Below are 72089 nucleotides of genomic sequence, written 5' to 3'. Positions count from 1 at the left end.
TTCAAGACAAAGTGAGATTCTTGGATGAAGAAGACTATGGTTATAGATTCATTTTTTGAATTTTACATAGCTAACAAATGATGTGTTTAGGATTGTTATTGTTATTGTTTATAATAAATTTAGGATTTAATCACCACCTATTTACTAACTCAGGCATAGTCTAAAAGGCTTTCATGCTAACAATCCTAATAATAACACATGACTTGATCCTTAACAATTTAAAGCTCTTTGCATTATACTTAATTTGAAGCTATGCTGTAAATTCTAATACCAACATAATACGACATGACATGTAAGCATGAACAAATTAATCTGAAAGTATGACATAGTGAAAATCACAATTTAAGTCTAATAGCAATAAAAATAAATATTTATTTGTGAACTCTATTTAAATTAAATTATGATCAAAGTTTAAATTTTTCTGTGAGAATTGAAATAATTGTAAAATATAATATTAAAACTATATTAATTTGTTTTAAGATTTATGACTTATAGTTTAGTAGGTATTCAAATAATAATAATAAATATATTTAATATATGTGTATAAAGTATTATTGTGTAATGTATAAAAATAATGGAAACAATAATTTTGGTATGATTTGTTTTCCTCCAAACAAAGATAACTTCAAAATTATTGAATTAATATACTTTATAATTATTTTTAATTTATAAATTAAACCTGTTATAATATGTAAACAATAGTTTAACTTTATCTTTCTAAAATGTATTTTTAGCATAGTTGCAATAAAGAGTTATAATTATAATTCGAGATAATTTCAATAGTTATATTATAAATTCTTCAAAAAAAGATAAAAGTATTAATATATTTTTTAATTCATAGTAAAAAAATTACAAAATTATGTTATTATTATTTTTTAAATTATTATTATTAACTTGATTGTTTAGATATTATATCAAATAAATATAAAAACCAAAATTTTAAGCTGGGACCTAAGTATAAAAGGTTGTAGAGGTTGAGGATATTTGTTGTAAATCCTACTACACATTTGGCTAAAACATGAAGTTGTTGCGCGTTTAGTAAATTATAATTTGAAAATATTGTGAAATGAAAAAATAATATTTTATAAACTCTATAATTGTAATGGTTTGTTGATGTAAAACGTTAGATATAATGTTACTGCCTCAATGGAAATTTGAAAAATTATTACAACTTTACGCAAAAGAATACAAAAGACAAAGTGATTAATTAAATAAGTTACAACTCTATTGCAAAACATACATGTAAATATAGAAAGATGTAGATGAAGAGAGTAGTAGAAAATAAAGCTCTATAACAAAATGATACAAATAAACTAAATGATGAAGAACAAAAAATATAGATGGAAGTAAATATAAAAGAATAACTAAATATAGATAGAAGTACAACTATATAGTAAAAAGATACAACTAAATATAAAAGAAGATGGAACAAAAGAAGTAAAAGAATAAGATAAAAGCAAGAACAATAATAGAAATAACTATATCACTCACACTACCAAAGTAAAGAGCACTGATGATCACCAACTTGAACAAGGTCTACAACATTTGTCCAAATACTTATTTCCACTTATCTCAAGTACTAAGAGAACTCTCACAAATGGAAACGAGTCTATGGAATAAACAAACCTCTAGGTGAATTTATAGCCAAGTGTTCTAGTGGATAGAAATTGGTGTGTCAAACAAGTGAGCAATAGACTCTTATTTATAGAGTTTTGAGATATTCTTTGAATTTCAAATTCCACCAACCCTCATTGTTGTTATCAATGTTTAATTGGATGTTTACGGAATTAAAATGGAGATTGAGAGTTACTTGGTTGCTGGAAACGTTCAAAATTAGATAAAACTGAAGTTGGAAAAATGTTGTCAACACTCCAGGCCGCGACCTGGGATATGCCTGGTAGTGGCCGCTGACTTCTGTCCCCCAGGCCGCGACTTGGGATAAACACTGGATGCGGCCCCACAGTGCATTTCAGCCACTCAATTTTTCCAAACTTTTCCAAAACGTTTCAAGCTTATTCTCACTTGATTTTGTAACTTCCATACACATTATGTGAGTTAAAATCACATCTCCAACAACAATTTCACTTGTGACATTGTGAAATTCAAATTCAAATGCAAAATATAATATACACATTATTGGGTAATATTTGGAAGTTACAAATTTGTAACTGACTTTGTAACCTCAAATATGTTACACAATTAGATATTCACACTATCCAAAAAAATATGACTCTCATATATATTATGTTATAATATGTGATACACTTTGTCACATTATTTAATCTAAACATTATATTAAAATAATATAACATAAAATTATTAAGATAAAAAATATTTTAAAATATATATAATAAATATAAAAATATATTTTAGGACAAAATAAAAAAATTAAGATTTAAATATTTTTTTATAATTTAATTATTTTTTATTATTTCAAATATTTTTATTTTGAATAATTTATACACAAATTCAAGATTATTGTTTAAAAGATAACTCTAATAGTCGAGAACTCATCTACAACTTGGGAAATGACATCAAGTTAGGATATCTCATGTCGAGCTCATACTTTTTCAAGGAAGAACATAAAAAAAATAATTCAAAAATGGAAATATATTATTTATTATAGGATTTATACTTTTTTAAACCCTGTGTTTTGTCTCATTATCTGTTTGGACCGTGTGTTTTGACAAATTATTTTTTGGACCCTATGTTTTGTAAAATTGTTAAAATAGAACCATAAACTTAATTTTGATAAAAAAAATTGAATATAACAACACAGTTTTTAAGCAGAATGATTTTACTTTTGTTCTGAATTGTTAGTTTGATAAATTATTTGTGATTTTTGTTAAGAAAACATTAATCAAAATCGAGTTTAGGGTTTTATTTTAACTATTTTACAAAATATAGAGTTCAAAAAATAATTTATCAAAACATAGAGTCCAAACAAATAATGAGAAAAAATACATGGTCAAAAAATGTATAAACCCTTTATTATATTTGACTCAGTTTTTAAGTCAATGACAAAATAAATGAAAAATGATAAGATTAGTTCCACAAAACTTAAAAGGAAACTAATGGAAAGACAAGTATTTAATGTGGTTCCACCTAAAAAAAATTGACCTAAATCCTTAGAGTTATATAATGAACTCAACTACTTTAAGATCAAATGAACTGCAACAACCTTGAGAAAAAAGTTTAGATTATCTTTTTTTCTAGTGAAGATAGGATTGCATTAGAAGTATGACTATGCATAGTAAAATTCTTAAAAATATATGATTACTGACGACTAAGATTATAATTATTTAGATAAGATGAAACTATAATAAGGCTGTTTATACGACATATATGAATATATGCTATTGCTACAACATGAGAAGCTCTGCTCATATATTTATACAAACAAGATTCTAACAATCCATGTCATTACTATTTTTGCCACGTACCTCATTCCTACTTTTTTCACGTCATCTTTCCAAAAATAGGTATAACATTTTTTACTATTGTAAAGATCCTTACTTACACATTAAATAAAAATGGAATTTTTAAAGTTTTTCATAAATTAAAGGACCCTGTAAATCTATATAAAAAAACTTTCAAAAGAAAGTAGTGTGCGCACACTTAGCAACCACTTAAAAGAAATCATTTGTTCAGATTCCTTACAACAATTCAAAGGTACTTAATTAAAATAGAAAATAGTTGAAACTCAAAAGATGTTCCCACGGTCGCCCCACATATACATCCAGAAAGTTAGACTTGGGTGCTCATTGTTCCGCCTTTCCTTTTAACTTACTTACAACATGAAACAACTATGTAATCGATAATGCTTAGTAAGAACAACTTAACTTACCTAACATAAAAAAGACAAACATGAAGCTCTAATAGTGATCATACAGATATTCAACCATAAATAGGGTTTCGGAAAGATCGAACCCTAGCATACAATTCAAGAACGTGTGAACATCCAGGCAACCTTATGGTCATCCCCAATAACCAGATTCCGTAGCTAGTAAACCTGCACGCAAAAAATTCCCAGAGCAAGTGTATATATACATAAGGTCCTAGCTCATAACCTATTTATCGTACAGAACATGCATATCATACTTATCATACTTAGCATGCATATCATACTTATCATACTTAGCATGCATATCATACATATTCGATTTATCATCTTATCATACTTAACTTACTCAGCACAAACATGGATGTATACTTAAAATACACCGATTACTAAGACTCCTAGGAGAATTCAGCATACTCTCATAATCTTAATAGTTTGATTCCAGAATCATCTTACATACATGTGTCACGAATTTTAATCGAACTTTTATGTCACGGGTTTTAAGCCGGATATCTTACTTATATCGGTGGCCAATCGAGCTTATTTACCAAGTCACCGGAGGCGTCCGATGCTTGCTTACTTCTTATCAGGAGATACCCAGTTCTTACTTACTTGATACCGATAGCTAATCGGGTGTCATAATCATCACTGCTTACCTTACTTATGAGTATGTGAACCCCTTTAGGACAACGATGTTGAGTAACCTTCCAGAACTAGTTTCTAATAGTACACTTAAGTCTTAATATTAAAAAAAAAAAAAACCTAGTCATATCATGTTGTAGCCAAACATTCATAAGTTGTCTTACCTGGATTTCTTAGTGTTTGTTTGCTGAATTTCTCTATCCAGAGGTGAGTTATCCCGCTTAGGTGACACTGTAGTGAACTCATACAGTGACTCAAATTAATTATGACAATTATCTTATAAAGTTTATTTAATAATTTGTGCATTGAAAATCAAACATGCATTTTGACCTTTAAATCAAATACACCATCTAAGTGTCTGGGAAAACTGGTTTCCAAAACCACTTTCTAAATCCGGTCCATAACTATCTTAGTCCTCAAGGTAAAAGTCTTGAGTATTCGGAGTCATTAATGAGTCTGCAGAGACTTACTTCTAATGGTAACGTAGTCTAATTACAACGTTATTGCAAATTTTGTAAAAACGCAATTAATTAATCTCTCTAAGAAGTATCCCTTTTAATCTCTTATTAGAAAAATATCGCTTAAAGATTCTTTCTAGGAAACTAATTACAACTTCCATTATATTAATTTTTCCTTAGAAAGCATTTATTTTAATAAAAGTTGTACTTACTTAGTTCATTAAATTACCAAATACACCAATAAACTCTACTTAAAGTTTTTCGTGTAAAAAAAAAGTCAAAATACAATTTTTACCAATCAAGACCTATTTATTAAATTTTTTTAAATTTTTTTTTTTTTCAAGACAAGCCTAATCAAAATGGTAACCTATTAAAAATAAGTTTGCTTATTTTAACGAAAACCAATTTTAGTGTTATTTTCCAAAAGTGGGCAATTTGACCCCTTTACTTAATTTAACGAAAATATTAATATAATTAATTTAGAAAAATATTCTTTAATCATATTAAGAATAAATTAAAAATCTACTTGTAACAAATTTATGAAAAATGTTTTATAACCAATTATTGTAGCAAACCTTAATATTTTCTAAGTGTTGAAAACTGTCAATTTTATGAGAGAGTCCCAATTTTGGGATGCCACTAATTCTAAACCGCTTACTCTTTTTCCATAAGACAACACAAGTTTAAACTTTGATATAACAAAAGTGTTTACACAAAATTTCAGCTCAATCGGAGCTCTCATTGAAGGTGAAATTCGTTCTCAAAAACTCTAGTTTAAGTTGTCCACATTTTACAGAAATTCCAGTTTTAATCTTCAAACTTTGAAAAATTATAACTCCCAAACTATAGTGAATTTTTAAAAATTGTTTTATAGGATTAATATTCAATATACTAAGAATATCTCGTTAAAATTTTAGCCATAAAAAATAAGTTTAACCCATTCAAATCGTTGCGCAAAGTCTCAATGTTAAAACTGCTAGTCAACATTTCAGATTGCACATGAAATCCCAAAATCCTTATAAGTCAAAGAATATAAAAAGTTTTTAGGTGCTTGTTGATTCTAAAATTATTTACTATCTCTTAACTACACAAATGTGAAATATTTTTTATCAAAACAATTCATAAAATTCGTGATTGACCCCTTGGAAATCAGGTCACGATTTTGACAGCAAGCAAAGTTTTTTCCAATGTCCTAAGGAACTTTGAATTCCAACTAACACAAGCCTGTCTCAGACACTGTATAATCTCTGGATGCTCCAGCCAGAACATCCTCTCTAATCTTGATCAACTGTGGATCATTCAACTGACCTTCTTTGATTCTCTCCAACAGCGTAGACTGTAGCGTAATGTTAGCCAACTGGCCCACCAGCAACTCTATACCAGCTCTGGTCATATCATCTGCTAACTCTCTGGCTATCAGCCTCATACCGTGAATTTGTCCCGGACCCTTCCGGCTTAAAGCATCAGCTACCACGTTGGCTTTTCCAGGATGATACAGGATCTCACAATCATAATCTTTTACTAACTCCAGCCAACGCCTTTGCCTCATATTCAGATCTTTCTGGGTGAAGAAGTATTTCAGGCTCTTGTGGTCTGTATAGATCTCACACTTCTCTCCATAGAGATAATGCCTCCATATCTTCAAAGCAAAAACCACAGCCGCCAACTCTAAATCATGAGTGGGATATCTCTTCTCATACTCCTTCAACTGACGAGAAGCATAAGCTATTACCTTCTCTGATTGCATCAAAACACAGCCCAAACCCTGATGAGAAGCATCATAGTAAATCACAAACTTCTCCTGATCTGTTGGAAGGCTCAGAATCGGAGCTGTGATCAACCTCTGCTTCAGTTCCTGAAAGCTGTTCTCACATTTATCTGACCACACAAATTTCTGACTCTTGCGTGTTAGCTCAGTCAAAACACTAGCTATCTTTGAGAACCCTTCCACGAAACGCCTATAATAACCTGCCAATCCAAGGAAACTTCTAACCTCAAAAGAATTCTTTGGCCTTGGCCAATCTCTGACCGCTTCGATCTTTGCTGGATCTACCTTAATCCCCTCCTTACTAACAATGTGTCCAAGAAAAGATACCTGAGACAACCAGAATTCACACTTCTTGAATTTAGCAAACAGCCTGTGTTCTCTCAGTCTCTGTAGAACCAACCTCAGATGTTGTTCATGCTCTAACTCAGTCTGAGAATATACCAGAATATCATCGATGAAGACGATCACAAACTGATCTAAATAATCCTTGAACACTCTGTTCATCAGATCCATAAAAGCAGCAGGGGCATTAGTCAATCCAAATGACATAACCAGAAACTCATAATGCCCATACCTGATACGAAAGACAGTCTTCGGTATGTCTCCCTCCTTGACCCTCAACTGATGATAACCAGAACGAATGTCAATCTTTGAGAATACCTTCTTACCTTGCAACTGATCGAACAGATCACCTATCCTTGGCAAATGATACTTATTCTTAATTGTCAACTTATTCAATTCTCCGTAATCTATACACATTCTCAGAGAACCATCCTTCTTTTTCATAAACAGAACTGGCACACCCCAAGGTGAGAAACTAGGTCTAATAAAACCCAAGTCTAACAGCTCTTGCAACTGTACTTTTAATTCTTTCAACTCAGCTGGGGCCATTCTGTATGGTGCTCTAGACAATGGCTCCGTCCCTGGTGCCAATTCTATAACGAACTCAATTTGCCTGTGTTGTGGCAACCCTGACAAATCTTCTGGAAACACATCCAGGAATTCACAAACTAACCTGGTATCCTCTGGTCTCACTAGCATGACCTGAGTGGTATCAACCACACTGGCTAAGAATCCAATGCAACCTCTTTGCAATAGATCCCTGGCCCTCAACACAGAAATCATAGGAATACGAGGTCCATGCACAGCACCAACAAACACAAAAGGATCCTCACCTTCAGGCACAAAGGTGACCATCTTCCTTCTGCAATCAATAGTTGCCCTATACTTTGCCAACCAATCCATACCCAGTATCATATCAAAGTCAGTCATAACTAACTCTATCAAGTCCACTGACAACTCTCTGCCCTCCACTGTCACTGGCAAAGATCTAACCCATCTTCTGGATACCACTAACTCTCCAGTGGGTAACAAAGTACCAAATCCCACAGCATATAAATCACAAGGTCTACACAGTCTATCAATAATGCTACTAGCAACAAAGGAATGTGTAGCACCATAATCAATCAATACATTATAAGGGGTTCCAACACTAAGAAGCTGACCTCTAACAACAAAGGGGGAAGCCTCAGCTTCTGCTTGAGTCAACGTGAACACTCGAGCTGGGGCTGAGCTGTCCACCTTCCTGGGTTCTTCTTTCCCTACCCGAGGGCAATCTTTCTTAAGATGACCCACTGCTCCACACAAGTAGCAGGCCTTTGCCCTACACTCTCCCAAATGGCGCCTCTTGCATCTAGGGCATTCAGGACGAGTCTTCCAGGCTTCACTACCCCCAGGATGACCCATTGTGATACCACGGGGCCTCCTGTCAGGACCTGGAACTGGGAAGGTATCACGAACCTTCCTCTTCTGATCACCGGGGCCAACACCCCTACCAGAACCCACAAATGAAGGAACTGCCCTCCTGAAATCCTTTCTGGCTGCACTGTCACGCCAGATCTTGGTCTCTGCACTCTCAACTGTGAGTGCCTTCTCAACCACCTGTGCATCACGGGCTAGTCTGGGCTGTAGCCCTTGGAGGAATCTCTCTCTCCTGGTCCCGTCAATGGGCACCAGTTCCTTAGCAAACTTTGCCAACCAGTCAAATTTTAAGGCATATTCAGTAACTGATAAACTTCCCTGAAGTAGCCTAATGAATTTCTCAGCTTTAGCTGTTCTGATGGCTTCATTGTAATATTTTTCATTAAACAAGGTCTGAAACTCCTCCCAGCTCAGGGCATTAACATTCTTGGTCTGGGTAATCACTTCCCACCAAATTCGGGCATTCTCCCGAAACATATAGGTAGCACAAGCCACCCTCTCATTACCAACTACCCTCATAAAGTCAAGGATAGTGGTAATCATGCTCATCCATTGTTCTGCCTTGGCAGGATCTGCACTACCCTAAAAAATAGGAGGTTGTTACTTCCTGAACCTTTCATAGAGAGGTTCCCAATTATTTCCTCCTTAGGCAGCTGCTCTGCTGCTGGCACCGACACAGGAGGTGCCTCTGATACACCAACCACTGCAGGCACTTGTTGCTGTCTCAGGAGACGAAGCTCAGCTCCTTGTTTCAACACTGTTGCCTGCAAGTCATTAAACAACTACTGCCAGTTTGCAGGAGCTGGCTGTGGAATCTGAGACTGGTCATTTTCCTGACCCTGGTTGTTATTGTTATTCTGGCCCTGATCACTCTGGCTAGCTGTAGTATCTGTCTGTTCTAGATTCATTCTTATCTGTTACCTTGCTGAAACATTGATCAATACGCCCAGTGAGGTAGTAATAACTAAACCTATTGCCGCCTCACGGTCCAAGAACAATCAGACAATTATCATATTCCATAGTCATTCAACATTCACATGAAGATACATGTTTATGGCACTCAACACTCAGCACGTATCACATAACAATTCATAATATTTCAGGGGCACAGGTTCAACACAGTGTCTCATGCATACAGGTAAAGCATATGCACCACATTTAGGCAGTTATGCACATAACTACATAAATAGTTACCAAACCATGAGTCGAGCTTGACTTCAGTGATGTGTGTACATGCCCAATCAATCTACAGGAACCTTAACCTTGGCATTGCTCTGATACCAAGTTGTAACGCCCTGGTTACCCCAGAACAGTTACGGCGAACCGGAAATTTGACTCATTGCCTGAGTCCTTTGGTTAAAAACGTGTTCTAAGTAGTATTAATAGGTTAAGGTGGAAACCAATAAAAAGGAAAGGATATGTTTTATTTAGTACATAAAACTGTTCATGGGCCCATAAAAGATTTACAAGATATTTACAACTCAAAATGGTCATTACAGTTCCAAAATTACAAACCCGCCGACCTAAGCGGCAAAAATAGGGTAAACCCCCTAGTTCCTCTGAGAACTCCTTGGCCGTGGTGGTCAAGCGGCCGCATATGTACACATCACCACCTAAGCTCTCCACTCAAGGTTGGGTGAGCTTTTCTTTCCCTTTACCTGCACCACACAGCACCCATGAGCCAAAGCCCAGCAAGAAAACACAGTATTATATGTAAACATCATCAAATGATTATCATTATAATCACACAGAGCTCATAGCTTTCAAACAGATGAGTGAATATCACTTGAGGTCCTGGTAAACCATACTGAGTGACTGACAAGAGGTCACTAATTCAAATAGAAGAGTGGCTGCTAGGTAAACCACTAGCCTTCAACAGGTTCTGGTAAACCATACTAAGTGACTGACAAGCAAGTCACTAATTCAAATGGAATAGTGGCTGCTGAGTAAGCCACTAGCCTTCAAGCGCTTATAATATTCACCGAACTTGAGGTCGGTCCGGCATTAATGCTCTTTGAGTCATTCAATGCAGAAAGTCGATTAGATCTAATCTTTATTGGCTTGCATTGAACACGCTAAGACCGTCCTGACAATGAGTCAGCGCAATGTGACCAGTGCCCAATACCACTGCCGAACCTGACTAATGAGTCATAGCTTCACAGTTGATACTAGCACCTTTGCCAAATCTGACTAATGAGTCAGTACCATGCACCAGTGAGCAACATTTGCTAAGTATTCCACAATCATTTCATGTCCACATTTATACAACCAACATGCCTCATGAATAGCCATACATGTCACATTTGGGGTGCAGTTTTCTTACCTCTGGTTCGAGCGAGAAATGATAATAAGAACGACTCCTGAGAACGATCGACCTTTGATACCTTAGCAGTCACCTAATCACAACCAATTATAACCTCAATTAAAGAGAATCCACAATGATAGGGTCTTAACGTAAGCACCACTCTCGGGACCTCGAAACATGCCCACACGGTGAGTAGATTCGATCCCGGGCCTTAAGGATTGAAACCCCAAGTAAAAAACCCTTAAAAACACTCAAAACGGGACTTTGAAGGAACAGAGTAGCGCTACAGCGCTCAACCCCTAGCGCCCTAGCACTATACTCAGAACCCCCAACATGCCCATCTGCCTCCTGAGTAGCGCTGTAGCGCCCTAAGGTGGGCTACCTCCAGCACTGAAACGCCCTTCTTCATCTCCTTCGATTCCCACCTGATTCCAAAGCTTCCAAAACCCATTTTTGATGCCAAATGAACCCAAAAACCATCCTAACATACCCCAAACATACCCCAAACATCCCAACCATAGGAACCCTAGCCAAAACTCCCAACAAAACCAAAGTCTCAACCTAGAAATCACAGCTGCAAAACAAAGCTGAAATAGAGCAAACCAAGGAATTCTATGGCTAGAAACTTACCCAAAACGATCAACTTATGAAGCCCTTAAATGGAGGAACACACTCCCAAACTCCCAAGGCTTGCTTCCCAAGCTTGAATCCTCAAGATTGATTCAAAAATCACAAAGAAAACTGAGAAGAAGATGATACGGGAAAGCTCTCAAACGTGCTATGTTTTTCTACCTCAACCTCAACCAAAAATGGCTTATATCTATCCTAGGGGTGAAATGACCATTTTACCCCTAGGTCAACTTAAAGTTTCTAAAGGCTCCCAATGGCATATCTGGTATTTTCCACCTATCTCGTTGATCAAAGTTAACGCTCTCCAATTCCCACTATTCTCGATATTCTCAAACACCAATAATTCACATCCCGTTACCCTTTAATACCCGTGTTATCCCAGAATTTGAAAATGATGATGTGGCAATAAAATTGACATATGGCATGGATTAGTTGGGTGATCTGGCTTAGTAGTAGACCAATGCATCAGTGAAAAGTTTGGACTGATTGAGAGATGTCATAACCAGGCCAAATGCACCTGAGGAGTCCAAATGGTGTGCTCGGACCTTGATCCGAGGAGTCTAAGAGATTGGCTCGGACCCTAGTCCGAGGAGATGCCCCAAGTCATTTGCTCGGACCCTAGTCCGAGGAGAGGCCATAAATCATTGGGTCGGACCATGATCCGAGGAGAAGCCCCATGCAAGTGTGGCTCGGACCTTGGTCCGAGGAGAGCCAAGGTGTGGCTCGAACTTTGGTCCGAGGAGTACCCCTAAGATGTGGCTCGGACCCTAGTCCGAGGAGAGGCCAAGTGGTTGGCTCGGACCCTAGTATGAGGAGAGGCCAAATGGTTGGCTCGGACCCTAGTCCGAGGGGAAGCCAGGTGGTTGGCTCGGATCCTAGTCCGAGGAGAAGCCAGGTGGTTGGCTCGGACCCTAGTCCGAGGAGAGGCCAAATGGTTGGCTCGGACCCTAGTCCGAGGAGAAGCCAGGTGGTTGGCTCGGATCCTAGTCCGAGGAGAAGCCAGGAGGTTGGCTCGGACCCTAGTCCGAGGAGAGGCCACAAGAAGTGTGGCTCAGACCTTAGTCTGAGGAGGGCCAAGGAAGGAGTGGCTCGGACCCTAGTCCGAGGAGCTCCAATGCATGTGTTCGGATCTTGGTCCGAGGAGAGTAAGGGGTATGGTCCGTATGCAGGTGTCCAGCATGCATATGTCCGACCAGAAGACGATATTCATCAAACAAATGGACCAGACTACGTCAAATTCCCAGAAACGGCTTCAACAAGAATCGGTCTGGGCATCGCGGGAATCTCTTATTCCTCATTTAAATTGAGGAATCTGTTGTATTTTGAATATTTTGTGTAATTTAAATATAATATAAATAATAGAATATCCCGATCCTAGGGGGATATCGGTTTAGGATCCCAAGCCTATAAATAGAGGGTTAATGGGATCAGAAAAGGACTTTTGGCAATTTAAGATTTGGTCTGAGTTCTAGAGAGAGAAAGTGTGTTTTTCTTTAGAGAGAAACCCTTTTTGTATTCCTATTTACACTGAAGAAATTCAGTTGACACTGGTTCATCTGATCTTGAGTGTGGATAAAATAATAAAATCTCTAAGTGGATTAGGCTATTACCGACTGATCGGGGCTGAACCACTATAAAATCTCTTGTGTTATTTACTTTTCTTTATTAAACTGTCTGTGTCGTTTAACTTCTCTTGAAGGTTCATCGTTTTTGACGTTCTCACGTCATTGGCTAAAAACACAGTCAACAACCCGGTAACGCTCTAATCATTAAAACCATCCCGAGATTCAACTCGAGCCCCGATCTTAAACCTGTTGTGACTAGACCGCTAATCAACATTCCAAGATCGTCTCATGCCGAATGGCTCGAACAAACCCACATTATGATGTGGTCTCAACATATATCACCGACATGCATACCAATATACAATTATGCCCTCAACGGCTAAATTACCATCACACCCCTGTAATTAAAAATGTGGACCCACATGCATACATTTAACATCATATTATAATATAATTCACGTAAACATGCATATATTCATTTAATGGCGTAATTAAACAATTACGGCCCTCCTGGCCTACTAAACCGCCACTAAACGACATCGGAGAATTTGGGAAATTACATGTGACATGCATGGTTATTCATGAGGCATATTGGTTGTGAAAATGTGGACATGGATTGAATATTGAATGTTTAGCAAATGTTGCTCACTTGTGCATGGTACTGACTCATTAGTCAGGACGGCCTTACCGTGTTTCACGCAAGCCAACAAAGATTAGATCTAATCGACTTTCTGCATTGGATGACTCAAAGAGCATTAATGTCGGACCGACCCCAAGTTCGATGAATATTATAAGCGCTTGTGTGGCTTACCCATCAGTCACTCATTTGTTAAGTTAGAGACTTACCCATCAGTCTCTCATTTGTTGAAGGCTAGTGGCTTACCTAGCAGCCACTCTTCCATTTGAATTAGTGACCTGCTTGTCAGTCACTCAATATGGTTTACCAGGACCTCAAGTGATATTCACTCATCTGTTCGAAAGCTATGAGCTCTGTGTGATTATAATGATAATCATTTGATGATGTTTACATATAATACTGTGTTTTCTTGCTGGACTTTGGCTCATGGGTGCTGTGTGGTGCAGGTAAAGGGAAAGAAAAGCTCACCCAACCTTGAGTGGAGAGCTTAGGTGGTGATGTGTACATATGCGGCCGCTTGACCACCACGGCCAAGGAGTTCTCAGAGGAACTAGGAGGTTTACTCTATTTTTGCCGCTTAGGTCGGCGGGTTTGTAATTTTGGAACTGTAATGACCATTTTGAGTTGTAAATATCTTGTAAATCTTTTATGGGCCCATGAACAGTTTTATGTACTAAATAAAGCATATCCTTTCCTTTTTATTGGTTTCCACCTTAACCTGTTAATACTACTTAGAACACGTTTTTAACCAAAGGACTCATGCAATGAGTCAAATTTCCGGTTCACCGTAACTGTTCTGAGGTAACCAGGGCGTTACAAGGAAGAAATGTGATTTGTTTTGGTTTAGTTTTCTACAGCTTTCTAGTTCACATACAACCTAAGGTCAAATGACCAAAATGCCCCTAGGTTAAGTAATTTATTTTCAAAGCTAGCAAGGGAAAAATCGTCTTTTTCCGTTTATCTTGTTAATTATAATTAACGTCATCAAATTCTTGTTATTCCCAATATTCTTAAATGCTAATAAATCATATCCCATTACCCTTTAATTCCCATTAATGCACTAATTATCAAATTAACCCGAGACTCACCCTGAGCCCGGTAAATTAACCCTGTTATGACCAAACTGCTAATTTGCATTCAAAGATCGTCTCATGCCGAATAGCTCGAACATATCCACATAATAATGTGATCTCATCCATAATTCACCAACATGCATGAACATATACAAATATGTCATCAACGGGCCAAATTACCAAAATGTTCTTATAATGAAAAGTGGACCCACGTGCATGCACTTATCATCTTATAATAATACAATTCACATAATCATGCATATAGTCATTAAATGACATAATAAATAAATTATGGCCCTCCCGCCCTTCTAATCCGACCATTAAACTTCATTAGGGATTTTGGGGCATTATAGTTAACCTATGAGCTAAAATGTAAGTTAGATACTATTCTAGCTTTATCTTTAGTTTTTATATACATTTTTATTAAGTTGTTTTTGTTTGCTTACCAAACTAATTTATTGTATAACTTTTTCAAAAAGTAGTTTTTAATTTTTTAAAAAGAGGATGCCTAGTTTTTTAAAAGATGGATGGAGGAGTGATAAAAGACTAAAGATGCTAAGCTAGTGATTTAAATGTCAACATTTTAAAATTAGGGACCCAAATATAAAAAGTGAATTAAATTAACAAATTTTCATGCAAATAAGCCTAAGAAACAAATACTTAAACTAATATTACAAAAAACATACTTTTATATAATAAAAAAAAATGATATACATACTAAAACATACTTATTTGAGAAGAATATAAAATATTTATTCTTATAATTGTCATTTATCTTTATAATTATTTTGGTATTTAAATTTAGACAATATATAAGAACTTAGAAATTCTATATTTACTGTCGGTAGTATCCAAAATTACTATAAAATAAAAAAATACCACATTCAGATCATCTCCAATGAGAGATGTAAATATTATACTATATTTGGCACAAAAAATCAATATGTGGTATATTTGACACAATTTTTAGCACTATGCTCCAATGCACAATTGTAAAAATTGATACAAAAATTAATATTTCATTAATGCTCATTTGATATTTATTGAAAATATACAAAAAATAATAATTTTTCTTTAAATTTTATTGTTAATAGTTAAAGATAATAATAAAATAATGAGTTAAAAAAATCTAGCATTTTAACGGCGATTATAAAAAAATAATATTAAAATAATAAAAATGACATAAAAGTAAATAAAAAAATATAGCATTTATGGTAATGCAAAATATGCATCATGCTAAATTGTGTGTCAAATTTGACACAACTTTTAGCATGTGCCAAATTTGACAATGCTTTTGACACACCATTGGAGCAACTTTTTTTTGTAAAGCGAACCATATTTTAACAATGTATTACCAATTTGACACTCTATTGGAGATGCTTTTACTCCCGATAGTATCCAAAATTACTATAAATAAAAAAAAATACCACATTTATCTTATTTCTTTTTGTTGACAATTACCACATTTATCTTTAGAAGTATATGAAATTACTGCAAAATCAAAGAATACTATAATATGTTATTTATTTTTGATAATATATCCCACTATTTAGTGTGCATCTTCTTCCAAAATAATTATTTATTCATCCCAACTATTTTATATTTTAATTTTTATTTCCCCACTACTACACATAGAGTGTTTAGAACCCTAACTTTATCCAAACCAAAAAAAACAAGTTAATATTCCCTCTTAAGACTAATTTTGTCAAATGAGACATGTACAATTCAAACCCCAAATACATCACCTTTATTTCTAACATTAAATAAATAAAAGACACCTTTTTTTAATGATAAGCTTTACCTAATAAGTTTATAATAATCTATTTTGTTTTTCAATCATTCATAAAATAACCTAATAAATATATATTTTTTTCTTTCAAAATATTCCATTCTTTTATTTTTCGTACTCTAGTTGCCTAGTTATATGCCAAAATGACACGTGTAAATTTTTTTATTTTTTTATTATATGACTATACCAAATTATTAGATATCATAGAGTTATCATATCTCTTATATATAAAAAATATTTTAACAGTTTTTTTTCTTAACTTTAACGATTTTTATTTTTAATAGATTATTTTTATATTTTCTTATAAATATGATTTAAATTTAAATAAAAAGAATAATTAAATAAACTAAAATAAGGTATTTTTAAGATATTTTATCATGATAAATATTTAAAAATAATAAAATCATATATTTTATAACTTAAATAAAATATAATTAAACTTAAACTTAATATTATCTTAAACATATAGTATATAATATTTTGTTGTCACTACCAAATTAAAAAAGTAAAACAAAAATAAATAAATAAATTAATTAAAATATGATATTTTATGATAATTTAATTAATTAAATGATATTTATTTAAAAATAATAAAATCATACATATCATTTTTTTATTTTATAAATTTGTGTGATAGTTTGTTTTTTTATCAAATAATTGAAACTCTTTTTCTTATCAAATTCACTAAAGGAAATTATGAGATACATTAAAAACTAAAATAATTGATGCATGTATACTACTGTCTACACTATAATTTATTATATTATTATTTTATTTCTATTATTAATTTTTTTATAAATATTATTGTAATTTATATATATGTCAACATTGTATTTATATATTATATATTATATTTATATATTATATATGTAAAAATTATTAATATAAATATTTATATATATTATAGAACTATAATTTATTTTATTATATATATTTTAAAATAGTGAATTAATTTTTATTAAAATTATAAACAATATTTACAATTTTAAAATTAAACAATCCCGCATTATGTATATTTTTATTAATTTAACAATAAAACATAAATATCTTTTTTTAGATAAGATCATCATTAAAATAAAAACAAAAAAAATACCAGAAATATTTGTTTTGATAATATGAATATATTTATTTTGAATAAGAAAAAAATCGAAAAATTGAAACTAATTTGTTTATTATAATTAATAAAATAAAAAAAAATACCATAAATGTTATTTCTTTGAAATATATATGAATAAAATTTGCAGTTACAGAGAAAAGAAAAAGAAAGGGAGAAAGAGAGGGTTTTCGGTGCAAATATATATATATATATATATAGAGAGAGAAGGAGATTGAGAGAGAAAGAGAAAGAGAAAGAGAAAGAGAGAGGTAGAGAGAGAAAGCTTGGAGCTCTGATACTTTATCTAGGACTACTTTGCTCCTTATTCGTCTGGTCGCGGCGGAACCCCAAGGTCTGAAAAGGAGAGGAAGAGAGAGAGAGAGTTGAGTTTGGGCGGTGATAGATCTGAGTGTTTTTCATTCGGGTGAGGGAACGAAACCGAAGGTAGCAATGAGTGGCAAAGGAGGTAGCAATGGAAAGGGTAGTACTGGAATATCATCGATTCCTCCTGCTTCGAGGAAGATTGTTCAGAGCTTGAAGGAGATTGTCAATAACTGTACCGAGCAAGAGATCTACGCCATGCTCAAAGACTGTAACATGGACCCTAATGAAGCCGTTAATCGCCTCCTCGCTCAAGGTTAGGTTTTTCTTTTTCTAAATTTATTGCTTTTAGGTTAATGGGTTTGTTTTGTGTATTTGGTTGGGTTAGGGTTTTTTTTTTTCCCTTCACTTGTTTGAGGAGTCGATTATATTCAACTTTATATTTGTTGAATATATGTATATATTGTGCGATTCCTTTTGATTTGGAGAAAATCGATTGAAGGTATTTGCTTTTGCTGCTGTTTAAGACCCAACAAGGTTTTTTTTCCCCTTATAACTAGTTTGGGCTAAAAGCTTTGTTTCCCATGTCTACAAATGGAATCCTTTTGCTTTTTGTTGCGTATTTGAAATAGCTTTTATGTTTTTCTTTCCTTTTTTACTTTGGCTGATTGCTTGACCAACTATGTATGCTTAAAGGTTCTGTACTAAGCCATTGTAACCTAGATTTTTATTTTTTTTAATCAAGTAACTTTTTGACACCGCTAAACCATTGGGCATGGAGGGATAGCTTAAATGGTTGACATATTGTTTTGTTATTCCTATTGAAAGTTATATCTAATGTAAAATTTATAACTTGTGTAGATCCTTTTCATGAAGTGAAGAGCAAACGTGAAAAGAAAAAAGAGGTATGTGTGTTTTGACATTCTCATAATTACGTTTTGTGTGAAAGTTCTTATTGGTTATACTTATATACATGCCGGATCACCTGATGCAGGTGTTATGATTTTCGAAGTTGCTAGATCATTTTTGTACCTTGAAATATTCTTTAATTTATATAAGTTGCCTGCATTGTGTATGGGAGAGTTTGGTGCTTGGTACCAATAGGGTTTCGATTTTATTTTTCCCATAAGACACATTTGATTCTTGATGTTTTTCTGAGCTCTAGTTATTTTGTCTTACGATCTTTTTCACTTGTTTCTCTCATTGATCTTTGCTGCAGAATAAGGATACCACTGATTTGAGGCCTCGTGGTACTAGTAGCTCTTCAAATCGTGGCGGTAAGGGTGGTGGGGATCGTTATTCTGGACGTGGTGGTTCAAGCCAGTTCAGCTCAAATGGTATGTCACTCTGCTGTACTTTCCATTACCGTGTTTCACATTTATATGGTAGTCCAGTATTGCTGGACTCATCTCTGAGTTATTTATTTATTTTTTCAGATTCTGGTGCTTATCATGGTAAATCTGCATACAAGAAGGAAAATGGATCACATGGTTATTTAGGATCTTCATCTTCAGCACCGGGTTTGACTGGAAATAACACTAGCCGAAGACCTCCATCCTACAGGTTAGAAGAACTATATCAATCACTTATAATACATTCTTAAATTCTTTGGATTTCCTCTGGCTAATCTTGTTGAGGGAGAGGCATTTCACAATTAGTTTAAAGTCGAAAGAAAAAGAAAACTGAGCAGTTACTTAGCTAGTTGATTGTGATCATTAATTAATTGTTTGTAACTAATAATGTTTTCTGGTGCTGATTTATCTGTGATTTTGGAGTTGATTGTTTCCAATTATGTGCAAAATTTGTTTCAGTGATTCTGTCTCCTCAGAAAATAAGACATGGACAGTAGGTTCTATGGATGGTGTCTCTTCAACTCCACAGCCGCCTTCTGCATTTCAATCTGCCTGGTTGGGGGTCCCTGGTCAAGTATCAATGGCCGATATTGTTAAGATGGGTAGGCCACAGGCAAAGGTTTCTGCCTCATCAAACCCACCAATCCACGGTGTCCAACATCAAACTGTGCCTGCACCTCCTTCAGCGCATCACAATTTGCATTTGTCTCATGACCATGGATCTAAGGATTCAGAGTTCCACAATGAGAGAGGGCTTATTCAAAGTGAAGACATTGGCTCAAACGATGAATGGCCTTCAATTGAGCAGCCACAAGCTGCTAGTCTGTCCTCTGTTTTGGAGGTGCCTGAGAACTCTGAGTCGTATGCTGATTCATCTAATTTGCCTGTAGACGGAGCAAGTCAGCACTTGAAATCCCAATTAGATGAGGTTCAAGTAGATGAAGATGATCTTGACGAGACACTTAATGCTCCTCTTATTGGTCATGCTTCTGTATCTGGTAGAAATATACAAGAGGATGAAACTGGAGGCGAAGCTGTTTTTGAGAATGACTCATACGAGGACATGTCTTCGTATCAGGGACATGGACATACTTATGAGCATAATAAAGGTAACTACGATGCCTTAGATTTGGTTTTTGTCTGCCATTTTTCATTAAATATTGTTGTTATAACAAATGCTAAACTTCTTGTCTTGTGTCAGTTCTTTTGTGGTATATGGTGGCTTGACCATTGAATTTCTGTTTATTTCACTATTAGTCACACCTGATAATTCATGTTGTTTATGGGAATTACTAAATCATGCATATGCATTTCTTAACCTGGGTGAGGTTACGAGGACAGTTCTTTTGCTTTCTTGCAAATTAAATTTATGTTGATATGTAAGATATTAATCTTTGTTTCCTCCTTGAAAATCTTGAATCTAGCTGAAGACAGTGTTTCATCAATGGCTGCAAACTTGGAGCAACTTAGTTTACAAAAGGATGATCGAGGAGAACAACCCGAAGAGGATGTCCCTTCTGTTGTTATTCCAAATCACCTACAGCTCCACACTCCAGACTGCCTGAACTTGAGCTTCGGAAGTTTTGGATCTGGCACCAACGCTGCTATTTCGGGTTCTGGATCATTTGCACCCAGGTCCATGAAGAGTAACTTGGAGGAGACATCTGCATCAGTGGATGTCCCTGCAATGGACACTAGGTATCACATGATCATACTTCATGTATTGCTGGTTTACATATTGGTTTATTATTTCTTCTTAGTTCTTACAGAAAATTTCCTGCAGAAATACTGAGTTTTATGGGGATGAGCATCTTGGAACTACTTCAGATGGAAATATGATTCATAGAACTGGAGCAAGTGCTGGAGAGTATGAATCTTCTTCTGTTCCTCAGGCAGAGGCCATGAAACAGGAAACTTCTGAAGCTGATCAAGGGAATCAGTATGCATTTCCTTCTTCTGCACCTGGATTTACTTATGAAAACTCTCAACAGTTAAATGTGGCATTTAGTCATCCACAGACAAGTGCACAGATGCAGAATCTTGCTCCTTTCTCGAATGTTATGGTATGATTATTATTATGAACCAACTACTTTTGTTTTTGATTGTTGTGTAGTGCCTTTAAGTTAGTGAGGCAGTTACATACGCATTACTAATTGAACTCTGGTGAAATGTAAGATTTATGCTTTTTATATGAGAATTTCATTTTCCAATAAAATATTAAACATGTTAGGATATAATAATTAACTTTATATTTGAGAAATGTGGTGACATTGAGCTATGATGCATGCCCTCTAATATTGTTGGTGTAATTTATCTAACAAATTTGATGCTGCAATCTGTTTAGGCATTATTTGCTCTTTTTTGCTCAAGTCTCTGTTTGCAAGTGTATTTTTTATGGATTATTTTTGTGGAACAGAAATTTGGTATCAGTAGAATTTTGCTGTTCTTTTCTCACTCTGCCATATCTCATTGCAGCAAGCCTACACTAATCAATTACCAAGCACTTTGCTGGCTTCCTCCGTTCAGACCGCAAGAGAGGATCTTGCATATTCACCCTTCCCTGTTACACAATCAATGCCGACAAAATATAACAATGGGGCTTCTTCTATCAGTGGTCCCACCATGTCCATGCCAGAGGTAGTCCTCTACTACAGCTTTTATGATTTGGTTGAATGTTTTAGATTCTGCCTTTTGCTAATGATTGCTTAGACAAAGTTAGGTCCATTGTGTGCTATTCTTAGCTTTGTCTAAAACATTGTTTCCTGTGATATGATTAGCATATTTTGGACAATGAAATTAAGGCATCATTGGATCAGATATTAGGAGAAATACAAGTTATGTTCTGACAATCTACGAATTTTCTTATTCCTGTGTCCTGGAAGTTAGGGCACTTCTTTGTTTCTTTGTGTTGTTGGAGATGTTTGGATTAAGGTTCACTTTTTTAGCAATGAAAGTGCTTATAAAGAAGATGCCAAATGCCGTACATATTCTCCATAAAACAGCAGTACTTGTATCTAAATCAGTTAGCAACAATATCACTGCTATACCTAAACTAAGATGCCAAATGCTGTTGTGCTCTTCATCTTTTTGGGAGACAATTGTTATCATGTTGTATCGAGAACGGTGGAGGTGTTGTATTCTAGTTTGATTTGCTTAGCTTTTAGTACTGAGAACAAAGTGCATGAATTGAGTGTCTGTATGGTTAAATTATTCTGCTGTTAGAGGTCCATTTTCGTAGTCACCTTTTTTCTTGTTTTCCATTTCTTATGTTTCACTTTTGATGTGTTGCATGAAGATATACAACCTATTGTTTCTTATCTCAAAAAAGGAAAATAAATGGAAGGGGGTACAAGTGTTCTTCTCTATGATCTGATTTGTTTCTCTTGAACTTTTTCAGGCTTTGAGAGCAGCCAGTATGTCTGCACCACAGCCAACTCAACAGAATGTGCCCGGTGGCAATGTTGCTACAGGCCCTGCTCTTCCCCAACATCTTGCTGTGCACCCTTATTCCCAACCGACTCTCCCATTGGGTCATTTCGCCAACATGATTGGTTATCCTTTCTTGCCTCAGAGCTACACATATATGCCATCAGCATTCCAGCAAACATTCGCTGGCAACAACACATATCACCAGTCTCTGGCTGCAGTGCTTCCACAGTATAAAAACAGTGTCTCCGTTAGCAGTTTGCCTCAGTCTGCTGCCATTGCCTCTGCATATGGCTTTGGGAGTTCAACGAGCATTCCTGGAGGAAATTTCCCTGTAAACCCACCCACAGCACCCACAGGCACAACCATTGGCTACGAAGATGTCTTAAGCTCTCAATACAAGGAGGCTAGCCATTTAATGTCACTTCAGCAGCACCAGGTAATTCTCAATTACCTACCCGTTCAAGAACTGTTGAGACTCGAACCCATCTCTTTTCTTTTCTTAATGTGTTGTTTTGTTGACAGAACGATAACTCAGCAATGTGGGTTCATGGACCTGGCTCACGAGCAATGTCCGCTGTTCCAGCTAGCACATATTACGGCTTCCAAGGGCAAAACCAACAGCACGCTGGATTCCGACAAGGACAGCAGCAGCCATCCCAGCAGTTCGGGGCTCTCAGTTACCCGAACTTCTACCACTCTCAGTCAGGCATGTCGCTGGAACACCAGCAACAGCAAAACCCGAGGGATGCATCATCGCTGGGAGGGTCGCACTCACAAGGCCAAGTCCAACAACCCTCGAAGCAATCCCAACAACAACTATGGCAAAACAGCTACTAATCCTAATCTCACCACCACCTCCTCCTCCTCCTCCTCATGGTTTTTCAGGGTCTTTTAGTAGTGAGTTTGAAAAGTGGCCAATGAGAGGCATTTCGCGGTCTTAAATAATTGATGTATCATTATTTGGTGGTCTGAAGAGACCTTGGACTGGCTGCTCCCCTGTGCCACGAGGTTGTATTCTACATATTTATGATTATGTTCTTGGTCTGTTTAACGTAGGAAGAAAAAACATGTGTGCTCTGCTAATTTGGGGTTAGTGAGAACTATTTTTACTTTTTTTCTTTTTCCCTTGATTTATTTTTTGTTGTTCCCTCCTCTTCTTGCTATAGTAAAGAAGTTGGTTTCCCTCTGTATACTTCTTTCCTTTTTACTTAGAATTATTAACTATAACATCTTTTTCATTTCTTCTTCACCATTACTTTCCATATTAAACTACATGTCGTTTTGTCGAAACTAAAACCAATAGTACCCTCTGAATGCCTGACGACATGTCGTATGTGTTTGAAAAATCCTTTTTGTAGTGGCTCTTGCATTGTATTATATCAATGAGTTTGGTCAAATATGATTAGGAAGGGGAAAAAGCTTGTTTTTTTTCTTTTCTTTCTCAAATGAAAGTTTTGGTCAAATATTGTTTTAATAGATCATAATAAAATCAAGATTTAGATGCTTTAATATTGTACAAATAATGAGGTCAAGTGTACTAATAGATACAAAAAATTGATACAACCTAATGGTATTCAGCTTTGGTGAAATCTTGAGATTGGTCCCTATATACTTTTGGTTTGTAAATATATGTTATGATCAGTACTCTATGAATAAAACTTGAGACAATTTTATGATCTCAAATAGGGGTACTTATCCGATCCGATCAAACTTTTTTACCGCTAACCAATCTAATCCAATTAAATGTTGGATGTTAGAATCATCAACCAATTTAATCCGATTTGGCCTAAAAATCCAATTCAATGCAATGTAATTGGATTGAATCGGCTATTTTATCTTTGAATCTAAATTTTAATATTAAAAAAATTAACAAATAGAAAAAGCACTAATAATACTAAATTACGTCTTTACAATTACTGCATTAAATCCATTTAATTTTTATTACTAATATGTCAAAACTAATAACTATGAAAAAAGATAAGAAAATTAAATATATTTATAATTAATATGATATATATATATATAAAGAACATATATTTTCTTAATTGTAATTAGATTAGATCGATTCCCAATTGAATTTTCATAGTCTCATCTGCCATCTGATCCAATCCAATTAACATCTAACTTTACGAATCCAATCCAATTCAACTGTAATTAGATATCCAATTTTTTGTAATTGGATTGATTTGGATTTATTCGGTGTAATATGATTGGTTTGGATCCGGAGCACCATAGTCTCAAATAATGTACATGACACTATAGCATCTCCATATAATAAAACTTAAGACAATTCTATTCTATGCTCTAAGTGTCTTGAAAAGGACTGTAAACCAGAAAAAAGAACCAAGACTAAAGGGGTATTGAAGAAGAGTTCTAAGTATTGACAAATTTATCACTGGTTGTCAATTGGAGATACAAATTCACAGTTCGTTGAATCGAATGACGACCGTAACGAATGTCGGCTCAATCCGAATGAAATTATACAGAAGCTTTACAGAATTATTATGAAGCTATGCGAGTAGAAATTGATTCATTGACCTCCATTCCTATATCAAGTTCAACAGACTCAACTAACCCTTTCTTCTCAGAAATATTGGACTGATCATCTTATACTAAATAGCCTTATTTCAATTTCTTTCTAAAAGACTCTGATTCTTCCTTCTCAGAAATTGTTTGTTTCACTGGAAAATAGTAAAGAGAACAGAGAAAACTACAGAAGATTTAAACTAAAATAGACATTTACAGAAGAAGATTAAACCAAAAATATAATTCTGATGAAAACTAAAGAGACATTCAAAGAAAAAAAACTTGATTTTTATTACTTGAGTCTCAAGATATCTACTCGCAAAATCATTCTTTTGACTAAAACAACAAAAAACTAAGTGAAGAAGAAGATGACTAGTCGATTAAGTCCAATGTCCTAACATTACTGCTCCAACTTATCTAGATTTCAAAGCACTCAACTCATCGATCCGATCCGCTTGTTCTTTCTTGAGTTTTTGAATCTTTCTCTTCAAGAGGATGAGTATCATCTTCTTGTTCTTCAGCTTTGGCGAAACCTTGAGATTGGTAGCATGGCTGCCATTTCCATCTTCTGCTGATTCTTCTGAACAAAAGTATCCACTTTGTAACTCATCCACTCGTTCTCTGAAGATTTCTTGAATTTTCTTGTGTATGTTGAGATCAGAAGAATATGTAATTCTGGAGTGATCATCGTTGCTGATCAGCTCTTCAATCTTCTTGTCCACTTTTTGGATCAGAACTCCCAGTTCTGAAACCAGTGTTTCAGACTTTGCTGCTAAGTCCTCTGGTGATGATTCCAAGTCCGCCATTGTTGATCAGAAGCTTTTAGTATAGAAAGAGAGAGAGAGAGAAGTTTATACTGTAAGAGTGGTATATAAAGACATATAAGGAAGGTAGTTATGTTCGGTATTTCTGTTTGTTAGAGGGAATTAATATAGCTAGTTATAACTATATTTTTATTCTCATATTAGTTTATATGTAAAGAGAGTTTACAAAGGAATTGGTCTTTTCTTTTTATTAAAAATTTAAATTGTTTGAAAATTTTGAATTCTTTGATGTTGGTACAAGAAAATAAAGCACTTACTACTATATGTAGGGAGAGCTTTAAAAATGATTTATTTGATATTATGGTTAAAAAAATATTGGTATTAGGGGTGATCCGCAAAACCGCCCGATCGGCAACCCGAAAACTCAGTCTTTGACAAAATCTGTCAGATTCAGGTTAAATAAAGTTCGAACACGACATTGCTCGGGTTGAGTTCGGGTTTTGAATGTTCGTTGTCGCAGGTTCGGGTTTAGACCCAAAACCCAAATAGCATTTAAAAAAAACTCCGATTCATTTATTTTGATTTTATCACTCATCTTCTAAAAAAATACCCAAAGGTACCAAGGTCCAATTTGCTGTTACTTTGGTTGAATTGATTTTTCAAAAAAAAACCCAAAAGTACCAAGAGCCAATTTGTAAAAAAATCAGTTGAACCAAACTAACAACAAATTTTAAAAATTAAAGAAGTGTAAAAAAATGATATTTTTGAAAAATTTGTACCAAAGCTCATTTTCGGCCCAAAGCCTAATTGGCCCAGCACAACCCAAAACCAGAATTTGAACAAAAACCCAAAAAATTCAGACTGGATTCGGTACTATTTTTCTCCACCCAAAACCTGCAAAGCCCGAATCTGATGCACCTGAAATCCGAAAATCCGACCCGTGTGCACCCCTAATTGGTATTACTATAACACAATTTTTTTTTTATATATATATATATATATATGTTTTTGTACAGGAAACACAATTTAAATCTGGAAGCATGCAATTAATTCTAATATTTTGGATAAGATGATTTTAGGTCTCCATGTGCATCAAGTATCACTACATACCCAAAGGTTTGAATAGTGAAAAAACCATATTATTTAAATCATAAATGGAATCAGCACATTCAAGTGCTTCATACGAATGTAAATAAGTTGGAATTTTCTTAGGTAGGGTTATCCCCACTACATGAGCGTTTTGTATTTTCGGCACTTGAAAAAATTATAACCCAATTTTTTTTTGCATGATGACGTATATTATAGTTATAATAGACATCCCGCCAATTTTCAAGAAATTTTGAATAATTTACAACGTCGAAATCATAGTGAAAACAGTTAGTTGCATTCATGTTTGATTTTTTTTAAACGCGTGGAAAACATACTATTTGAATTCTGATTTCGGTACTGTAATTTATTCAAAATTTCTTGAAAATTGGCAGAATGCCTGTTATAACTTTAATGTACGCCATAATACAAAAAAATTCGGGTTATAATTTCTTCAAATACCAAAAATAGAAAACGCGCCTATGGTAGGGGCAAGAGTGATGCCCCTACCTAAGAAGCTCCCAATAAGTTTAATGATAATAATACACCTCTATGGTAAGGACGAAAGTAATACTCCTACCTAGGAAGCTCCCTAATTATGTATTAATTTATATAATCACTTTACATTTGTGTCTCACTCCTTGGGATGAAAGAGTTGTAAATGTGGGCTGGCTCTGCCCGACACGACCCACATTTTCGTGCCTTCGAATAATTCGGGCCTGGCCGGGCTAGGCTCGTATCAAATTCATGTTAGGTCAGGGCGTCCCATATTTTGAAAGAGTAAGCCCAACACGACCCATGTCATGCCGTGTCGGGCCAAATCGGACCTACTTTTAGGCCTATTTTATTATTGCCAAAAAATATGAGGAAAGAGAATTGAACCCCCACCTCCTCTTTAAGAATCAATGGATTTATCGGCAATCAAAGTATATTTCTTTGTTTAAATTAGAGTTTGAGATATTTTTAAACAATACTTTACACAAAATTATATAAAAGATAATTATTAGAATTTGAATACCTGCTAATAAATACTAAAAGTTTTAACTCACAAATCTTAAAATAAATTAATATAATTATAAACATTAAGAAAAATAATAGACTTTTATTATCATTTTAATTTATATATAATTGACAAATAAAAATTTATTATCATTATTAATGTCAAAATGTCAGGATTTTTATCGTGTCGTGCTTCGAGGCTAGTTTGTTCGTGCTTTCGTGTCGTGTCTTCAGGCTTGTCGTGTCGTGCCATGCTCAGGCCCATGTCGTGCCGTGTGGTGCCAATTTTCAATTCTTGTTGTGCCTGTCCCAAACTCATATTTTTCCGTGCCTCCCGTGCTCATGCCGTGCTAAAAAGCCCGACCTGTATTTGTATTTACAGCTCTAATGAAACATTTCCATTATCCTCTTATATTTTCTTCAAAATAATACGAATTGTTTATTTTTTCTACTGTCATATGAAAAAGAAACTTGAATGAAAGTAGTGCATGAACTCATGAGCCAGTCAAAAAAAACTGGTGAGGGTATAAGCTCTATATATAAAAGATGGAATCAATAGTTTTGTATAAAATCACTACTCCCTCCACTTAAAAAAGATAGATAGAACCACAGAACTAGGCATTGGCTATAATTTGAAAAGAGAAAGCTAGGATATATATATATATATATATATATTTTTTTTTTTATATATAAGATACAACCACATCAAAAGTACACTATAAAGATATGCTAAATTTATCATAACAATAAATATATATTTTTTATTTATAGTTTTGATATTTTTTTATATCAAATTTATTATTTAGAGAATTTTTTAATTTTTATTTATTTTAAGGTCAAAATTAATAAAAAAAAATATTTTTAATAAATATTAAACCAACATTTACACAGTTGATTGACAAGTTCATTACCAATATCTTGATTAATCTCTTCTTATATACATAAATATTAGGTATTAAATTTTAAAACACAAAAGATAAGCATGCATACTTATATAAAAGAATAAATAGGAGGTAACTATTTGCTATCTTGTGTTTTTGCAAAGTATTTGGTACATTGTGTTTATAATAATGCTCATTTAGTACAATTTATTTTAAAATTGTACATATTTAATACCTTGTATTTTGAAATTGTACATATTTGATACCTTAAACTCAAATTTAATTGATAGAATTTTGCTAATTTAATCAAACTGCTCTCAATTTTATGAGTTCTAAATTCAAATTTAATTACTTAATTACATATAACTGATGTCGATTTTGTCATATTGATAAAATTTTATTTATCAAATCTGAGTTTAAGGTACCAAATATTTATGATTTTAAAATATAAAGTACCATATGATGATTATTGAAAAAAGATAGTACAAAAACGATACTTTGCAAAAACACAGTGTGCCAATTGAGCAAATTCCCAAGAATAAAACTAAAAATAGTTGTTTGTTTTCTATGTGGCACAAATTTTTATTTCACTTTTTGGTTTGTAGGTTAGTGGTTGAGTCATCTTTCCAAAAAGATGTTTGTTCAAATTCTTTTTTAATAATAAAATGTGGGGCATAATTACCATCTTGCTTTTCCCACAATCAATCATTACCATACAATGCTCTTAAATACTTTTAATTAATTAGTGTTCTTAAGAACAACACAAAAATGCATTTTTACTAAATATAGTATGATCTTTAAATCTCTTGTTAGCTAGAAACAAACCAAACATGTTATTGACTTGCCTAATTTGAAGAATAGTGCTATTGCTTTTTTCTCAATATTTTTCACATTAGTATGAACCTATACAATTAATAATTACCATAAGACAAGACAAAATGCACGGAATAACACAATGATATGAACTACTAAACTTGTTGAGTATCAAAAAACTAAGATACTGTTTGGTTGGAGAGAATGAAAATAGAAGAATAGGAATGAGAATGAAAAAATGAATAAGAATGAAATGGAATAAAAATTAATATAAATAAAAAAAATTATTAAATTTTTTTCAATCTTGTATTGGAATGATCTTTTCTTCTATTTTCAAATGAAATAGTCATTCCACCGAAATGATGGAAAAACTATTTCATTGGAATAACATTCTAATACTCTAAAATGCAACCAAACAAATGAATAGAATAGAAATTAATTCATTTTTATTTATTTTCATTCTATTATCCCTAACTAAACATCACCTTAGTTGATTGTTACCAAATATGAAAAACATATTGTGGAGTTGAGTGACCTAATTCATTCCACGGAAGAAACTGAAGATCAATATCTAATATCACGATTAACATGACAAGAAGAAGATCACTAGTTGAGGATCTCGAGACTGAAATTGGAAAATTATTAGATAAACAAGTAAAAAAAAATTGTTAATATTATTAGATTAAGAATAACATTGATTATTAGATTGTTATTTGTTATCCATTTAATCAAACATTCAAAGTAACAATAACTACTTACTAATTAATTTTTAGAGATAATTATTATGATTATGATTCTTTGGCTAGACAAGGGACATTAGGGGAAGTAGACTTGAGTTTCCCATTAGCATTTTTACAAAACGACGTCACTTTCTTGCCAGGCAAGGCTGAAACCAAGTTGATCTTCTCCATTACTATGCCATTGCAACCTAATTTGGCACAATCCAATGTGATTGCTTCCTCAGTTAGTGATGTTCCCACAAACCCTCTATATGTCACATCACTTATTTTGATTGCACCATCCTGTATTTATATTTATTATCTAATCAATAATAATAATAATAATAATAATAATAATAATAATAAGGATAGTTAACCATTTGATACTATGTGTTTTTGCAAAGTATCATTTTGGTACTATGTGTTTACAAATAATACTCATTTGGTATCCTACATTTTGAAATCGTACATATTTGATACCCTGTATTTTAAAATCGTACATATTTGGTACCCTAAACTCAAATTTAATTAATAAAATTTTACCAATTTAATCAAATTACTCTCAATCATACGAGTTACAAATTATATATAATTATTGACAGTTTGGTCATATTGACAAAATTTTATCAATTATGATACAAAATATCTATATTTTCAAAATACGAGGTACCGTATAAGCATTATTGAAAACAGATGGTACCAGAACGATACTTTACAAAAATAAAGGGTACCAAATGAGTAAATTCCCTAATAATAATAATAATAATAATAAGAAGAAGAAAAAGAAGAAGAAGGGAATTTACTCTCATTTGGTACCTTCAGTTTTCGCAAAGTATCGTTTTGGTACTTTTTTTTTTTAATAACGCTCATATGGTACCCTGTATTTTAAAATCATACATATTCGGTACCTTGGACTCAGATTTGATAAATAAAATTGTGTTGATATGACCAAATTGTCATTAGTTATATGAATTAAGTAATTAAATTTGAATTTTGGAACTTATGTAATTGAGAGCAGTTTGATTAAATTTGTAAAATTTTATTAATTAAATTTGAGTTTAGAGTAGTAGCAAATATGTACGATTTTAAAATGCAGGGTACCAAATAAGCATTATTATAAACACATGGTACTATAATAATACTTTACAAAAATACAGAATACCAAATGTTTATCAATCCAAAAAGAGAATTTACTAATAAATAATAATAATAAATTATTACCTTAAGATCAGTATAATCCTGATTAATAATAATTGGATTTTGTGAAGCTATGAGCGTTATGTGCTCAAAGGTGATGGCCCTTGCGTACCCAACTCCGGTCTTAATCAAATAAATATACAAATTTAGAAATATATTAGCACCTAATAATAAAAAATTAATTTCTCTTTTATTCACTTTTTATGATTTGTGACAGTGTATATTGTAGTTATTTAAAATATCTGTAAATTTTTAGGAAATTTTGAATAATTTACAGTGTCGAAAACTAAGTTAAAAAATGTCATTTTCTACACGTAAAAAAAAAACAGTCACACGTGCAACATAATTTTAATTTTAATTTTCGATATTATAAATTATTTGAAATTTTATAAAAATTTACAAGATGTTTTAAATAACTATAATATATACGGTCATAAAAAAAATTATGCACAAAAAAATACTTCATTAATTAAAAATAGAAAAAAAATGTACCAGTGCATACTTTTTTAGGGTATGCACATGAGAAGAAGTATCCAATAAATATGATATGATGATAATAAGAATTAATGTTATTACGTACACTCCATGTCTTGATTCGAGCACCATTTGAAGTTCCATTAAAGGTGCAATTTTTAACATGCACTTGTTCCACTGTGCTAGGGGTTTGTACAACTCCTAAGCTTCCAACACTGGTGTTTATTATAATTACAACATAAAATATAATCATTAGTCATAAAACTGCAAAAAGAGAAAAAATGGAGCGATTAGAATGCATTTATTTTTTTTGGATAATACCGGTGTATCATTTCTCTATGTTTGGTACCTGGATAAATATAATCTCAATTTTTTTTATATGATTACATAGATTGTAGCTATCAAGAACATCTTACAAAATTTCAAGAAATCATGAATAAATTATGATACCGAAAACAGGGTTTAAATTGTTTGTTGCATGCGTGCTCATTTTCTTTTTGTATGCATGTAAAAATTGAGAGTTTGAACTCTATTTTCGGTTTCGTAAACTATTAAGAATTTCTTAAAAATTTGCGAGTTGTTCTAAATAATTACAATGCATATAATCATATAAATTTTTTGAGAATATATCTATCCAGGTTTGAAAATAGATAAAGAATGCACCGATATTATAAAAAAAGTAGATACGTTATACTCACTCACCATATATATATGTGTATAAATTAGTAATTAAATTAAAATAAATTAATATATATATATATATAAAAAATATCTCTTATAGAAGCTTCACTTTAAATCTCATCGATGAGACTTTTGTGTTCTAGACCTACAAATAATAGTTTCAGTATGTTTTTATATATATATATATATATGTATAAATTAGTAATTAAATTAAAATAAATTAATATATATATATATATAAAAGATAACTCTTATATAGAAGCTTCACTTTAAATCTCATCGATGAGACTTTTGTGTTCTAGACCTACAAATAATAGTTTCAGTATGTTTTTATATATATATATATATATATATATATGATAGTTAAGTTATTAATTAGATACCTAATACCGTGACCTGGGCCACAGGCTATATGTGTTATGTTGATGTAGGAGGAGCCACTCTTAATAGAAATACAGTCATCACCTGTACATATATATATATAAGTAGTATAACATTAATTAATTAATTAATTACAATAATACATATGTTATTATGAAATTAATTATAATGAGTATTAATTAATTATTATTACCAGTGGCAATAAAAGATTCATTGATATTGATTTGGGAAGAGGTAGAGATCATGATTCCATCAGTGTTGGGACTGGTTTTAGGTGCTTGTATATGAATGTTGGAGACAGTCACTCCAATGCAGCCCTGAATAGTGATGTGTTTGTTTGGACTGTTCTTAGAAGTGAATCCATATAGTTGAAGATTGTTGCAATGGTGAAATCCTAGACCCTGCAATGCAATAATACTTCTCCTTTTCAAAAATATTATTTTATGTATATATTAGGAACGACTATGGTGTTTACAGTTTCTCGACACGTGAATAGTTATAAATTCTAATAATTTATTGTGCCGAAAACAAAGTTCAAACAGCTTGTTGTACGCGTGCATTTAAAAACATGCACTCATAGAAAATTTGACTGTTTGAACCTTGTTTAAGACACCGTAAATTATTCATAATTTCTTGAAAATTTGTGAAATGTTCTAAATGACTACAATTTATAACTACTTATATGCCGAAATTTGTCTTTCCCGACTTATTTATGATATAGAAATTGTACCAATATATAGGTAGTTTTTGTTCTTTCAAAATTTTGAAAATCAATCTAAATTTTGTAAAAAATAATAATGATTAGCTAATTCCTCTTAATTTTTCATAGTAAGATTTTTATAAGTATTAAAATATGAATTATGCTATTCATATGGAGGCCGACCAACCTCACGATTCACATGCATAGGACTGCAGGATTGGTCGACAGCCTGCAAAGTAGCAACATTTGTAGGCTGCTGACCAACCTCGCGATACACATGCATAGGGCTACAAGATTGGTTGATACCCTACGAAGTAACAACATTTGTAGGCTGTTGATCAATCCTGCAACCTCACACAGATCGCGAGGCTGCTGGATGAATAACATTTTTCATTAAATACATGTAAATTTCATTTTATGTGTATATATATATATATATATATATAAATTTCATACATACCGCAGGTGCTTTGATGCTACCTCCCTGCAAGGAAAAATAAGCTTATTATTTTCATTAGATTATATAAATGTATGATATATTAAATTTATGATTGAAAAAAATATGATAATATTATACAAATAAATGGAATTAATTAGATTGAGTACCTTTTTAGTAATGTTCCACCAAATATGACCATAACCATCGAAGGTCCCTTTTCCACTGACTATGAGACCATTGATGTTCAAGAAATGCAGCCAACTTCCACGCTCAAACCCTATCCACTCATAAATACTTGATGGTGCTCTGATATATCCATCAATCTAACCACAAAATAATTTCATTACCCATGATATATAACTAAGATTTAATTTTTTTTTTACTGAAAATACAGAATTTGGAATTTTTTTTTTATAAAAATACAAATGAGCATAATCGTAAATACTGAGTTTTTTTTAAACAAAATTTACAAAAATATAGCGAGTCATAATCGTAAATACAAAGTTTTTTTTTTAATAAACGAAATTTACAGATTTGTAACTAAAGTTTACAAGTTTGTAATTATAGTTTACAAGTTTGTAAAGAATATTTAAAATTAAATAAAAAATTATTACAAGAAATAACAGAATTATTACAAACTATCATCTGTATTTTTATAAATTTGATCAAATTTATAATTTTAGAATTTTTTTGAAATTTACAGGGTTATGTGTAAGTACAAAGACTCTCAAATAAGGTCTTGAAACTCTCTCCCAAAACCCCACATTCATAATCATTCTAGAAGGTAGCCTTGCCCACCAAAATTTTCAAATAAATAAAAAAAAATTGCATGCTATTTTTTTTCAAAAATTATGAATTTGGCCCCCCTTATATAAACTTCTTATATTTTGGCCCAACCCCCCAGATTTGATACAATTATGTGTGTGTAATACTAATAATTTACCTGAATTAGAACACTGTTGGAGACACAAGGACCTTGGAACAACATTGGCTTAAGCAAGTATGTTCTTCCAGCTGGGAATTTCAGGACTGGTCTGCCTGCTTTGCTTCCACATACATTTTTCCAAGCCCTTAACACACCCTTTTATTCATACACACACATATACATACAGGGCACCACTTCGGTGTAGCCATTTGACTATTTCGACACTTAAATAATTTATTTTTTTATTTTTTTTATGACAGCTTACATTGTTGTCATTTAAAACATCCTGCAAATTTTCAAAAAATTCCGAATAATTTATAGTGCCGAAAACAAGGTTGTTGCACGTATGTCTATTTTTTTAACATTGTTTTTGGTACTGTAAATTATTCAGAATTTTTTGAAAATTTACAGGATGTCTTAAATGACAACAATCTACACTGTCATACAAAAAAATTCGAAAAAAAAATGATCTAAGTACCCATATAGTGAAATAGCTGCACCGAAGTCTTACCCATATAGGTATATATACATAAAGATCTGTTATACTACATGATCAGTAATTAAATTAAATTAAATTTCATGATAATTAAGATAGAAAAAAGTTAACTATATATACTTGTGAGTCATCATTGGTGCCATTTCCAGTGGCTCCAAACTCCATCACATTGTATATGTTTTGGCCATTTGTAGTGCCCAAACAGCATGACAAAGTTAAACCTAATGATACCAGAACTGCTAATAAGCAGCTTCTAGGGTCCTGCATAAATATTAAGAATAAATTATCAGAAGAAGATTGGAAATGTATCAAAGGAGAAAGAATGTTACTTACTGACCATTTTTGAAGAAGATGAAGTAGTAAACCAGAGTGAAAAGAGTGATGATTTTTTTGATATTGTTATGTATATTGGTCTCTCTAGTTCATGTATTTATATATATAATAAGTTTTGATGTTATCAATGGTTAGGGTTATTTAATTCTATAGTTGACTGTTTTAACCATATATGGTAGTGAATATCAGAATAAGTAACTGTTTTAGTGTCAGTGTTTACTAAAAAATCTGTCTTTGTAGTTCTTTCATTGGGACTATTAATGGCATGGATTAATTTCTTAAATAAACACTTATTGACTTTTGTAATGGATTTGTTGCTTTGTCAAAAGTAAACACAAACTTGTAACCGCTAGTTTTGAGATTATTTTGTTTTGGTGAATATATACCCCATCACTTCTCTTTCTTACTTTTATCTCTTTTTCGTATCAAAATAAATACAAAAATTTGGAGCAAATAATACTTACGCAGTTAGATTTGTTGTACTTAAATGTCTATGTAAAATTTTTAGTGGCAATAATGTCTACCGTTAGTTCGTGTTCATGCCTAAAGTTAATCATATTTTTTTTCTTAGATGTTCGATGTTAAATTTTAGATTTTAGGTTTAAATATTTTAATTATTTAAATTTTTAGTTTTTATTTGTTTAATTTATTGAATTCTTTATTATTTAAAATTAATCAGATTTACAAAATATATTTTTTAATGATTTAAAAATATTTAATAAATTAAAAAAATTGAGCCAATTAAGTACAGTTATGTAGGTCTTTGGTTAGACTTAACGGTCAGAGACCAATGATTGCACTCAATCCGTAACAGTATGCATTATTACTGCAAAAACATTTCATAGACATTTAAGTACAATAAATCTAACTATATAAGTATTATTAGCGCAAATTTTCCAAATAAATAAAATGATATTCGCTGCTTCTAAAATCTCACTATATAATATTTAATTAGGCCAGTACCAAATAAATTAAAGTCCAAACATGACTTCATTTTTTGTACTATATTTTAGTTTAGTATACAAATTTATATATATATATATAACAGTTGTATTTTATTTTATTTTTTATATAAAATTATCATAAATGATATAAAGAGAAGATCCTCCCCTATATATATTATTCTTAATATTTATGAATTTTCTTAGCAACGTTACTTTTGCAATTAGGAGATTTTTTTTTATTTTTGACATTTGGAGAAATTATAATCTAAATATTTTGCATGATGTCGTATGTTATAATTATAATAGGTATCTTGCCAATTTTCAAGAAATTCTGAATAATTTATGATGCTGAAATCAGAGTTTAAACCATCAGTTGCACGTGTGTTTGACTTTTTTATACGGGTGGAAAACATGCTATTTAAATTCTGTTTTCGACACTATAATTTAATTTCATTGGAATTTCTTGAAAATTGGCGGAATACTTGTTATAACTATAATGTACACTATTACGCAAAAAAAAATTAGGTTATAATTTCTCCAAGTGTCAAAAATGAAAAACGCTTCTACAGTATGAGCAAAATTGATGGATCTAATTAAGAAGCTTCCTATATATCATAAAACAGTAAAAATTAATCTACGAGCTATAAACTAGGGTTGTGCAGAAATTTTTACAACCCGAATAAACCGCCAAAACCAACCTAAAAAAACCGACCAAAATTTAAACCGCCCAATATAACCCGACCCGCCTAATTAAGAAATTTTTATTAATTTATTATTTTTAATACATTTAAATAAATATATTAAATTTATATATATACTTAATTAAATTTATATTTGTAATTGGACTTTGGACTATATTAATTTTCTTTTTCATTTTAATGATATATGTTTGTTATTTTGTTTAATACTTTTAATGTTGATGCAATTATTAATATATTGTCAATTAATATATAAGAATTTTTTTCAAATAAATATATAAATTAATTAAGTTTTGTTTTATTTTTTTACTATAAATTTAAAATATTGTTTTAAGTTTTAAAAAATAAACTTCACACTATTAGTACTAATATTTAAAAGAAAAAAAAATTACAAAAATGTAAAAAAAAAAAAGAAAAAACCACTTCGGTTTGGGTGGGTTGACTCGACCAACCTGGCCAACCCGTCCAATTTAAAATACAATTTCGGTTTGCGCGGGTTAACCCGACCAACCTGCCCAAATTATTGGACGGGTTAAATTTTTTTCTTTTTCTTAATTGGACAAATTACGGGTCACTTTTGCTAACCCGATTATGACATTGGATGGGTAAAAATGCCTTGTAACCTGACCAACCCGCCCAATGATCAGCCCTACTATAAACCATTATCATTCTCTCTCTCTTTTTTTTTAACAAAAATAAACCATTATCATTAATGAAAAATTAATAACAATATATTTTGTGCTAAAACTACTTAAAAGATAGCGTAACATAAGTGGTTGAATTTAAAATCTGTCTTACTTATTATAGTTTAAAATAGAATTAATAAAATTATCTAATGTAACCATTCCTAATATGTCAATTAATCGAGTACTATACTATATAAATTTAAGTAATGATTTTGAGTTCTTTTGTGATTACTTTTTTCTTATAGTAAAAGCAAGTTAATTAAGAAACTTAATTATTGGGTTATATTATATATGGAAAGATTTGGTAATTATTTCTGTTAGGATCAATAACTGAAAAAACCCATGCACGTGTAATTAAAGACTTTCAAAGCACACTTTTAGTCTTAATTAACAGACTATAACTGCCACTCTTAGTCTCTTCACAAGTCCTTTTTTTGACAAAGTTTTCTCTTCCAAGAACACAAGAAGCTAAGAAGAAGAAAATCAAGCACTGAGGTTAGAGACCAAGAAATCTAAGCACTGAGTTTAATATTTCTCAGCAATATGATTTTTGTATCTGTAGTTCTGTTTTTGACAACTTCTTGATTGTGTTTTTTCAGAAATTCAACTCATCAATGGCGAACAAAGACGAAAGACATATTTTATACCTTCCAATCCACTCATACATGTTGAACATGAACCACCTCGTTCAAACCATGTTAAAGGAAATGAAAAATCTGAAGAAGCTCCAGAATGTGATGACTGACTATGGTGATCTCAGAGCTTTGAAGGCTGCAACCGTAAAAATAGAGGCTGATCTACTTGCTTTCCAGGACAAGTGTAGCGAGTTCAAGAAAGAAGAGGTTCAAGAATTTCTGGCCCAAAAGATCACAGAAATGAGGAAGAAATTGATCCAAAAAGCTGTGATAAGTGAGGATTATAAGAAACATTGGGTGCAACAGCGCGGAATTGAACTCTCTCATTGCCTGGTCAGATTCTTGTGGCTGGTGTTGTTAATGATTCAAGAAAAAGAAGAAAAGAAGTCAATGATTCAGAATGTGATATCTTTTATGGAACAAGTTAGTGTTGGAAGAAATCACTCTTCTGTCATGAGTTGTTTCTTTTCTGCAGTGAGGAAAGGAGTGGAAAGTGTGGATTCAGATTCAGTAAGAGATAATAAGAAGATGATATCATATCAGAAATTGGAAACTGGTCAATTACTTGGTCTGATCTTGAATGAGATTTTGAGGCTTGAAGTTGTTTTCTATTATCCAAGCCTATATCCAGTGATATTCTTACAAAGCATAACACTTGATGAGATACTTGAAAAGATCAATAAAGTCAATGCAAATTTGCTGTATGAACCAGATGTGAGTATGATGTCAAACCAAGTACTGGGTTATGAAATTAAGGAGATGTGGGAAAGGGTAGAGCTTCCAAGAACTGAATCAATGGCGGTCGAAAATGGTCAAAACACTACTAGTAATCTTCATCATATAAAGGTGAAAGTGAATAGGTTGAACTACCTCATTTATCGCCTGGAAAAGGGTATCAACAGTGTCAAGAACCTGAATAAGAGTATATCACCAGCAGAGGATCTAAAGGTTTTTAAGGCTACAATTGGAAGACTAGAGAATCTAGTGGAAAATCTTAAACTCAAAGTTGGAGCAGTTGCTGTGCTGATGGGGTGTTCAAGGGAAAAGAGCTAATAAAGAAGATTCTTACATGTCATGCATGGCTATCTGTTATATCTGTTTTTTTTCTAATTGACAAACAGTGATAAATTTATCAATATAGTTTAGATCTTTTGAAATGAAATGAAGAGATTGTTGTTTGGTCATTTATTTCATATCTATCAGAACAAACCAAAATTTTATGTTACTAAACTTGAGAAAGTTTAGATGAGTACTTGTTATTAGTTTTATACTATATGGAACTAAAGTTGGTGACACTTTATAATCAACATCTCAACCATAAACAAACATTTTGAGTGAAGATTATTTTGAGTTTGTTCATATATAACTAATGTGTTTAACTGTGATAAAGCTTTGACTTTGAATTATTATATTATTTTACTGAATTGGTTGAGTTCGAGTTTATGGCAATAACTGTGATCTTCATCTCTTCTAAACGACTCACTGTATTACAAATCAAAGTGGGATTCCTTTTGAATCATTCTAAACGACAAGAATTGTCCATTAAAAAAAAAACCATTGAAAACGACATAAAATGATGAAAACGACTTTAAACTTACAAAAGACAAGAGATTTGAAAACAATATTAAACTATAAAAACGACACCGATTGTGAAAAACTGAACTGCATACAATAAATAAAACGACATTAAACATGGAAAACGACAAAATATTTTCAAAACGACAGAAATTGCAATAAATTATGAGTTGATCAAAAGGAAAAAATAAATATTGAGTTCAAGAACTAAAAGAATTCCATTTTGTTTATTCAAATACAATCCAACACAACCTTTACAGAAACCAGAAAAAGTAATGAATCGAATATCCAACTAAAAACAACCTTTACAGATCATGACATGGAAAATTCTTGCACTAAAATTGAATTCAAAGGTCTCCATACATCACTGATGCATGGGTTTATGCAACGGTGAAGAAAATCATTCTGGTATTCCTGGTATAACTAGTATATTATGGTATTTTTCAAAAGAATAGCATTTTTGAAAAGAAGAGTATTATCAAGTATATTACAAAAGAGATGGTTTTCACTTTTCAGTCCCTTGAGAACAAACAAAATGAAAGAACTAAAAAAACTCTCAACTGGGTATTCTTAAGTAACCTTCAATACATCAAATGTCTCACATGATGATATTTCATGGCTGCTGCAGCTTAATCTCAACTGACTATCATCTGTTCTGGCTCATCATCTAAACTTTTCCACTGTGAATCAATCCAACGTTTGATTGTCGTTTGAAACTGCTCCATCAGTTGTGCCTCTCTTGGCTTTTCATACAGAAAATGTGTCTTCCAAGCATACACTTTTGATCCAATCTTATCCATCTCCTTATCACACTCAGCAACACCAATTTGAACAGCTTCGAGCTCATCCATCAACATCAAATCTGTGCAAGACAGACTCGGATAGCTCAAAATCGACTCCAAACACAGTACTTCCCTGAAGATCATGTCAAAGTCTTCATCAATTTCTTTCTCATAATCATCATTATCACCAAGAGGATTGTGCTTCTCAATCACTATCAGCAGGCTCTCAGCCTTCTCAATCACAGAAACAACCCTTTTGATGATCTTGGTATCTTTCTGCTGCAGCTGCATTAGCAACTTGAGTATTTCTTCCAAGACTTTCCACTTTCCTTGCTGTCTTGGATTTTTCGAGACAAAAAACATGAGATCGCATAGATGGCAGCAGAGACGATTCCCAATCTCGATGATTTTGGCATGGATCAAATGAAGTGTCCAAATCTCAACATCCACATCAATATAAAGCCACTGAATGTAAGACTGCTTACCATCATCTTCAGCATTCTTCATCTCTTTACACCTTTCTATCATCAATTCTTGAATCATGTACTTCAGTTCCTCCATATTCTTTACTCTCAACCCTGAATCATCAATCTTTGTATCCTTGAGTTGCATTGCAGAACTCGATGTTGGCACCTCCAGCTGAACATGTTCTGAAGAATTCGGAAGATAATAGCACTCAATCAGTTTAAGCTTTCTGGTCCATGGGATCGAAATTTGATACACACTACAACTACTCTCCTCAGCAGTATGATCATGAACATGATCATCATAATCATCACCATCATCAGTGTTTTCATTCATCGGTTGATTGTCAGTTTTCTTGAACCCTTCAAGATTCTCACCGGCTTTCTTTATCTGCAAATCCTTATTCGAACAATGCATTTCTGATTCAACCTTGGATCTCAAAGTGGTCAGATTATGTTTCAACTCCTGTTCTTCTTTGATCAGTTCTTCAAGCTTGGAATTCAACTCAAGGAGAAATGGAGTTGAAGAGAAGAGATCACTGAACTCTTGTTTGACAAATTGTTGACATGTCTTGACTGAGAACAATTCAGAGCTTGGATCAGCCAGGTAATTCATCTCTTCAATCATGCTGTCCACGTTGTCAATGGAGTTAGATAGTTCTGAAGCCAGTTCACATGCTTTTGCTTCTAACTCCTCTGATGTCAACTTTGAGTCTGCCATTGCTGATATCAACAAGAACAAGAAGAAAAAAACAGAGAGAGAGAGAGAAAGAGAGGCTTGTTTTGCAAAAGTATTTGTTAAAAGTCAAGAGTTATATGTGTGTGTATATATATCACAAGGTTATAACTTGTATGACAAGGTAATACTTGCGTGTTGAAAAAATAAAAAAGATGTAGAATTTTTCTTTGGTAGCCTATATTCTCTATGAAATGTCTAGACCTTTTTCAAAGTGCTATAATATTCTTTAAAAAAAACAATACTTTTCAAAGTGGTAATGGATAAATACCCTGTTTGCGCATAAATAACAAATGTTTCCCCTTGTTATAATTAAATACCTAAATTTTTTTATGATAAAAATACTCAATATTCAATATTGCGACAAAAAAACATAAAGTTACTAAAACATTATTTTTTTTAAGTGTCTTATTTGTTAGAGTTATTAAATATTGACTAAGCAAACATTTGTCACTCCGCAATAAGTCAATTTCATAATATTTTAAATTAGAAAAATAAATTAAAAGTATATTTTAAATTAATTTAAATTTAAAATATATACAAATTACAGAGTAATACATATCTGGTAAGTCAATACTTAACTACTCCTACACAAGAGGAACTGATAAAAGTAATATTTTAACAACTTTGGATATTTTTACCACAAAGTAAAAAATATTAAGTATATATCTTTAATATATATTAAACATTGAGTATTTTTGCCGTAAAAATAAAATATTCGATATTTAATTATAACTAGTGTAAAATATTAGGTATTTATGCCGCAAATACGCCAAGAGCTAAATAAGTATTTTATGTATCAATCTTTCATGTCTCTGAACTGAGAACTGTGGTTAAAATCATGTAAAAACATATGTTCAATTCATGAATTGATGTGTCATTTCAGGTGAGAAAAGTAGGAGGAAATGAAGACTGTACCAAGGTAGGCTGCTATGCTATGATTGTTGTTAGCATAGCAGCCTATCTAATAAAGCTTTCAAAATTTGATATATAGCTAATAAAGCTTTCAGAAGCTGCTTATATAAATTATATAATTACACAAAGCCAACATCTTTCTTTCCATGATATGTGCTTTAATTAGCTCAATTTACAGTGAAATCTACTATAAGCAGAGAACATTTTCCATCTAATATCTCATACTCCGTCCAATTCAGATGAAGGTGCAGAAAATGGTCTTGAGTTCACCATTGTGAGACCTTTCAACCAACCAGTAGAACTGTTACAACAAGCTGATGATGAGGAATAATTTATATATGTATATGTGTGTGTATTTTGTACAAATAATGCTTAGAAAAAATACACCACCTGTTGATAAATGATTCTTAACCAAAATGTTCACAACATAGATTCACAATATGTTATATCAACTTGTCATAGAATTAGTCAAGTGTATTTGAAAAAGAAATTACATGTTGGGTTATTCTCTGAAGTTCTCCAGTCAAAGAATCAACATGTGCTGATTCTATCTCAAGTAAAATTCTATCTCAAGTGTGTCTGATTTATGATTACTAATTATAACTCTATTATTATAAATACAATTGGGTATTCACAGTATATACACACACACACACACATATATAGAAATATATTCAAATAAATAAAACTCACAACAGAGATGATTGAAGTACTCAAGGAAGGTAGAATGAACGTTACAGGTGTTGATTATCGTGTGCTATCATATAGATACTTCGGAACTCCGAATACCCCAAAACAGCCTAGGCTTCAAATTCTTCTTTGTGGCTGTAAAGAGCCACCCCATCTGGTTTCCACAAGAAGCACAGTTTGTTATTGTCCATGCATACCTGCAAGAACGAAGAAAATAGATTGAATTAAATAGAACTCATTTTCTAGTTACATCATGTATTATGCAGCAAAAGTTTTTCAACCTATGAATTTACTCCATATAAGTCATTACTAACTACTTCAAAATAAAATTCAAGAGACTTCCCATAAGGGAACTTATTCAAGATAGATTTACACACCCAGGAAACCAACTGTATTCTCTCACTGGTACCCCCACAAGTGTTAAGTCATTTGCTCTGTACAGAGTAATGACCTCATGCACAAAACCATGTGAGTTTACATAAGCACCAAGAGGACCATCACTAGACATCGCCAGCATATCACTCCGCCTTGCAATTACAGTCTGACAGTGTCTACATTTAATGAGATTAACACTCTCAAGTAGCTCAATTTCCCGGCGCAACCTATAGGATATACCATCAATCTCCAGAAGCTCTTGCCTTGTAGATTCAGACACTGGAATTTTACTGGCGATGTAAAATGACAAAAGATCAGGCTTCTTCACCAGGCCTTCCATACTTGGTGCTCCAACTATCTGTTTCCACATATCTGCGTGATATAAAATTTATAAATAAATAGATTACAATACCATTCAGAGACTAAAACAAAAATGCCTGCACCCCCAAACACAAAAAGTATTATTGAAGAAATATATATTTTGAAACTAAGCTCTTTGCCTAACACTAGAATATTTAAGGACCAGAAAACTATAACAATTGTTATGTAGTTGCCTAGGAGAGACTCGAATATCAGATCTTGTGGAAGCAAACCATATGCTTGACCATTTGAGCTATTGTACTAGGGTTAATTTTAAACAAACAACTAAGTTTCCATTTGAACCCATAAAACTCACAAAAAGAAAACATTCAACAAGCTTAAGCTATGTGGAAACTTCAAGGTGTCATCTGAAAAAATCTATCCTTTTTGTTATTTATCTTTCTTTCAAATTTACAGTTTTTTTCAATAAATATTCTATATAGAGTATACAACATACAACATATCTATAAAATCAAAAGAGTACTATGAATGAATGATATTACCAGTTTTGAATAATTCAGATAACAAATTAAACTCAGAAAAAACCAATCAACGTATGAGGAAAAGCAGAGTAAGAGTACCTGAAGCCTTTTGAGCAAGACAATATGAATCATACATGCGATAAACCCAAAATGGCCAGAAAGTTCTCGAAAATCTCCTCCGCGACTGATTAACGTGCTGTGAATGCGTTCTTGACAATGACATGGAACTCTTTCCCAATCCCAAGCCAGAATCTCCACCATTCTCAGGTTCAGAACAAGAAACAATTGCAGATTGGTGAACTCTCTTTTCTGTCAATGAGAGGGAACTTTCAAAGCTTTCATCTGAATTCTCTTCTGAACCCTTATTTAAAGGCAGCCGATCTCCCAAAGCATCGATTGGGGTCCTCAGCGGTAAATCTTCCTTGATGATTTGGATTTCACCACAAGGAACCCCTTCTGAATCAATATAAGGACGTCTTAAACGGAATCTGTGCTGCCCACGAGTGACAATATTCAATGTACCATCATCTAATCTCCGGTACTGTCGAATCTCTGCAGTAGTCCCAACACTTGAAAAGCTTGCTCTTTGACCACTGTTACCATTTCTGTGAGCTCGAACCACACCAATTATAGAGGAAGATACATCATCAACTTGTGTTAAAGCTCTCTCGATGGCAGCTATGAAATTGGGTTCGATAACTCGGAGAGGAAGGATTGCCTCAGGGAACAAAACAACCCCTTCAAGATAGAAGATCGGAAGACTAAAGATATCACCACCTTCCAAAAACCCAACCCTATCCCTATGGTGTGTGTCTTCGACATTGCCAAGATATGTGTGTAGCGAAGCCAAACCTGTATTGAAAGTTAATCCACCACTGCTGCTACTACCTATAGCGTGACGATCTTCGTCGGATGAGTCGTCGTCGACCTCTTCGATGAGCAATTCCTCGTGATCGAGCTCCAGAATCTGCTCCCTCTGGTGTCTCTCTTGCTCGCTTATGCTTTCGTTGGCCATTCTCTTTCTTCTTCTTCTTGCTTTCGATTTAGGGTTTTACAGGGAAAGTTTACCCCTTTTCATGGCGAAATTTCCAGTTGAGACAATCTACGGCTAATTTCTTTTTTCTTTTTTGTAATTTTTATCATTTTCTAATATTGTTTGTCCCTTTCAAAGGAGATTTAGCTATGGAGTTTTTTTTTTTTTAATTTGATTTTAACTTCATAAATTATTTGAAATTGAAAATTCATTATATGAAATTGGAAATTCAGGTAGGAATTTTCTTAGGTTGTGGCTTCACTTGAGTTTTTTATTTTCGGTACTCGTACAAATTTTACATTTTTTTTTTTTGCATCACGACGTATATTAAAAGTTAATTAAAATAATATTTTAAATAATAAAAAAATAACATAACAAAATTAATAACAAAACTTACATTTACAAACCTTATTCTAACTAAAATCACTACTTACATTTACAAAATGATTTTGTTACATTATTTTTTTATTATTTAAAATATTTTTTAATTAAAAATAATTTATTTATTTTTTATTAATTAGTAAAATATGAGGGTATTTTGGTCGTATTCAAAAATAGTTTGACCAAAATCAGGCTTAGAGTATTATTTTGTTCAATTTTGCAAAATATAATATTCGGATTGTCATTTAACAAAACAAATGATCTTATTAGTAACTTTTGCAAAATACATGGTCCAAAATAGTATAAACATAATTCATATAAAAAAAATTGCAATATAACCAAAAAAAATTAATATAAAATTAATTAGGGAAATTACCCTATATGCGTTAAGTTAACATGTTTTTTTTTCAGCTTTACGTTACATTTTTTTCCTTTTCATTTTTATAAATGTTTATTTTCAAATATGCAATTTATATATTTTATTTATTTCTTTTTTACTGATTCTTTTTCTCTCCACCTCGTCATTTTTTCTTTTATATTTATCCAATTTATGGAAATTTTGACCCATACTCTTCATTATGTTGGGTTATTCATTATAGTTAATTATGAGTTTTTAATCATTATATATATATTTGTTGAGATTGTCAATGATTTCAATAATGCATATTGGGTAGTCTCGTTTTATTCTTTGAGACTACTTTTAATATTTGTTTTAGAAAGCTTAGTCTTATAAAAAAAATTAATTTTGCTTCAAGAAACGATAAATAAAGTATTTTACAAATATCAATCTATACCATGTCTCACTTTTTGAGTCTCTTAAACATTACTTTAGAGGCATTTTTTCTAAATTCGCGAGTCTTCCATTCTTAACTATAATATTTATTGGTTGGTTGAATAAAGTTGTTGGGTCTCCTTGAGTCCCCATTTTAGTATTCTAACTTTTATTGTTAATTGATGTTATAGCTTCAGGGGAAAAGTCAAAGCATATTAGTCGATGTATTTCTTTATAAATAGAGCATCATTTAGCTACACAACAACTGAGTCTATATATCTGAGTATTGAGAAGAAGATAATATTTGGTTGAATTGATCAATTGAAGGGTGTGTTTATGAAATGACACGCTAGTAAGAAATGAGTGGAAGTTATTCTTCGTTAATAGAACAATTGAATAGTGTGTTTGTGAAATGGCACACTAGTAGAAATGAGTGAAAGTTATTTTTTCATCTATGTCAATTTTTGCATATAAGGTTGCATTTCATGTTGTTGAGGTTGCATCCAAGAGGTTGATCCAAGTTTTTTTTTCTTCTAATTATTTATCAAATTGACAAAGCAACCAAAACAACATCTAAATCAATCTCATATAAATTAAAGCAACTTTATAAGCAATTTTATGCAACCTATGAGTTCAATGATAAGAAGCTTATTATGCAACTTAGGCAACTTAATATATAACATACAACAATCTGATGTGAAAATTACAACAACTTAAGCAACCAAAACAACCTTATTATGCAACTTGATATGCAATATACACCAATATCATATGCAAATTAAAGCAAATTAAGCGGCTTAATATTCAACTTACTGCCACTTAAGCAACCTAATATGTAATATCCAATAACTAATATATTCATTTCATTATCATGCAACTCATGTCACCTCATATGCAAACACATTCAATCAATGACAACTTAAAAACACATATGCTAATTTAATCCTTATGCAAATCATACAACTCACTATAACCTCAAATGCAAGTCCAATGCAACCTAAAACAACCAACTTCAAGTGTAAGTTCATGCAACCCTATACAACATATGGTAACTTAAAGTCATGTGCTAATTTCATTATTATACAACTCATGCAACCTTAAATGCAATCCAATGTAACCAAGAATAACTCATTGCAACCTAAAATGCAAGCACATGCAACCCAATACAACCCATGACAATTTAAAATCTCATATGCTAATTTCATCATCAAGTAACTTATGCAACACACTGCAACCTCAAATGAAAAGTCAATACAACCTAAACAACTAGCTGCAACCTCAAATGCAAGTTCATGCAACCCATGACAACTTAAAATCTCATATGCTAATTTAATCATTAAGAAACTCATGCAACACGTTGCAACCTCAAATGCAAACTCATTGCAACCCTATGCAACCTAAAATGACTCATTGCAAACTCAAATCCAAGCCCATGCAACCCATGACAACTTAAAATCTTATATGTTAATTTCATCATAAAGCAACTCATGCAACATACTGCAACCTCAAATGCAACCCCATGCAACCTAAAACAACTCACTGCCACCTCAAATGCAAGCCCTTGCAACCCGATGCAACTCATGACAACATAAAATCTCATATACTAATTTCATTATTAAGCAACTCATGCAACATACTGTAATCTCAAATGCAAACTCAATGCAACCTAAAATAACTTTTAAAAACTCATTTGGAAATTCCATAGGTATATGCAACTCATGTAATACACTACAACCTCAAATGGAAGTCCAATGAAACACAATGCAACCTAAATTAACTCTAAAAAAAAATTCATTTGCAAATTTCAACATGTTAAGGTACTACAACAACATTATTATGTAAGTTAATCATCTCTATGCAACCTGTCAAACAACTTAATTACTATTTTAAAGCAATTAAGTCAATTTAGAAAAAGCAAGGTTAAGCAACCTTAATTAACATAAAGTTTCATTTTATGTAGTTGCAACAATTTCAATACAGTGAAGTAATAAGAGAAAATAGAGAAGAATTATTTTATACGTGACTACTTTTCTTACATATAACAAAGCAGGTAAATTTTGTATATGTAGATTTTCTTGTATATGATGAAATACGTGTGTTCTTCATATATATATATATGATGTATAAACAAAGATTAATATTGATAAGGTATCAATATCATGATAAAACTATTCTAATTAAATAGATAGTGCACTGATTAATTTTGGAATTTTTTTAAAACGATTAAAGCATATAGACAATTTTATTTCATATCCTGAACAAAGTTTTTCTAGCATATATCATGGGCAGAAAAATAATGTTTTAAATTTGCAAGTTGCACGTAGACAATTTAGCACCGTAGCTTTGTGTGAGACATACCATAATTTTGCAAAAAAAAAATTAAAATTATACATTAATGAATCATATTTTTATACACCGTATAAATGCACTAAAAGTTTTTTTATATATGTATTAATAAAAAAATCTCAATTAATTATATATAAATAATATAAAAAAAATAAGCTAAAAAAATAATAATCAAATTACAAACATACCTTTCCAAATTAATAAAATTTGATTAAGACCAAAAATATGGCATAAACCAACTTTTATAAAAAAAATATGAGAAAATAAATTCATAAAAGTGAAAATTTTTAAAAAAAACCATATTTTTGCACATTTTATTAAAAATCTCATACAAAATATAATTTCCTCTATAATTAAAGAAGGTCGGGCCTAGCCCCCTAAATAAGGGATTCAATATTTAAAAAATACCATTTTTATATACAGTTTAGAAAAATATCGCTTTTATATACATTTTAGAAAAATACTACTTTTCTATATATATTAAATAAAAAATATATATTTAGCCCCATAATTTCACTGTCTTTAGAACCGGCCCTGAAAGAACAACATCAGCATATTTCATTATTTTGGCTTAATTATAGACTCCTTCACAGGCATCTACTTAAGCAAATATTGATCAATATTTGGAGGCCTTTTGTTTTGGGTAGAGACCAAAATCATAAAAATGAATGGTTTTAGGTTTTAATCTCAATTAATATCATCAAATAATTTGCTATCATTTACATTATGAATACTCTAAAATAAAATTACATAAAATCCCATTTTTAAGAGTAGTCTCTGGTCTATATACTCAACCAATGCTTACTTTAGTTGAATTCTGATCTAATCAACTCATCAACCTCCATTCTCATAGCACTTATTTTCTCATCACATCTTCTAACAAGATGAAAAGACTCAAGAAAAACTTCCTTCTGAGAACAAATATTAGTATTTGAAGAGTAGATGTTGTTCATAACATGTGAGCACAGCAAAATCATCAGGAAGAGTTGAAGCATTAAATATTCAAATTCAACTTCATTCATGGATAAGACTACGGCTCCTGCCTCAGCTACCACCATTTTTTCTTCTAGTAAAAACAGTATCCGGTACACCACCAAAGGCACCTTCCCTTGCTCTTGTTTTTTAAGCTCTTGAAGCTTTGTAATAATCTCCATTGGGTACTTGTTAAAAATAAAAACCAGATCATTAACCAGAACAAAGATCTCTCTCTCAACATAGTACAACCACTGCAACAACTCATGATTAGCTTCCTCCATCTCTACACCGAATTCACTCGAGTTTCTGATCTTGTTGATCACCTGCAAGAACTCACCAAGATTGCTCTTATTTTCCCTTAGATTTCCATCAATCATGTAAATAATCTCTGCCGGTAACCTGTGATTAGTTGACAAACACAAAGCTTCTTCCTTCTTCAACTTCCTTATGATCATCTCTTCAAGATTGTTGAATCCATAAATATTCATCAAAACCTCAGTCAGACTCCACTCCTTCACTTCCTCTTTACAAGAAAAACAAACTCTTTCTTTAGTATCAAGTTTCAAAGCCAACTCTTTCATCTTCTCAGAATGAATGTCAGCCTTTGTAATCCAGCTCTTGATTTCTTGCATCACAAGTAAGAGGACTTCGTCGTTGGTTATCATCTCCCATGGAGGGAGGAGATTGTGAAGTTGGTCTTGGAGGAGTTGTAAGTGGGTGTAGTCTTCAGAAGCTTGTGGATCAAGTAATCGAGAGAAGATCATTATGGTCCTGGTGAAACCCCTCTTGAGCAATGAATGACTGTAATTGAGATGGTAGAGTTGTTGAGTTATGGCATTGAGTTTGAGTTGATCACCTTTTTGTTGGTTCTGTTTGGTGATTATCTTAACCTTCGAATCTTCTATCTTCTTGTCCACCATTTTCACTGCACGTAAGAAACTTGAAACCATGTATTGAAAATCAAGAAAAGAATTGAGATTAGCCATGGGAACAGAGAAAGAGAGAGAGAATTTGAATAAAATAATCTGACTTTTTATATACACTTTCTTGGTGAGGAATTAAAGGGTTCGTTATTTCTGTTATGTTCAATGTAAATTTAGTTGAGAAAGAAATTAATTAATAAAAATTAGTTAGAAAGAAAGAGATATCGTTGTTGTTCAAGAGGAATAATAATAACAATATAATAACCATTATTGCTCTTTTACATATAATTTTTATGCTTTATTTCTTGTTTTAATAAAAAGTCATTAAACGTACAAACACATAACATTATGTAAATGTCAAAACAGAAGAAGAATGGTTATATTCTTATTTCACTCTCAATATTAATATTAGCATTAGTAACATCACAAAAAGATTAAACCAAATATGCTTCATTCTTTTTAACATAATCTAGCGATGATGATGATACATAATTGCTTAAAACCTTAGCATGGTTTTAACCAATTTGAATGTATATAAACAGCTATGCACATAGCTACAAAAATAGTTACCATTCCTTGAGTGAAGCTATCTTCAGTGATGAGTGTACATGCCCAGCTTGTTTTCAGGAACCATAAACCTTGGCTTGCTCTGATACAAAGTTGTAACGCCCCAAACTCCAGGGACCGTTACGGTGTGCCTTGTAAACAGTGCTAAACTCGCTAATCGAGTCATTTGGCCAAAAACGTGTAACTAAGTATGATTAGCGGTTTAGGGATTAAACATTTTGGTTAAGATGTAACGTTTCACTAGAACGTTTAATATATACATTGGGATCCTAAAAATAAAGTTTCAGAGTTTATTACAGAAAATATATACAACAGGCCGTTCTAAGCGGCAAAACAGGGTTCAACCTTAGTTCCACTTTAAACCTCGGCCGTGGCGGACGAGCAGCTGCATATGTACACTTCATCATCTAAGCTCTCCAACTTAAGGATGGTCCAGCTTCCTCTTGCCTTTACCTGCACCACGTAGCACCCGTGAGCCAAAGCCCAGCAAGAAAACACAATAAAGCATGATATAATATCAACAACGATCATAATAACCATTCAGGACTATCAATCCAAGCAAATAGGTGACAATAGCCAAAAGTCACAATAATGAGCATCGCTCCCTCTAGCCATGTGACGATAGGGTCACCAGGGCTTAACCGATAAGTGATTCTTTCTTAAGTTTGATTAGGACAGGTGCAAGGTGATTAGTCACCAACATAACCTTCCTCACGACCCTAGAGTCGAAACTATGGACAACGTCCCTTAGCCATGTGACAAACGGTCACCGGGGTCATATACCTTGGCTATAGTCATCTGGTCGTAGACCAGGCAAGCGCTTATAAGTTCTTCGACCTTAGAGTCGGTCCCGCACTAATGCCATGGAGCTATTCAATGCGTGATCATCGACCTTAGGGTCGGTCTAGCATTAGTGCCATAGAGCCACTCAATGCATGATTCTCGACTTTAGAGTCGGTCCAGCATTAATGCCATGGAGCTATTCAATGCATGATTCATCGACCTTAGGGTTGGTCTAGCATTAGTGCCATAGAGCCACTCAATGCATGATTATCGACTCTAGAGTCGGTCCCTGACTAGTCAGTGTCATACACAGGTAAGTCATGCCCCCAATCATATATCACATGTTCCATATCCATAAACAAGGCATTCAACATGCTTACTAAACAGGTATTAGTACTATTAGGACCATGCATAAACACAGAGGCTCAAGCCCTGAACGATATCATACTCAGTATATAAAGCATGTCCTAATCACATATTTCTCATGCATCATATGCAATATCCAATAATCCAACATGCACCTATAACAGCCATGCATGTCACGTTTAACAGTCAACCAACATGCATCAAGGATAGCCGTGCATGTCACACATAATAATCAACCGACACGCATCAATAATAACCATGCATGTCATACTCATAATAATCAGCCAACATGCATCGATAATAGCCATGCATGTCACATATACACAGGGTGCAGTTTTCTTACCTCAAAGTCGAGCTAGAACGATTAAAAGAACGACCCTTGAGAACGATCAACCTTTAGTCCTTTAGCGGTCACCTAGTCATAACCAAATATAAGGTATCATCAATAAAAATGATCAACATAAGTTCCCAAATCAATATCTAGCCTCCGGGACATCAATCCCCACTTAACCGGGTACTAGGTACAACCCCGAGGCTTATGGCTTGAATCCCCAAGCTTAAAAACATGTTTTTGGTCAAAATGGCCTTAAGGGCCGCGACCCTCCCCTGCTGCGCCGCGGCGCTCCCTTCAGACAGAAGGGCTCCCCTCTGCCAAACGCCAAGGGCCGCGGCGCACCCCTGCTGCGCCGCGGCGCCCAGCCCAGATCAGCAACATGCCCACGCACGAACCAGTTTTTCCCCTGTGCGATATCTTCTCAAACCAGTCCTTCAAACCTTCATAAAACCTCTTCCTAACATACAATTAAACCCCTAGACAACACCCATAACCTCCCCTCATCAAAACCCAATCTTATCATCCATCAAAACCCCTTTGAATCCAAACTTTTAGTAAGAAATCAAAGCTGAAAAACCAAAGAAGAAAACAGAGTATCACCTGAGTTCAAAGGCTAAAACTCACCTCAAACACAGCTTTGAATCCCCTTTGACGGTTGTTACAGGTTCCTTAGCTGCCACCTTTAATCCCCTAGCTCAACACCTCCATTTGAGCTCTCAAAATTCAAAGAAAGGTGAGGGAGGAAGCTTGTACGGGATGGAAGGGAGAAAGAGAGGATAGGCTCTGTTTTAATATCAATCTACAGCCTTTATGTCATATATATATCCTTAGGGTCAAAAGACCAAAATACCCCTAGGTCTTCTAAAGCTTCTAAAGCCACTTCAAGGGTAATTTTGGCACATCCCACTAATCCCGTTAATCATAATTAACGCTTCCCAATTCCCGCTAATCTCAATATTCCCAAATACCAATAAATCATATCCCATTACCCTTTAATTCCCAGTAATGCTCTAATCATTAAATTCACCCCGAGACTCACCCCGAGCCCCGAACTTAAACCCGTTATGACTAGACCGAACACTTACATCTCATGATCGTCTCATGTCGAAAAGCTCGAACCAATCCACCTTATAATGTGGCTATATTAATTAATCACAATCATGCACTCAAAATATACAATTATGCCCACAGTGGCCAAATTACCAAAATACCCCCATAATTAACATATGAGCCCGTATGCATGCATTTACCATCATATAATAATGTAATTCACGTAAACATGCATATAATCATTAAATACTATAATAAACTAATTATGGCCCTCCCGGCCTCCTAATCAAGGTCCTAAACCTTATTAGGAAATTTGGGGCATTACATCATCATAATTGATGAATAATGTATACTTGAAATTCTTAGTTTGTACATAACCTTTGTTTGATAACTTTTGGAAACTAAAAATTATAAATTTAAAAAAAAAAATATATATATATATATAGGGGAATTCTCCTGTAGGGGCTTCACTTTAAGCCCTACCGGTAGGGCTGTCAGTGTTTACAACCCGTTAATAGTTTTTGGCGCGATTTTTTTATGATCGTGTATATTGTAGCTATTTAGAGCATCCTGCAAATTTTCAGAAAATTCTGAATAGTTTACAGTACCGAAAACTAGGTTCAAACATATTGTTGCACGCGTGACTAATTTTTTTTTATGCGCGTGGAAAACAACATGTTTGAACCTAGTTTTCGGTACTGTAAACTATTCGAAATTTTCTGAAAATTTGCAGGATGCTCTAAATAGCTACAATATACACGGTCATAAAAAAAAGTCGCGTCGAAAACTGTTTACGGATCGAGAAACACTGAAAGCCCTACCGGTAGGGCTTAAAGTGAAGCTCCTATAGAAGAATTGTTTTATATATATATATCTTCTATATAATAAGTGTGTAGATAACGAAAATTCTCGGTTTTAATGGTTTTTTTATTTTTTTAATGTTAACTTTAACGGAATATTCCTATATTTAACAGAATATTTTTATATTTAACGGTAGTTTGTAAACACTTAAACTTAAATAAAATAAAATAAATAATTAAAAAATTAAAATAGGATTGTTGACGCCGTTTTTCGTCAACAGATAAAAGAAGAGAGCACGTAAACAATTAAAGGCAATGGCTAAAACAAACAAACGAATCAGACACGCGGTTTTTACGTGGTTCAGCAGTTAAATCTGCCTAGTCCACGAGTCTCTGTTATTAATCTCAAGATTATCTCTGAACAATCCTTTAGCATGAATTCTCCAGAGTTTTCTCTCAAGAATCAGAAATTCGGTCCTTTACAATGGTGCATCACTTCTCTATTTATAGAGAAGGATGCAGAATACTATCCCGCACATTTTGGGTAGTTACTCTTTTGTGAATAAAAATAAATGGCCTTAAATGCCAATAATCAGATATAGAAGGAAACGTTCCCCAAAGATCAGGAAACGCATAACTAACTAAATAATATCCCACGATTTTTGGGGATTTACATCAATAAATGAGGATCATATCCCATATCTACAACACTTGTAGATATTCAAGGTAGTCATTGAGTATCTCCAAGGCTTCACGTCATTGTGCGAGCCACTGACACTTCCCGAGCTGACATTTCTTTCGAGATGGCATATCGAGCTCGAGATCCCTGCTCCGAAGTTGTTTCTGAAGATGAGGGGCTCACAGAGCTATCCTTCGAGATCGAGATCATTTCGAGGTCACCATATTCGAGGTCCGTACCATACTTTGCAGGCTCCAATTTATAATCGTAGAGCATACCCTAACCCTCACGAGACCATTTAATGCGAACTCAGCTTTCGAGGTCATATTTGCTACGGCTCGAAATCTGGGTATAACATTTTTCCCCCTCAAAAGTATTTGTTCGAATCCTAAGAGAAGGAAACTTTTGAACTACTCTTTTCGGGAACCATACCGTCACACTCTTAAAAACGGACACGTGCCAGATGGGTATTGCTCACTTTAGGTACTTGAGTACCTTGGGAACATGCCCACGATCGTTCGCCTAACAGCTTTTCGGCGCTATCTTATCATCGACTCCCCTCCATTCGATCTGTTGGGGATTTCAATCAACGCTCCTGATTAATTCAGTTTTCCCACCTATTTATGCAAGACTCCCTCTTCGTCTTCTTCACATTTTCTCATCACAAACCAGAAAAAAGAAACACTCCCTAAACCTCTTACCACAGTTTATGCTCATTGCATGTTTTCCAGGCCGAAGAAACAAAAGAATCCTGGTTTGTACGAGTCAGTGAGTTCTTTCCTGCAACCTCTTCTCCACTCGACGATTTTGCTGCACTCCCCATTACTGTGTAAGTACGCCATTTTTGTTGTTCCTTTTATACTGTGCTTGTTGTGTATGTTAGTTTACGTTATTAGCATGATGCGTTAGGAGGGTTTGAACCGATAGGTTTTTAGGCTTTCTGGATTTTCACTCTGGAAGTTTGTCTCTGGTTTATATCCAGATTCAACGTTTGAATGTGGTTTCAACTTTCTGGGTTTTGAAAATTTTAGGCTATGTTTCTTGTACACCAAGTTTTTCGGGTAAAAACCCTTATTCTTGACAATTACACGAAACCCGAAAAAGCCCTTTCCTGGCTAACCGCCACCTTTCTTTCCCTTGAACTTCGGGATTTTCAAAAAATCATCCACGTTCTTTTTCTTCCCTGTGGGACACGCGCTCTGACCCCTTAGCGAGCGTCTAAATTCTTAGTTTCTTGCCCTTAAATCTCCGAGCTCATTCTTTCGAGCTCGCGATCCTTGCATGCATGGCCCTCACCATTTTTTCTTTCTCGTTAGATGTCACAGAATCCGGAAAGACGGTGGGGGTCACTACGAGCAATTCCTTACGAGCCCAAATCTCCGAGCCCGGAATCGATCTTTGCCCGGAACCAGCGTCGGATTGAAGAATACGAGATCGCACGGGAGCAAGAAGACATTCGAGCCCACTATCGTCGCCAGATAGACGAGGTCATCGAAAAGAAGAGAATGGTCCTTCGAGAAGCCATCTATCCGGAGCCGAACCCCGGGCCTAGGCCAGTTCCCCTCGACCCCGCGTTAAAAGTCACGGTAGCATACCATCCGGGGGAACTTCAATTTTCCTTAATGGCGGAGCCTTCATCTTCGCAGCCTAGGAGGGAGATGTTTGAAGCTGAATTCTACCAGAGCTCGGTTACCACCTCCGACCAGATAACTGACATCCTGGCCATTCATGGCCTTAGCTCGCTAGACACATTGAAGTGTCGAGCTCCGACAAGGCATGAACGGAGCTGCTTCGCTCCTGGGGGTCGCGACTCCAGTGTGAAATACGCGGCCTGGAGCCAGGAACACCTAAAGGCAGGAGCTTTGCTGCCCCTGAAGTCCTTTTTCAGGGACTTTATCGATTTCGTTGGGTTGGCTCCATTCCAACTCAACACCAATTCATACAGGGTGCTGTCTGCCCTGAGGTCCTTGTTTCACGAGCAGGGGTGGACAGGTCCTTCACCCCAAGAGATTTTATATCTCTTTTGCTTGAAGAGTAATCCCTCCCGAGCTCGGGGAGGAGATGGTTTCTACTATCTTTCGAGCTACCCCAAAGAGACAAAAATCTTTGAAGATCTTCCAAACCATCCTCCTGACTTCAAGAAGGCTTTTTTCTGGACAGACGGTCTATTCCCGTCTCGACATCGTTCGTTTAGGCGAATTCGTAAGTATTCCCGTTACTTTCTACTTTTGAGCTCGAATTTTTAGCCCTTGAATCCATGTTTAGTTGAAGTGTGTCTCGCCTTTCAGCTAACTTTCAGCGTCCCACCCCTGACGAGACAATGAAGGAGCACAGAGAGAGCCTGCTCCGACTCCCTTATGGCAGGAGGTCTCTCTCATTTCTGCTACATGAGGACAAGCTTCGAGCTTGTGGCCTGTTGGGACAAAGTCAGTCGACCTCTGACTGGTCCAGTAACAAATATGAACGCTGGGAGGAAGTGCCTCTGCCCACAGGCATCCTTCCTCCGAGGAGGGAAAGGAAAGCACCTCTCCCAATTCGCTCGAGAAGTCTGCGGTCAGGGAACGAGGCAAATGATGAAGCCTCGGGTTCGGACTCCGATGGAGGTAAAACCCTTCCTACTTCGCGAATGTGGTCTCCCACTTTATTAAAACACAGGCCCAATAGACTAGTCTCGTGCCCACAGGATAGATATCACTTCTACATATGGAGTTGGGTAGATGACTCTGTCCATAGGTTTGATAGTGGGCTCGGGAAATACGACACTATGTATACCACAGACGAGATGTGGAATGGGATAGCTGTGCAGTATGGGACCAATGATTATAGGGACCTTTCGAGGTTATCACCAACTTATAGGGAAGGCCCTCCCCCCGCCTCTTCTGAAGACGGGGGAATTTCATGGTCCCCAAGCTCGAGCTCGGGGGAAAGTTCCAGTTAGGTTTTTTCTTTCACCACTCTATATAGTGTTGGAGTAACTTGTATTTCTTTTACTGACTCACTGTGATGACTTGTGCAGGCAACATGGACTCCGACCTCGACGCCCTCATCGACAATGCGGGTGCCAAGAGGAGCAAGCGCCCCAGGGCAAGGGGACTGACAACCAGTCAGCCTGGGAAAAGCTCCAAGAGATCTAGGAAAACGCCTCCTCCTCCCCCGCCGGCTTCGAGCTCTGCTGCTGCGTCGACTGGCCAGACTAACGTCCCCACGACGATACCACCCTCGTAGGCCGTCGTCTCTGTGGTGGCGCCGGCCTCGCAGACTGATATCGCTGCCGTGGTTGAATCCCAACCTCTTGTGGCGGGTTAAATGCCTTCTACCCAGCTCGTCAAAAGACCTTCTGCTTCCCGAGCTCAGAAGCTAACTATTTCCACCCACATGGATTCGTATGTGGTGGATAATGCTGCCGGTCCTCACGGGTCTACGCTGATCTCGGATGTAATGTCCCGGATTGGCCAGAGCTACGGCAATTTCGAGGCTCCTCAGTGGCAGTGTCTAACTGGCACTCGGGACCGCACTGTCCTGTACGAGAAGAGTATCGAGCACACTGCCGCGGTAAGTATCCTATATATTCCCTTTGCTTACATTCATGCTGTCTCGAGGCTAATGATGGTTTCTTCCTTTTTTCAGGCTCTTGCTTTCACTGCCCAACTTAATTACGAGCTGAACAACGAGGTCCATTCGAGCAGGACCCTCGCCCAAGAGGAGAGGGACCTCCACCTTAAAGCGAATGATGACCTGAAGGCAGTGAATACTAAGCTCGAGGCAGTGGTTAAGGAGCGTGAGGAAATGGCCAAGGAGCTCGAAAAGCTGAAAAATGAACTCGAGGAGCAGAAGAAAGACAACATCCAGCTTCAGGAGACCAATAAGAAGCTCGAGGAAGACAAAGCCGTCACCCTCGACCTCATGGAGGATATCAAAACCCGCCTTACTGCCGAGTTCAAAGAAAAGTAGGAAACGGCGGTCGATTCAGCCATGTACCGGATGTGGGCCTATAACGAAGAACTGGACACTAGTTTTTTGGGTCCCCTCGAGGCGTCCTTCCTCGAACGATGGAATGCTCGGCTCGAGAAGGAAGAGGCTGAGCAGCTCGAGAAGGATAAAGCTGCTCCGAGTACCGTTTCGGAGGGAGCTCAGGAGGATAGTCATGCTATTCGTCCTGAGGGGTCCGGTGCCACTGATGCTGAGAAGGCCAAGGAGACTCCTCTTCTTTGAATCTGACCTCGGGGAGATCAGTTTTCGGGGCTGCGTCCCATTATTTCTGTAATTATTTTAACTTATGCCCATGGGGCTGATACAATTCCCTTTATTATTCTTTTATATGCTTACATTTCTTGGCTCGAAATATTTTGCATATTTTTATAATTGATGGACCGGTTATGTTTATTTATGCATACAAACATAGTTTGGATTTAGGCTCGAAATTCGATGCATTCATGCATAGTTTATTCGAATTATCCGTTTCCAACCTCGTTATTTATCAAGGTCGGACATTACTGTAACCATGAACTGAAAAGTACTTATATGGCATGTAATATGAATGATTTGGTTAATCTTTTTAGTCACTTTTCCTCATCCTTAGTGTCTTAGCTCCGAGGTCATGAGTTCGAAACTATTTTAAGATGTTCCAGCCTCGATCTCGACATATTTTGTGACGGGTTTAGGCTCCCATTCATCATTGATCGATAATTTGGCTGGTTTGTTCCAAACCTGTTATGCTTGCACATCTGGTTAACTCCAAACGTTTTTGGTTTTTGGTAGCTCGGTAATGTCCGAACTATCTAAGCCCGCGTACTTGGTTATTTCCAAATACTTAATGTTTTTTATAATTCGGTTAAGTCCGAACTATCTAAGCTCGCTCGGTTAAGTCCGAACTATCTAAACTTGCGTATTTGGAACTATCTAAGCTCGCGTATTAAGTCCGAACTTTTTTGTTTTTGATAACTCGGTCAAGTCCGAACTATCTAAGCTCGCGTATTTGGTTGTATCCAAATACTTTTTGTATTTTGTATTTTTATTTTTTTTAAGCTGGAGGTATGTATACCAATGTTGCCCCCTTAATATCCTATGAGTGTGACCATGGGTTATTAAATTAAGAGAGATTGCAAAAATAAAAATAAATTACATGTGAAACAAAGTAGACCCTTTATTTGAAATTCAAAAACAAACTAAGTACAGAAAATCATGGTTACGGGCGACACTTCCTACACTATTGATAATATGGTCTAAGGTGTTCGCCATTCCATGCTCGTGGTATGAGGTTCCCATCTAATCTCGCAAGTTTGTATACGCCAGGGCGGATGACTGATTCTATCTGGTATGGTCCTTCCCAGTTTGGCCCGAGTACTCCTGCTGCTGGATCTCGGGTTGCTAAGAATACTCGTCTCAAAATCAGGTCTCCTACTCCGAACTTTCGACTTCGAACCCTTTTATTGAAATATCTTGTTGTTCGTTGCTGGTAAGCAGCATTTCTCAGCTGAGCCTCCTCCCTTTTTTCTTCGATCAAGTCTAGGGTTTCTTCGAGCTGAGTATGATTGGAACTTTGGTCGTAAATCTGAGTTCGAATCGTTGGAATTTCGACCTCAATGGGCAACATTGCCTCGCAGCCGTATGCTAGAGAAAATGGGGTATGTCCAGTTGATGTCCGAGCTGTAGTTCTATATCCCCAAAGGACTTGGGGTAATTCCTCAGGCCATCGTCCCTTTGCTTCTTCCAACTTTTTCTTCAAGGAACTCTTAAGAGTTTTATTAACGGCTTCGACCTGACCGTTCGCCTGAGGGTGAGCCACTGACAAAAAGCTCTTGATTATGCCGTTCTTGTTACAAAAGTTGGTAAATAAGTCGCAGTCAAACTGGGTTCCGTTGTCAGACACAATCTTTCTTGGCACTCCATATCGGCATACGATGTTCTTTACCACGAAATCTAGGATCTTCTTTGAAGTTATGGTCGCTAGTGGTTCAGCCTCTGTCCATTTTGTGAAGTAATCAACCGCGACCACAGCATACTTTACTCCTCCTTTGCCAGTTGGGAGTGAGCCTATGAGGTCGATGCCCCATACCGCAAAAGGCCATGGGGACGTCAACATGGTTAGTTCGGAAGGTGGAGCTCGGGGTATCGTGGCGAATCTCTGGCACTTGTCGCACTTTTTCACGAACTCGAAAGAATCCGTTTTAATGGTTGGCCAGAAATATCCTTGGCGTATAATCTTCTTGGATAGGCTGTGCCCCCCAGTATGATCTCCGCAGAATCCTTCATGAATTTCTTCAATAATCTTCTTTGCCTCGGGGGGAGTCACGCATCTGAGCAATGGCATGGAATACCCTCTTCTGTATAGTCTTCCATCCAGGATGGTGTAACGAGGAAGTTGATACATTAGTTTTCGAGCCTGACTTCGATCTTTTGGAAGAATTCCATTTTCGAGGTATTCAACGATCGGACTCATCCAGGTCGGTTCTGTCTCGATCATGCACACATCTTCCTTGTCTGACTCAGTAATGCTGGGTGCTGACAAATGTTCTATGGGTACAACATTCAGCTCCTCATTTTCAGTGGAAGTGGCGAGCCGAGCTAAGGCATCTGCATTTGAGTTTTGTTCTCGGGGAACTTGTTCGATTGCATAAAACTCAAAAAACTCCAATGCGTACTTTGCCTTCTCCAGATAAGCTGCCATTTTTGTGCCACGAGCCTGATACTCTCCCAAGATTTGATTAACTACGAGCTGAGAGTCGCTGTAGCAATGTATAGCTCTGGCCTTGAGTTCCTTTGCTATTCGTAGTCCCGCCAGTAAAGCCTCGTACTCAACTTCATTATTAGATGCTTTAAAGCCGAACCTTAATGCAGAGTGAAATTTGCTCCCTGCAGGGGTGATCAGAATAACTCCTGCCCCCGCTCCATTTTCATTTGACGACCCGTCGACGTAAAGTTTCCACAGCTCGTGGGCCGTGGTTGTTACCTCGTCGTCGGCTGTACCGGTGCACTCTACTATAAAATCTGCCAACGCTTGTGCCTTAATGGTTGTTCTCGGATGGTAGGTGATCTCGAATTGTCCGAGCTCAACAGCCTACTTAAGGAGTCGACCAGATGCCTCTGGTTTGGACAAGACTTGCCTTAATGGTTGATCTGTCAGTACATGGATAGGATGTGCCTGAAAGTAAGGGCGGAGCTTTCGAGATGAGTGGATCAGACTGAGGGCGAGTTTCTCCATCAGTGGATACCTTGACTCTGCCCCCAGTAATCTTTTACTGATGTAGTAGACGGGTTTCTGTATTCTCTCTTCCTCTCGGACGAGCACCGCGCTTATCGCGTGTTCAGTTGTTGAGAGATATAAGAACAGTACTTCTCCCGTCTCAGGTTTCGATAGGATAGGTGGTTCGGCTAAGTGCCTTTTTAGCTCTTGAAAGGCTAGCTCGCACTCGTCTGTCCATTCGAACTTTTTACTTCCTTTCAATAAGTTGAAGAACGGGAGACCGCGGTCCGTTGACTTCGAAATGAACCTGCCCAGAGCTGCCATCCTGCCAGTCAAGCTTTGAACATCTTTATGCTTCCGAGGTGAAGGCATATCGATCAGGGCCTTTATTTTATCGGGATTAGCCTTGATTCCACGAGAGTTGACAATGAAACCCAGAAATTTCCCTGAAGACACCCCAAAAGTGCACTTTTGAGGATTCAACTTCATGTTGTACTTTCTGAGCACGCCAAAGCACTCTTCGAGGTCATCAACATGGTTCTTGTTAAGTTGAGACTTTACGAGCATGTCGTCAACATAAACTTCCATGTTGTTCCCTATTTGCTCTGAGAACATCATGTTTACGAGCCGCTGGTACGTGGCTCCGGCATTCTTGAGTCCGAATGGCATGACATTGTAGCAGTAGAGCCCTTTATCCGTAATGAAGCTCGTATGCTCTTGGTCGGGGGCATGCATGGGAATCTGGTTATATCCAGAATAGGCATCCATGAACGACATCAGACCATGCCCCGCCGTGGCATCCACGAGCTGATCAATTCTCGGTAGGGGAAAACAGTCTTTCGGGCAGGCCTTGTTGAGGTCTGAGTAGTCAATGCACGTCCTCCATGTCCCATTGGGTTTCGGGACCAACACTGGATTGGCCACCCAATCAGGGTAAAAAGCGTCCCTTATAAAATTATTTGCTTTCAGCCTGTCCACCTCCTCCTTTAGTGCTTTCTTTCTGTCTTCATCCAGCTGCCTTCGCTTTTGCTGCTTCGGAGGAAAACTTTTGTCTATATTCAATGCGTGGCTCGCTACATTAGGGCTTATTCCCACCATGTCAGAGTGGTACCACGCGAAGACATCCTGGTTTTTCTTCAGAAAGCAAATTAATTGCTATTTTGATTCGTCTTGGAGGTGTTTCCCGACCTTCACCTTTTTTGAGGGATCAGATTCATCGAGCTGAACCTCTTCGAGCTCCTCCAAAGGTTGGAGGTCAATCTTCTCTTCAATCCTTGGATCGATCTCCTCATCAATTTCTAAAACTGTCCCATCTTTATACTGTATGACAACAAGTGCTTGCGCGCTTGTCTGTTTCTTTCCCCTTAAGGAAATGCTGTAGCACTCCCTTCCTGCCAATTGATCTCCTTTCAATGTTCCGACCCCGCTTGGAGTTGGGAACTTAAGGGCTAGATGCCTTACAGATGAGACTGCCCCCAGCCCGACCAGGGCGGGTCTCCCGAGCAATACATTGTAGGCAGATGGTAACTCTACTACCACGAACTCCATCATCTTGGTCACCGAGACTGGATAATCTCCCAAGGTCACAGGGAGTTCAATGGACCCCATACAGGCGGTTCCTTCTCCAGAAAAGACGTACAAAGTGGTTGCACAAGCCCTCAGGTCGCGAAGGGAGAGTCCCATTTTTTCTAGGGTTGCTTTATAAAGAATGTTAACTGAGCTCCCATTGTCTATGAGAACTCGGCGCACTCTTTTGTTGGCAAGCTGTAGGGTGATGACGAGCGGATCATGATGAGGGAACTGGACGTGAGAGGCATCCTCCTCGGTGAAGGTTATAGGCTGAGTCTCAACCCTTTGGCTTTTTGGTGCCCTTGGCTCGGGTTCTGATGGACCCAAAACAGGTATGTTTAAAAATTTATATATCGCAAGCGCACGAATCGTCCATATAGAATAGTGATCGTGTAAGCAAGGATGTCGAACCCAAGGGAGTTGTCTAAAATCGAAAATGAAACTATTTTAAATCAAAAATAATAAATTCTAACCTAGCTCCAAAGATTGATGAGTTTTAATATTATGAACATAAAATAAAAGATTGAAAAATAAAGCTATTTAAGAGAATAAAAATAAAGCAATAATGAGTTGAAAATAAGTGTTAAAAGAAAAGATTATTAAGATACTAGAATCCACAAAATGTAAGTTTAATAATATTTATTAGTATATTGATTCCCAAGTGTTAGTGATAGTTAAAATAATTTAAACTATCCTTTTTGAAAAAGATTTATAATTTCAAACACAAATTTCTTATAAAAAGATAGGATTTTTCTTCACTTTTCAAAATTATAATTTCAAAGCATTTAGTGTAAATCAAACTAATGAAATAACAAATAAATCAATGAACATTATTTATAAGGCAAAACATAATATTTTTGTTCTAAGCATGGATGTGTACAATTTAATGACACATCTTACACAAAGAATATTATGTTTATGCACTAATGAAGAACAAAGTGTAAATATGTTCTAACAATCTAAAATACAAGATATTTAAGATGAAAGAAGTATATGAAGAAGAAAAATCCATAGACTTTGTTGTATTACAATGGAAATCAACATACAACATAAATATTATCTAGTTACAAGTTGCTTCATCATGATCTTAATAATCTTATGAAAAAGATTAGAAGCACATAACTAGAGTAGAAATTACAAAATCAAAGACATACATACTTGCAAAATGCTCTTGAAAAACCCAAATGGAAGAGAGAATGGTAGATAGAAAATGAGAGAAAAAGATGGTAACCAAAAACATTAAGCACCCCAAAATGGTCTTCAAAACCCTTATTTATAGCCAAAATGAGATTATTAAGATAATCAATTTAAATTAAGTAAATTGATTAAATTAATAATAATATGGTAAATAGGGGTAAATTGTAGGAGTGATGATGATTTTGGGGTAAAAAGTGTGTAGAAAATGGGTAAAAATGTGACATTTTAGACAAGGGGACAATACCCAAATTTATGGGCTCAAGAGGTGTTTGTGGGCTTTGGTGGCTGAGTGTGGCTGGGAAGGAGGCAAGGCAGGCGTGTGGGAGGCTTGTGCCAGGCGTACGGCTGTGTGTTGGAGGCAAGCATCTGAGGAGGTGCTTGGGCCGTACGGACGGGCTGGGCAGGAGGACAGGCCCACGGTTTGGGCTGGGTTGAAGGCAAGGCCCAAAGTTGCCTTGGCTTGATGCTTGCTGAAGTGAGCTGCAGGCGTACGGCTGGGGGTGTAATCGTGGAAGGCAGCAGGCTGAATGGGAGACAGCTGGCGGCAGCTGAGCCTTGGAGGCTGAAGAAGGGATTCGGTGATGGGCTTGCTGGATGGGCCCAAGAGGCTGGCTGAGGTCTTGTGATGCCAGGCGGGCTGGGCTTGCTTCGGAAGGGGATGCTTGGGCCCGTACGGCTGGGAGAAAGGCTGGGCCGAATGGAGGCTTGGGCAGAGGATGGCAAGAGGAAAACTGCCACAATTCATGTTATTTTCTTTCAATTTTGCCACTTTTGTTTTCTTTTCTCTTCTTTCTTTCAAGCATGCAATATAATTCCTACAAGATAAAAATAAATTAAATAACAATCAAATATTTTCAATTATAAATAAATCATATTAATTATTTGAAAATATTGATTATAACTTAATTTAATAAAGCATTTAAGTTCAAAAGAATTACATTTTTAACTTCTAACTTAACAATACAAATTTCATATAATTAAATTACAACATAACACAATAAAATAACTATAAAAACATATAAAAATCTAGAAAACTACAATAAGACTAATAAATTAAAAATTACATAAAAATTTAATAAGTTATTTAAAAACTCAAGAACTAAGCAACAATTAGCATATAAAATATGGTAAAATAACTCTATTTTGTAGAGTTATCAGGTTCATATGGAGACCCGTCCCCAGTCTTCAGCTCATTCACATATCGTTTTTGAGCATTTATGCCCCCTCCTGCGAGATGAGGACCTCCCGAGATGGTTATTACGTCCTCTCCATCTATCGGCGGTGGCCTATCCTCATCCCGAGATCGGGAGTTATTATTCTGTGTTGCCGGAAGCGCGGCTACTCTCTGGCTGGCAGTAGCCTGTCCAGTATTCTGGTTTTTGACATACTGCCGGAAATAACCTCTCGAGATCAATCCTTCGATCTCGTCTTTCAGCTGTCGGCACTCATCAGTTGTGTGGCCGGTGTCCCTATGAAATCGACAATACTTGCTGGAGTCCCTCTTGGACTTTTGATTCCTCATTGGATCCGAACGCCTGAAGGGGACCTGGTTTTCATTAGCCAGGTATATGTTTTCCCGAGACTCGTTGAGCTCGGTATGCACTTTATATACGGAGAAATATCTTTCTCCTTTTTTCTTCTTTCCTCCATCAGCCTCGGGATTATTTCCCTCGCTTTTTTTTCTCTTGGAAGGATTCTCCGAGGTAGGCTGTGTAACTAGAGGGTCAACCGAGGTTGAGGTGGAGTTAATGTTTATCGTTGTAGTTTCGGTCTGCGAGGTCGCTTTGAGTGTTGACCTCGCTTCCTCTACATTGACGAATTTCTGCGCCCGTCTGTTAAACTCGGTTATCGACCTCACCGGTTTCCCTTGTATGTCATCCCAAAGTGCACTCCCGGGTAAAACACCAGCTCGGATGGCCATCAAGTGCCCGCTGTCATCCACGTCATGAGCTCGGGCGACCTCTAGATTAAATCTTGTCAGGTAGCTCTTTAGTGTTTCGCCTGGTTGTTGTCGGACGTTAGTCAAAGTAGATGCTTCGGGTCTGACTCCCACCATAGCCCGGAACTGCTTCTTGAAGTCTCTAGACAATTGATCCCACGAAGTTATAGAATGTCTCTTGTACTTCTCGAACCAACTCTTGGCAGGCCCGGCCAATGATGTTGGAAACAACATACATCTGAGCTTGTAACCCACGTTACTAGCTCTCATGATAGTGTTGAATGTACTCAGATGGCTACATGGGTCGGTTTTTCCTTCAAACGCTGGGACGTGAGGAATCCGGAACCCTTGGGGGAACTGAGTGTTAGAAATATTGGGAGCAAACGGCTCGAGCTCCTCATCGGAGTCCTCATATCGACCGTTTCCTCGCTCATTCTTCAAAAGCCTAAAGGCTTTTTCGAGCTGATCGATCCTTTCTTGTACTGGGTCCTTAGGCGGTGTTGGGAATTGATAGTCATTAATCGCGATCCCAGGCTCGCGTCTCCGTGAGGGATCTCTACGCCCATTCAGATGATTCCTAAGATCCGGGTTTGTCTGATCTCCCTTTCCCCTGCTCTGATTCAGGTGATTACGCAGGTCGGGATGGCTCTTGTGATTCCTAGTATTTTTACGACCCCGGTCGTGTTTACTGACAGACCTTGTTTCCCCGGACTCATCGCTAGTGAAACTCATCGATCGGTCATTTCGTGGTGGATCCTTTCTACGTCGCCTCGTCACTGCAGTGCGAGATCGGGACGTCTGACTTCTCTCGGATGGCGCGCCTTTCCGCCCCTGGAACGTCTCCCCGTCTCCTTGTCTCTCCCCTGTACGCCCTTGATCCTGATCTCGACCAGGTTGAGCGTTCCTGCGGGGAGGTGAAGGATATCTTATGGGAGACGGAGGAAACCGTATAGGTGACGGTGGTTGCCGTCCTTGTCTCGGCCTGGAAGGTCCAGAATTTGCCCGAGATGGGCCGGTTGCGTTTGGTGCGCTACCAGGAACCTGAGTCCGAGCCTCGACAGGAGCTTGGTTGTTCTCAGTTCCTGCTGGCACTTCCACAGGTGGATTAGGCGGGACCCGAGCTCGGGTACTCCTCTGAGGCCTAGAAGGAGCAGATGGCTCTGTTGGTGCTGGAGGCTGAGCTGGCCTCCTTGTGTTAGCATTTTTTCGTGGACGCCCACGGGGCCTCCGGGGAGGAACGTGCACGTCCCTTGGAGGAGGGGCTCGGTCTTCGCGCGGAGGTGGGGGCTGAGCCACCTGCGCCTCCGCGGCTATCCTAGTCAACTCCTCGTTACGTTTGTTGGCATCTGCCAGCAGTTGTTTCAGCTGCCGATTCTCCAATTCTACAATAGGGACATAACGCTCAGGGTTATAATACATGTCCTCATCCCTTGGTTGTGGAGGTGGTCCCCGGGAATCAGAGGATCCACTCCTTTCTTCAGCGTCCGGGTTCTGCATTGGTTGTTTTCCAGGACGCCTTGGGTAATTTTCTTCAGGAGTGTTCTGATTGTTTGTAGCCATGAATCTTTCTGGGATGGATGCTTGAGGCTCTCAATGAAAGCACCAAACTGTTGACGCCGTTTTTCGTCAACAGATAAAAGAAGAGAGCACGTAAACAATTAAAGACAATGGCTAAAACAAACAAACGAATCAGACACGCGGTTTTTACGTGGTTCAGCAGTTAAATCTGCCTAGTCCACGAGTCTCTGTTATTAATCTCAAGATTATCTCTGAACAATCCTTTAGCATGAATTCTCCAGAGTTTTCTCTCAAGAATCAGAAATTCGGTCCTTTACAATGGTGCATCACTTCTCTATTTATAGAGAAGGATGCAGAATACTATCCCGCACATTTTGGGTAGTTACTCTTTTGTGAATAAAAATAAATGGCCTTAAATGCCAATAATCAGATATAGAAGGAAACGTTCCTCAAAGATCAGGAAACGCATAACTAACTAAATAATATCCCACGATTTTTGGGGATTTACATCAATAAATGAGGATCATATCCCATATCTACAACACTTGTAGATATTCAAGGTAGTCATTGAGTATCTCCAAGGCTTCACGTCATTGTGCGAGCCACTGACACTTCCCGAGCTGACATTTCTTTCGAGATGGCATATCGAGCTCGAGATCCCTGCTCCGAAGTTGTTTCTGAAGATGAGGGGCTCACAGAGCTATCCTTCGAGATCGAGATCATTTCGAGGTCACCATATTCGAGGTCCGTACCATACTTTGCAGGCTCCGATTTACAATCGTAGAGCATACCCTAACCCTCACGAGACCATTTAATGCGAACTCAGCTTTCGAGGTCATATTTGCTACGGCTCGAAATCTGGGTATAACAAGGATATTTTTGAAATATTTTACAATGATAATTATTTAAAAATAATAAATAATAAAACAAATTAAAATTGGATATTTTTGAGATATTTTACAATGATAATTATTTAAAAATAATAAATAATTAAACAAATTAAAATATGATATTTTTGAGATATTTTACAATGATAATTATTTAAAAATAATAAATAATTAAACAAATTAAAATATGATATTTTTGAGATATTTTACAATGATAATTATTTAAAAATAATAAAATTATACATTTTATAACTTAAATAAAATTTAATTAAACTTAAACTCACTTATTAGAATAATATCATAGTAAACATATAATATAATCTACTATGAATTAGCAACAAATTATTTAAAAAAAAAATTAGCAAGAAACTTAAATTTAAAATCCATGTATAATATTTAATATTACATTAAACATATAATATATAATCTCTTGTTGTCACTCCCAAATTCAAAAACTATAACAAATATAATTTAATTTAATTAAACTTAAACTCACTTATTAGAATAATATCATATTAAACATATAATATAATCTACTATGAATTAGCAACAAATTATATATATATATTTTTTAAATTAGCAAGAAACTTAAATTTAATATCCACGTATAATATTTAATATTACATTAAACATATAATATATAATCTCTTGTTGTCACTCTTAAATTCAAAAACTATAACAAATATAAACTTAAACAAAAATAAATAAATTATTTAATTAAAATAGTATATTTATTTAAAATTTATATGATATTAATATAAATTTAATAAAAATAATTAATAAATTCTATAAATAAAATTAAACAAACGTGCATATTTCACGTTATTTTTATCTAGTATATATATATATTTATATATTTTGAGAAAGAAATGAGAATAGAGTGTCCTAAATTTATTTCATTAAAATTATATATTTTTTATTTAGCTTTTCTTAAAAATTAAGTTCATTGGTAGTTCAATTTTTTAGTAGATATTGGCTAACATTTAAAAAATATATATAATATAAAATAAAAATATATTTTAAAAAAACTAATTAGTTCAATTTGTAATTAGGATGTTTTGTTTGGATTAATTTTTGAATATTATCTCTAACTTCTTGACAAAACCACATAATAAAAATAGATTTATACCATATTACATCCCTATATTATAACTAAATATCATATATAACCTTGAGTGTTTAAAAACTTCATGCCTAACCATACAATCATCAAAATAGATCATAAGTAATAATTAAATTTTAAAAAATAATCTTATTCATAAAAATAATTAATTAAATCCCTACAATCACTTGATTATAATAAATTTTTTAATAATATAATTACTGCATCATTAACCAAAATAAAGATATTCTTCACAATTTAA

General features: G+C 35.1%; 3 protein-coding genes across 7 annotated transcripts; 1 reads left to right on the top strand and 2 right to left on the bottom strand.

The window, feature by feature from the left end:
• Positions 1-17771: 17771 nt before the first annotated feature.
• Positions 17772-23857, top strand: LOC133801231 (uncharacterized). Of its 2 annotated transcripts, XM_062239404.1 has the most exons (10): positions 17775-18202; positions 18748-18791; positions 19106-19223; positions 19323-19449; positions 19698-20347; positions 20663-20936; positions 21022-21301; positions 21714-21875; positions 22636-23103; positions 23190-23857. In XM_062239404.1, exons 1-10 carry the CDS (start codon positions 18016-18018, stop codon positions 23502-23504), a joined length of 2625 nt encoding a protein of 874 aa, XP_062095388.1. In that variant the 5' UTR covers positions 17775-18015; the 3' UTR covers positions 23505-23857. The 2 variants fall into 2 exon arrangements, with proteins under 2 accessions (XP_062095387.1, XP_062095388.1); XM_062239403.1 differs by having other exon boundaries at positions 17772-18202; positions 19106-19449.
• A 6667-nt stretch (positions 23858-30524) lies between these two features.
• On the bottom strand, positions 30525-35913 carry LOC133799333 (probable polygalacturonase At3g15720). Its single transcript, XM_062237353.1, has 11 exons — positions 35869-35913; positions 35518-35538; positions 35271-35408; positions 34495-34650; positions 34349-34372; positions 34076-34195; positions 33382-33589; positions 33191-33272; positions 32233-32341; positions 31677-31775; positions 30525-30758 (listed from the first exon to the last, which is right to left on the bottom strand). Exons 1-11 carry the CDS (start codon positions 35911-35913, stop codon positions 30525-30527), a joined length of 1236 nt encoding a protein of 411 aa, XP_062093337.1.
• Positions 35914-43569: 7656 nt separating this feature from the next.
• Positions 43570-46612, bottom strand: LOC133802239 (uncharacterized). Of its 4 annotated transcripts, none has more exons than XR_009877208.1 (4): positions 45523-46611; positions 44584-44953; positions 44210-44403; positions 43570-43817 (listed from the first exon to the last, which is right to left on the bottom strand). XR_009877208.1 is itself a non-coding variant. In XM_062240509.1 (4 exons), the coding sequence occupies exons 1-3, from the start codon at positions 46436-46438 to the stop codon at positions 44277-44279; spliced, it is 1413 nt and encodes a 470-aa protein (XP_062096493.1). In that variant the 5' UTR covers positions 46439-46612; the 3' UTR covers positions 43570-43817; positions 44255-44276. The 4 variants fall into 4 exon arrangements, 2 of the variants coding, with proteins under 2 accessions (XP_062096493.1, XP_062096494.1); XR_009877209.1 differs by having other exon boundaries at positions 43570-43797; XM_062240509.1 differs by having other exon boundaries at positions 44255-44403; positions 45523-46612.
• Positions 46613-72089: the final 25477 nt, after the last annotated feature.

This window comes from Humulus lupulus, chromosome 9 (genome assembly GCF_963169125.1).
Source record: "Humulus lupulus chromosome 9, drHumLupu1.1, whole genome shotgun sequence".
Lineage (NCBI taxonomy): Eukaryota > Viridiplantae > Streptophyta > Magnoliopsida > Rosales > Cannabaceae > Humulus > Humulus lupulus.
Note: the sequence above shows the minus strand (reverse complement) of the source record. Positions and strands in the feature narration are given on the sequence as shown.

Bases quoted from the DNA above. Each gene is read 5' to 3' on its own strand.
- LOC133801231 (XM_062239403.1), top strand. From the start codon at position 18,016: ATGAGTGGCAAAGGAGGTAGCAATGGAAAGGGTAGTACTGGAATATCA. The intron at 21,302-21,713 runs GTATGATTATTA...ATCTCATTGCAG, and splicing joins CTCCTTTCTCGAATGTTATG to CAAGCCTACACTAATCAATT. The intron at 23,104-23,189 runs GTAATTCTCAAT...TTTTGTTGACAG, and splicing joins TGTCACTTCAGCAGCACCAG to AACGATAACTCAGCAATGTG.
- LOC133799333 (XM_062237353.1), bottom strand. From the start codon at position 35,913: ATGGAGTTTGGAGCCACTGGAAATGGCACCAATGATGACTCACAA. The intron at 31,776-32,232 runs GTACGTAATAAC...TATTTGATTAAG, and splicing joins CTCGAATCAAGACATGGAGT to ACCGGAGTTGGGTACGCAAG. The intron at 30,759-31,676 runs GTAATAATTTAT...ATATAAATACAG, and splicing joins AGGATTATACTGATCTTAAG to GATGGTGCAATCAAAATAAG.
- LOC133802239 (XM_062240509.1), bottom strand. From the start codon at position 46,438: ATGGCCAACGAAAGCATAAGCGAGCAAGAGAGACACCAGAGGGAGCAG. The intron at 44,954-45,522 runs GTACTCTTACTC...TATATCACGCAG, and splicing joins TCTTGCTCAAAAGGCTTCAG to ATATGTGGAAACAGATAGTT. The intron at 44,404-44,583 runs GTGTGTAAATCT...TCGTTCTTGCAG, and splicing joins GAATACAGTTGGTTTCCTGG to GTATGCATGGACAATAACAA.